This window comes from Vipera ursinii (genome assembly GCF_947247035.1).
Source record: "Vipera ursinii genome assembly, chromosome: 6".
Taxonomy (NCBI): domain Eukaryota; kingdom Metazoa; phylum Chordata; class Lepidosauria; order Squamata; family Viperidae; genus Vipera; species Vipera ursinii.
Window position 1 is genome coordinate 43,416,428 of NC_139515.1, and position 72,089 is coordinate 43,488,516.

Here is a 72,089-nt window from a genome sequence, read left to right on the forward strand (position 1 = left end):
ATGGGACTAAAAAGTTTCATTTAGCATTTGAATAAGTCTTCTTTTCTTTCTTTTTTTCCTTTTTATATGTAATATTAGTATTGCTTGTAGTCATTTCATATGAGCTAGAGTGCGATAGAATTAATAGTTTATTGTTGTTAGCATATGGATGTTTATGATTGTTCTTTGTTTTTATACCTTGTACTTAGCTCTGGGAAGTGGGGGGAGGGGGGAATGGGGGGGAGGGATAGGGAGGGTTAGGTAGGGGTGGGGGGAGGGAGGGGGGATTGTTAAAGATAAAATGTACTGTAAAACTTTTCAATAAAAAAAACACACACACACATTTCCTCCATGCTTGGTAGCATAAATGATCACTATCTGCACATTTATTTTTGAACTGGAGAAATTGGATTTTGCTATAGAAATAAAACATATATGTCGACACTCTTGCTTTCTTCTTTAAAAGAGAAAAAAACCTCTCATTAAAAACTGTAACTAAATTCTAATGTTCTCTTCCTTCCCCTGCCAGCTGTCTGATCTTTTTCTGCTCTGAACTCTGCTCTGCACTGAAAGTATTTCCGTGTACACAAATATCTGCAGTAAGCAAGTCAAAGCCACAAGTCAAAAGGAATATTTTGCTCCTCGCCTTCTAAGGAGGAGGAGCTTGTTTTAACCATAGAGATATAGTCCATCAGCAGCGGAAGACGTTTGTTTTCATCACCGTCGCAGCCGTTTTGTTTAAAAAAGGAACATTAAGGACATACGGTAGTGATATTAGTGATTTTGGAGAAATACAATTCTTTCCTAAGATTTTTTTTATCACTGAAAAACTGCAATACAAAGCACATTGTCTTTCAAATAATTCTTTTCTTGAGTGTTACTTAGCCTTCAGTTAAAGCAGTTTCAATTCTGTTTCTCCTTAAATGGGGATTGTTCGCTTAATGTTTTCCAGATGTCTTCAGCTATAACTCCCATGCTTCTTAAATACTATGGCCCAATAGGGTTTATGGCAACCGTCGTCCATAGTCTGAGAGCATTCCATTTCTTTCTTCCTTTCCTCCCCTCATCTATATCATCTTTCATTGTTTTCTTATTCTCTTCTTTTCCTGGGTGTTCTCTCTAAAAAAAGGGAAGCTTACACGTGCAAGAATGCCAGGTCGGATGAAAATTCTGAGAGAAGCTAGTTGGGGTGGAAATTGTTATGTCCCACCAATAGAGTACATGGCAGGTGACAAGGATCTATTTGCACTTAAGCCCATAAAACAAGACTAGAGACAGAAAAGACTGAGATTCCCGACATATTGGTTCTTAGGTGAGGATAGCCTCTGCTTGTGCATTAAACATGAGAAGGGAGCCGGCCATCTGAACTCCTCCGTCCGGGAGGGCTGGTGATGGAAGGACCGCCAAACGTCGCCGTTGCAGTGCTTAGGGCTCCTTCTCTCTTCCTCGCTCCCTTCCCGCTTTTCAGAGGATGAGGAGGGGATGGTCACTTCTGCTCCTCATCCAGGCGGAAAGCAGCTGCAGTCCGCGGTGGGAGGGCCCAGACAGGCTGCCGGGCGACTGCGCTGTGGGGTGGAGACTGGCTTTGGCGGAGCCTCAAGCCCGTTTTTTTTGAAAGCGAAAGTGTCGTGGGCGCGCAGAGGCGTCTGAAAGGGGCTTGCGCGACTGCGTGGGAGGAGAGGGCAAAAGGAGAGCGTGGAGGGGGAGGGAGAGAGGAGGCCGACAGTCTCTGTATCCGTCTCTCCGAGGGGAGGGGAGGAAGAGGTATCGGGGTCTGTGTGTGCATGTGTGTGCGTGTGGGGGGGGTGTTTTCCTCCAGCACCGTTGTTTAATGTGAGCAACCGGGGATCCTGGAAACTGGCGAGGTGATGTGTTTCGGGCGGGGGGCGGCGGCGGCGCTCCTGCTGCTCCCGCCGCCGCCGTCTTTGGAACCGCTGGAGAAGGAAGACGAGGAAGAGGCGGTGGCGGCGGGGGCTGGGATCGAGGAGAGCTGCTGCCCGGCGGGCCCGGGCTCGGCGGCGACGGATGCCGCGGAGGGACGTGCGGCTGCCCGGTGTAGCTGTTTTTTTCTGGACGACGGCTGCCTTCTGGAAGACGGTGGGGACCGCCGATCGCGGAGGCCGAATCACGGAGGCGGCCCCGATCCGGAGAAGTCACGGCAGCCTTGAAATGTATTCCCCTTTCCCTCCCCGTCAGCGGCCATGTTAACCACCAGGAAACCGTCTGTCGCTGGTGCTAGTGCCGGTGGGGCCGCCTCGGCCGCTGCTTGCCCGGCCGGTAAGTAGGGAAAGAGCTAGCCTCAGCAGTCCTTGCCGCCTTTCTCCCCGGGATCCCCCGGTCCCCTCCTCCCATTCCCAAGGCCGGGAGCGGCAGAGTCCGAAGGGGTGCGCGCGCGAGAGAGAGAAAGCGCGTCTGGGTGAAAGATGAATCGCCCCCCCCCGGCTGAAGCCCCTATTGCCAAAGAGTGCAGCCTCGAGCGGCCTCGCTTTTAAACCCCGTTTTAAATTCTCCCGGAGGGGCTCAGCTTCTAGTGAATGGCAAGATTTTCGGTGTGAGAACAGGCAAGTTTAGGTAATAAACGTGCCCGAGAGAAGCGCTTCTTGCACTGGTTTTGTTTTAGAATTGTTCTACCAGGAGGGGAGTCGTGGCTGGGGGAGCGGAGCCGAGTCCCTGCGCTCCTTCGCCAGAAGCAGCGGGCAGGCTAGATCCGACGAGGACTGCAAAAGCCAGACTGGATTCCCCTCCGGCTCCTAAATGCTGGGCGCGGGGGGGGGGGCGAGGGAGGTGTTAAGCAAGTATGGAAGGTTTAGCTGGGTTAATGAGCGACGTCTTCCGCCTTCGTCGACACACTTGATGACACCCCCCCCCCGCCCCGCTCCGATCCCTCGTTTGGGATCAACTCCCGCTGATCCCTCAGGCAATGTTGCGATGGCAGCCGGAGGAACAAGAGGGGCGCTGAGGAAGGGACACCTTCGGCGCCCCCTTTCCCTTTCCTCTGCCCCTTATCTTCGATTCGGACCCTGCTTGGTCTCCCGTTATTTTCAGCGGGTTTCTTTTTGCCTCCCTCCGCAGGGAGCAGGGGAGGAGGAGGAGGAGGAGGAGAAAGTAGCCACCCGTTCCAGTCTTCCCCGGGCATCGGGGCTGGAGGGACTTCCCGGACGGGCGCTGGGACCGGACCGCCGTCCCCGATCGCTTTGCCGCCACTGAAGCCCAGCAGCGCAGCCCACACGGTGAGACTGGATCAAGGGAGGGGGGGCTGGAGAAGCGTGTGGCTTTGCAAGTGGATCGCCTCTTAACCCCCTCCATTTCTGCTGCTCCGCCCTCCTCGGCTCAAAATCCTGTGCCGGCCCCTTAAGCCCCCTTCCGTCCCCCTGCCTTTGCCACCCCACCCCAATTACTCCTCCTCTCCCAGGTATTAATATCAATAAATGTGCTTGGTACAGTCAGGCTGTCAGCCAGCCTGTCTGAGTAGGATCTGTGAATGAGTGAGCGAAGGCCAAACCGGCTGGCTATGGAGGAGCCCTCTTAATTATCCCTGGCATGTCTCAACAGGTCCTGGTCCTGTTCCCGGTCTGGTTTCAGCAGGTATTTGGGCTAAGGAGAAGGAAAGGAAACTTTTAGAGCCACTTAGGAATTTTCTCCCATGAAATTAATGTTCAAATTAGGTGAGGGAAGTGGATGCAATGCAATTATTGTAGTTCTCCTGTGTATTGTGTGAGGATGCAAATAAGGGATTCCCTGCCTTCCTCCCTGGGAAAAACAGGGAGGGTCATTTATAGGAACTGCTATTCATGCTTCTCAAATGAGAAATAAGTCTCTTGGTTTTATTGATATTGGAAGGCTAATGCAATTTGGGTTCTGTGGAAATGAAACAAAACAAAATGCTATCAGTACGCCTGGACAACAGGTCCTTGTAACTAACGAAAACCCTTAGTGTGTGTGTATATCATGGGTCCTCTGGCTATGTATGTATTATCCCACATATACATGCATAGCCAGAGGACCCAAGATTGAGAAGGATATATACCACCCATTTTTTTCTTTAATAATAAGCTTCTTAGCATTTCTGTTCAGTCTGTTGTGTGATTAGTTCTTTCTTATTTTTTTTTTTTAAAAAATGACTTTAAAAAGCACTTCATTTTGTGATTAAGGGTGCTTTTTCCCCAAAGTGAAAAATTAAGTGTTCCCTTAATTATCAGAGTAACTCAGAAGAATGGCCTGTTTCCAGGGGTACAAGTGGAAAGGGCATTTAATGGGGAGCTGAGTGATCCTTACAATTTAACTAGATAGCAGATGTCTCTTGATGGTATCATTTAAAGGGCTGTGGTTTCTCATTTCCATTCATTGCCATTCTACTACTAGAGATTGAGCTACCTAGGCTTGATGTTCTATTTAGGGTACTGAAGAAAAATAGACTTGAATATATATAGCTAGCTTGGTGAACATTATTTAACATTAGCTTTGAACCTGAAAAAGAACATAATTTGCAGTTTATATGAAAGAATCCTATACATTTAATTCAAATAACATTTTCTTTTTGGGAATGCTTATAGATCCAGCTGGACCTTATAGATCTAACGACAGAATTGGAAGACAGTTACAAATGCTTAATTCCCACTAAAATCATTACTCCTAAAGTACCATAAAATTTTAGGAATCACATTTATTTACAAATAGCATTTCCCTTTACCTGAAAGGCTCCTTTTCCCCAATATGCATGGAAAACTGGTTGTTGCTGTGGGAAGAGGGCAGACAATCTGCCTTGTCAGGGACTCTCTTTTTATTAGCTTATATGCTTTGTATTGAACACTTATCTAGTAAAACTTTCCTGTATTAAGAGGTGGTTACAACAAAAGAGAAAAGCAGTATAGATTTCTATATTTTATCACTGCACTGATTTGATATACTCCTGTGGTATTCGTTATCAGCTTTGGAATCTAATAATGTTACTATGGACATATTCAACAGGAGTTGTACTTATGTCATGAGGTAGCTAGAGATAATTAAGAAATGCTGTCTCATCAAATGTGCTACCATGTATGCATAAGCAGATGTAAATGTATAAGTGTATGACAAGCAATGTGCTGTTGGACTGGAAATGGGGGAGACTTTGTTCAAAACCATCCTCGATTGGTTTAAAACACACCCTATGTGGTGTTGCAGGGGGGGGGGAAATAAGGCGGAAAACCTACATATACTACCGTAAGTTCCTGAACAAAAAACAGGGTATCAGTCTAACAAAAATATTTTAGAATGTATATGAACAAGTTACATATCTATTGCATAAATCTAGTGAAAAGCTCAAAACCAGTGCATAGCTAGTTATAAGCCAAATCAGCTAGATATGGATAATTTTAATACAAAAAGAATAACATGTTAACGTGAACTTGCTCTTGATTTTCCCAAGTTTTCTTAATTGTCTCAGGATCCTATTATTATCGAAGTTTTCTATGAGAATCTTTCTGAGCTGTTCTTACCTCTTTTCAATATATCTAGCTCATTTTATGTAATAATCTGCCCAAGTTGATATATAATGTTTGCCCTAGATATGCACATTTGGAAAGGTTGATATCACAAGGAAATATACTATGAAACACAGACCTCCCCTTATATAAAAGTAACTTAGCGAGTTTTGTCTCTTTAGTGGGATAAGTGCTTCCTTGATTTGTTTAATAATATGAGACTCTTTGAGAGTTTGAAGACACAATGGAAAATTTCTCAGATGCTCAAGAGAGCGTGCGTGGAAGTGTATGTACCATATAATAAAGGCTGGATTGTGTTTTCTATTTATGGCAGTTTGTGCTCCTAAGCAGATGTATTGATGGCAGTTACAAATGGAGTGAACTCTGGCTAAACAGCTTCTTTCCAGACCTTACCATCTCCATTACAACATAACTTCAACTTAACTTCACTGAGTAGCTCATCAAGTTTCAGACTCTTCTATTTCTTTGTTGCTATACTTCATGGCATTCACTTCTAATTCAGCTCTTCATCCAATGGGCAGAATCCTATGTTTGGGCTCTGATAGTTAGGGTTCAATTAAAATGATCATTAAAATTAAATCTTTATTAAGATCAAAACCAGTGGGGTGGATCATTATCTCTTCTCCACTGCTTTTGGTTCAATCACACAAAGACGACATTCTGCATCTATTTGTTTACATAGGTTCTCTGAAACTGAGTCTGATCACTGATCCATCTAGCCTAGACCTGTGGACATTGATTTGCTTCAGGATTTCAGTAGCTGCTCCAACACAAAATCCTTAGGTTCTCCTGCATTTGAAGTACTTGCTATACTCAAGTAATAATTTCCCCTACATTCTCTCTGCTACTTGTAAATACTACAGTACCTATTTTCCCTTTGGACAGTTTTATTGTTTTATGCTCCTTGTTCTCAGTGATGTTTATGAGAAAATTTATGTGAAGGCATTCTTTGTTGAATGCCTTCCCCTCAGTCCTGAGGAATTTTTTTCTTTTATCTCTTCATCAATATACTAAATTGAAAAACACTTGAGCCACTTCAGAAAACATTATACACATGGACTTACTTTAATATCACTCCATAAGGCCCAACTCTTTGAAAAAGACAGCTATGTGATGGTGATTAACATGGAATATCTGACCTATTGCTCGGTCTGTATACCTTCCCTTCCTCTGTACACCGCCCCGAGTCCCTCGGGAGAAGGGCGGTTTATAAAAACTAATAAATAAATAAATAAATAAATACTGTCATCTGTTGAGGCAGATGTTCAAGTTGAAGGTGAGGCATGGAATAGAGATAAGCTGCCAAGTCCTTAATCAACAAACTACACAGCTCTCAGTAACAAAACTGCAACAGACCCAGATTATAAAGAAAATAAAGTAGGCCTTATATAAGAAAACCTGTTTGGTATAAGGCATCAATCTAGAAACCAGGAGACTGTGAGTTCTAGTCCTGCTTTAGGCATGAAACCAGGTGGGTAACTTTGGGCCAGTCATTTTTTCTCAGCTGTAGGAAGAAGGAAGTCCAAGCAGTCACCAGGAATTAATACTGACTTGAAGACAAATACACATACACACAGAGACACAGAAAGAGAGAGAGACAGAGAGACACTGACTTTGTGTAAGCTAGAGTCCCAAGATTCAAGAAGTAAGTTATTAAAATAGCAGCAATAATAACATCCATAGCTACCAGCACCTCTGATCATTATACTATATGGCTGATGGGAGTTTGGTACCCAAGACACAAATGAAGTGTTTCGTAAGTCCCATATTAATGCTTGGTCACTTGTAGCTTTAAGTCATAGATTCCCTTGTTGCTATTTATTGTGACCTGAATGTTAAAAGAAAAACCTGTTTTACAAACTATAGAGAATGGATTTTTACATCAGCCCAAGCCAACACAATCATAGTAAGAGTTAACATTATTATGTCTAAGTACATAACAGTCTCCTCATCTTTAAATCATTTACAATATGCTTGTGCTGAATAAGAAGTTTCTGTTGTTGCCCGATCATGTTTTAGTTTTATTTAAAACATGATTCAAAACAACAAAGATTAATTTATTTTAAAATATATGCAGGTAACAACAGTTTTCCTATCAAGAAATATTTATGAAGTAGAATACATAAATTTCATGTTACTATAATAACATAAATACAACAGATTGCAATTAAATCACACTTTTGTATAACCTAAAAACAATCTAAAACTTCTGGATTTAGATTATTTACATTTATTATAATATCCTTGAGGAGTTATGCCCTCTTGGAAACACAGAACAGATTTTAATCTTGGATAGCAGTTGTAGCAATCTTTCTTTTCCTATAAATGCAAGGATGTAAGCAGTACTGTTTAGGATTAAAGCTGCAATCCCATGTTCATTTATTCAGACTATCCATTGTTCAGTGTTGGATTTATTTCCAAGTGAATGTGCACATAATTAAGCTACAACAATTGCCTAGAAATTTTTAGAGGCAGAGTGTAGTGGAAATCAGCCACATAATATTTTTCCATGGAAAACAATGTGAATGTTTTTCATTTGACTAGCAGTTACATTCATAATCTGAGAATGGAATACTCTATGAAACTGGCAATTAGAAGGTATAAAGTGGAAGTACACAAGAATATCGAAGATAATAGATTATCCTAATATTATTGTCATTTGGTTGAATAGATTACAATCTATATACCAAATAGAATTTTGACACCATTTTATTCCTATTTAGTTTTCCCCTTTACATCGACAATGTTCTTTTCAGGGTTTCTCCATTCCTTTTCCCTCCCATTTTTTCCTACCCCATTCAATATTTTTTGACGCTGTTTCCAGTAGGCCTTAGTGGGTTGTGTCCAGTTACCCATCTCTGAAGGGAGAACAAGACATGATGATAAATCATTTATTTATTTATTGAAAATAATTTACTAACCTAACCTAATTTACTAGCCTAACCACGGAAGTTATTTTATTCCTCTCCGTCCCAGAGGGGTTTTTCCCCCCTGTTGCATAAACAAGTTAACTTGGCTACCTGCTCCTCATTTTTTAGTCTGTAGAGACTGAACTTGAATAAATACTTGGGATTTGAGCTGGAACAAACTAGTGGATTCCAGGGGTTCTGGCAAATTGTTTGACAGGCCGCCCCGGTTCCCCAAGTGCTGAAAGCTTTGGTTGTTCTGAGTTAGGCAGGCAAATAGGGCAAGGCTGGTAAATGTCCCCTTCTCCTCAGCGCTCCCAGGATGGTATAGCCTATTATGGTATCTTTCCATTGTCTTCTTTCCCTTCCTCCCCCTCCTTCACTACTCTTATCTAAGGGAACACCTGCTGCCGGCATCAACTTCCCATCGTCCTGTGCGCTCCCACAGGGAGGGCCTTCTCAGGGTACCGCCGGTTAAGGAATGCTGGCGGGTTATTCCCAGGGTAAGGGCGTTCTCTGTGGGCGTGCTGGCCCTATGGAACCAACTTCCCACGGAACTCAGGACTGCCCCCGACCTTCGCTCATTTTGCCGGGACTTGAAAACCTGGTTCTTCAAGCTGTTTGGCCCAGACTGAGGGGTTTAAACTAATTTAATTTAATTGGGTTTTAGTTTAACTTCAGGGACTGTAATTTAATCATAGTTTTAATTGATTTTAACTTGTATGTTATGTGTTTTAATTTTCCCTGTAAACCGCCCTGAGTCCTACTGGGAATAGGGCGGTATATAAATTTAAATAATAAATAAATAAATAATAAATTGCTTTCCCTGGACTGTTCTGCTGCTGTATCTGCCTCCAATCTTCCCAGCACCTTCTTTCCCTCAGTCACCTTTTCCCGATCTTCCCAGCATCTTTCTTTTCATCCCTCTATTGCTGCCAGCGTCCCAGCACAGCCTATCCTGTTGGGCTGCCTGCCACTCTACTTCCCAACGCTTTCTTTCTTTTGTCTCATTTCCCATCCCAGTCCGATAACATCCCTCTGCCCCCAATCCCAGTCTTCCCAGGGCTGTCCCTTCCCTCATTTCTTCCTTCCAAAGCCACCCACGTCATGGGCATTTTCCTTGCTCCTCACGCAGTTCCAATGTGGTCTGTGCATGGAAACGTGCACTTTCAATTCTTGATCAAACCACCCCAAAACAGCTGTTTCTGGCATGGACTCCTTCGTGCACAAAAAGTTTTGCTTACTCTGGTAGACAACAGAAATGTGTTTAGTATTTTTCTTTGTATAATATAACATTCAGTTATATTAATTTTGTTGCTCGTGTTACAGTTTATTGCCCTATTATAATAAATTCCATTTTTAATTTTATTTTGAAAGGAATGATTCATTTTTAAAATCCAATTATTACTGATTAGTCATTTTTTTAAAAAAAACAACACAACAAACTCCTTCATATATGGTAAAAAGTCCAACTAAAACTTAAGAAAAAACAAAAAGAACCTTGCATTGTTTAAATACAAGCACTACCTTCTACCATTGTTTCTTTTACCATTGTTAACTGAATAAATCATAGCTTCCTGAGTTGACACAAATCACCGTATACAGGTAGTCTTTGACTTAACTCAGTTTGCTTAGTGACCGTTCGAAATCACAATGGCACTGAAAAAAGTGACTTATCACCAATTTTCACACTTACGAGTGTTGAGCATCCCCATGGTCATGTGATTTACGTTCGGATGCTTGACAACTGACTCACGTTGCAGTTTCCCGGGGTCATGTGATCAGCTTTTACAGCCTTCTGACAAGCAAAATCAGTGGGGAAACCAGATTCACTTAACATGTTACTAATTTAACAACTGCAGTGATTCACTTAACAAATGTGGCAAAATAAAGTCATAAAATGACTTAAAACTCACTTAGCAACTTAAATTTTAGCTCAGTGATGGTCGTAAGTTGAGAACTACCTGTACTATGCTTTACAATTCACACTGATTGGTTCGCTTATGCCAGGGGTTCCCAATCGGGGTGTTTGCACCCTCGGGGGGTGCAAGAAAATATTCCAGGAGGTGCAAAAACTTGGGTTTTTGAAATTATAGTGTATATGCATAATTCGTTGCCATTATTTCAAACTTTTGTATGGGGTGCAAGAATATATCAGAAGCGTTCTAGGGGTGTGAGGTATAGAAAAGTTTGGGACATGCTGGCTTATGCTAACCCACAGTAACTTGAAACTGTTACAAAGTATATCAAGTCACAGTCACTGAGTTTACATTTTATGCTAAGCCAAAAATTTGTTTCAATCTTAGCACATTGAGTAAATGCACATAATTCTGAGTGATAGCCCATGGTTTACTAAAATCAAGATAATAAGGCAAAAGGACACTAAATATGGGGTACACAATATGTGAATTAAGTTACTTAACATCACTTAGCGCACATTCATTTAAACCACTTACCGGTGGGGATAATTATTACCAAACTTAGATGTATGGCGAAAAGGCTGGTAGAAAGGACTTACTTGCCTTCTCCTTCCCATGACCCCCCTTTCATCCCTGAAAATGGTACATAGGGTTTGGGGAACAGTGATGAATCAGGAAAGGAGTAGAGTGATGTATGAGATTCTCCAGAATTGACCCAAGCATAACTTTTGATGGTGCATCACACTGGACTGGCTATTGGAAGGGAAGGACAAGGAAGTTCACTTTCATTGCCTAGCTGCAACTGCCTAAATTTGCATCCAATCTGTAATTCATCATCATCATCATTTTTATTGTGTGTTTCCTCCAAGGTTATCAAATAGCTCTATAAGGTTGGTTAGGATAAGAACTATTAACTGCCCCAAGGCCACTTAATGAGCTTCATGGCTGAGTTGGAAGTTAAACCTGAATTTCTTTAGTCTTAATCTAATATGTTTATGTGATGTTACTCATTCTAGGAAGCAACATAATTTTAGTGTATTAATATTTTTCTGATAGTTTTGTTCTTTGTGGCCCATTGTGCACATTCAAGAAAGGACATCATATTTGATCCAAGTCATAGTCATATTTTGGTCATTCTGAAATCAGTGAGTATGTTTGTCATTTCAGTGGGACCAACATGTGATATAGTCTAGATGAACCAGCATCTTTCAACATAAATACATTTGAAGAGAAAATTATTGCCTTTGCAAATCTAAAATTGGCAAAATGAACTTATTGGTTCCTCTATATAATTGGTTGTAATTTCTAGATCATTGTGTCATTTGGGTAGAGATGGGTGATTAGCATTTTTTGCATGTAACTGGCTAACAAATGGGTCTGTGCAATGCTTTCGAGTTGAACGGAAAAAGAAGCTTCCAAGTTGCACATGTAACTCAGTAAAGCAACTGGACTTTTCCCTGGGCTTTTGAGGATACTCTTTGCAGCTACAATCAGATCCCAGGAAAAGACTGAGTTTTCCATAGGTGCTATGCACACTCGGAACCATCTTTTCTCCTTCTAATGTAAAGCATTCATAGCCTAAGTAATAAAATATTTGTGATGAATAAGTCTGAATTGCACACATTTGTTTTAGTGTTATGTGGAAAGAGCATCAACAGCAAATTAGCAATACAAATGACAGGAGCCTGTGTACATTTTCCATGCTTTGCACTTAGATTGATCAGAAAATAGACTCTTCTGATCAGAGTACAACATAAAAAAAACATTACAATTAATTATAGTACTTTTTTTAAAAAAAGAGGAAGGGGAGTATGGAACAAAAAATCAATGTTGAATACACCCACCTGCACCACCCTAGGCATACTGGAATATAATTCAGATCACCTCCATCCAAGATTGTGTTATCTACACATAATGAAGGTTGTAGTCAAACACATCTAGATACCACTGGGCTTTGAGAAGACTTGAATGCTCTTATTTAAATGATCTGTAAAGCATTTCAGACAGGACAAAAAAAAAACAGAAGAAATAAAATCTTTTTTGTTATTGTTTTTGAGCACTGTTTCCATGAGTCAGAGAAAGAAATCGCTGCTCACAGATACATAGATACATAAGCTTCATGTTTCATTCATAATCTTATAGATGCTGCTATATGAGAAGCGGCATAGCTGCAAGTTCCAGTAGTCCTCGACTTAAACAACAGTTCATTTACTGACCATTCAAAGTTAGTGGCAGTGAAAAAAGTGACTTATGATCATTTTTCACACTGAAGACCATTACAGCATCCCCATGCTCATGGGATCAAAATTCAATGCTTGGCAATTGCTTCATATTTATGACAGTTGCAGTGTGCTGGGATCATGTGATCAACTTTTGTGACCTTCTGACAAGCAAAGTCAGTGGGGGAGAGAGATAGATTTTTTAAAATAGATGGTTGCACACATTCATTTGGTGGTTGGGAGCAAAAGGGGAAAAATAAAGTAAAGACTAAACTGGACAGTGTTCTACACCAGCAGTACAAGCTTAATTTATTATCATATCTGAATGAATCTCTTTAATAACACTGCATTTAAAGTCATACAAAAATGATAGTATGAAGTAATATAGATTTGTAATGTCATCTTATGATTTCTGATGACAGGCATTTTCATTGGGAAAACCTATATGTAGTAATGTCATCTGTACTTTGGATGCTTACTTAAGTAAGTTGCAAGCAGACATTTCAATTTACTACCATAAATAGTTTCCTTTTGAAAATTAAATTTGGAGGAAAACACTGTAAAAGTCCGGTGGAAATACATGGATTGATTTCCTATCTTAGTAGTCAATGCAGAGTCATGGTGAACTGTCATACAGCAGTCCTTAGCTCAACTAAAAAAAAATGTAAGAGTAATTTACCTTTTTCTGGCAAACTGTAGGGGGGAAGAGAGTGAAAGAGAGGACAGGGCACTAAGAACAGATATAAAAAGGAGTGAAAGTAAGAAAACAGGAATTGGATTGACCCGTTTTAGGTACTGACCTCATCTGGTTCTTATTGTTGCAATATACTTTATCCCCGTGGATATCTGCAAAATGATGCAAGCGTTGTAAATATGAGCCAGTTGCCAGGTGCCCAAATTGTGATCATGTGACCACGGTGGTGGTGCAACAGTCATAACTGAGGTCAGGTTGTACATATTTTTTTCCTAAGCAGGTGAGTGTGCATGCATGTACGCAGCTCAATTTGCAAAAGTTGAGCTGTGCACGTACGCCAGTTCACCACTCACGCAAGTTGAGCTGCACACTGGCCAGCCACTCACGTGGTCTGCTTCCATATAGGCCACGGTCCAGTAGCGAGTCATGGCCCAGGGGTTGAGGATGCCTACACTAGACAAACAATTAAGTAGAACACAATACCCTACAAAGGACTTACCAAGAAGAAAACCACATGCCCACCAACACTGGGAGGGCAAGCTATTGTATCTAAACAGGAAGTAAACTGCATGCTTACTTGTATTGATAATGTTACCTGATTGAATTAATAAAAGGTGAGAATATAAGTTTATTTCTAAATTATTGTTCAAAGTAGGCATTTAAATACAAAGTTGAGTAAGAATGGGAAACTTTGGGCCTTCAAGACATTGTTAGGCTACAATTCCCCTCATCACTGAGCACTGGGAATTTTATTCTGGAAACATCCTGGGGGGGGAAGTTACTTATCCATGCCTTAAAATAATCAGTTAACCACCAAAATAGAGTTTTAGAATATTCTTAGAAAGCAGCCATGGCTCCTTGTGTCCTCTCCCAGGGACAGTGGTGCTCTGTGTAGTGTATTTCCATTGCAACTTCATCACAGATGCATGCTGCACCACATTCACAATTTTACTTCAGTTTTCCAAAAGGTGCTTTTATAACATGGTTCCTCTGGTTCCTCTTGTTGCTTTTCCTCTCCCTTACTGATAATGTACCTCTTAAAAATCTGGGTTCTTCTCTCTCTACCCCTTTGCCAGTTAATCATCTTTCCTCTTAAGTTATGCTGCTTCATATGCCTTGCTCATGGAGGAAGGGTGGTTGTTAGTTTGGCTCTGAACATTGGGAAGGGTACTACAGGCCTCATAACACAGTGAGCTGATGCTGCATCTTATAGTTTAACCAGTTCAATTTCAGCACTTTTTGCATAATGGAATAGTTTCAGCAGGGTTCCTATGAAAGCTTACATATATAGGCTCAGACTTGTGCATTAATGCACACTAATCAGACAAATCAGCAGAGAGTGACCCTGCTCGCTCTTCATGTTCTGTATTTACTGAGGCATCTACGGTAGATGATTAAAGAGGCAGATATCTCTCTAACAGGGCTTTTCAACCTTTTCACCCATTGTACCACTTTTAGGATAAGGCAATATCCGAGTACCACCAGTCACCCAGCAAGATGTCAAACACTTGACCAAAAAAAAAAGGAAAAAAAATGATAAAAGTACAGGTAGTCCTCGACTTACAACAATTCACTTAGTGACTGTTCAAAGTTACAACGGCACTGAAAAAAGTGACCATTTTTCACACTTATGACTTGCATCCCCAGGGTCATGTGATTTACATTCGGATGCTTGGCAACTGATTCATACTTATGACGTTCACAGTGTCCCAGGGTCATGTGATCAGTGGCCGGGGGAGTGTGGCCAGCTCATCACTCAGGTTGCAGGGTGCCTGTGGGGGGAGAATCCGTGGGTCTCTGGAGGTGGGGGATGGGACTGGGGTGGGTGCCTTCCTTCCCTCCCTCTCTCCCATTGTCCCTTTCCTTCCCTCCCTCTTTGTCCCTTCCTCCTTCCCTCCCTCCCTCTCATTGTCCTTCCCCTCCTTCCTTTCTTCCCTCTTTGTACCTTCCTTCCCTCCCTCCCTCCCTTCCATTGTCCTGCGCTACACCACCCAGACCCCAGCCTGGTTTTGGCAGGCAGCAGCACATTCTCACCACACGGACCGGCCGGTGAGGTGAACCAGTGACATCAGGGCCCTGCATGTGCAGAGGCAGAGGAGAGCACATGCACCTCAGCCTCTGCACGCGCACAGGCAGGGCCAAGATGTCACTGGTTCACCTCGCCAGCCAGTCAGTGTGGGCAGCCCAGCTGTAGCTCAGAAGCCATCCGCCCTCAGAAGCCGCCCATACCAGGCACTCTGAAGCTGCTCTGTGCTCAGAAGCCGCTCACGCGTGGTACTCAGAAACCGCCCCGCCCATGCTCAGAAGCCACGCTCTGGGCGCAGAAGCACGGCTCAGCTGTAGCTGCACATGCCGATCATGGGCTGCTGCCCAGCTCACTTGCTTGCAGAAAACATGCTGCTTCTTAAGTGAAGCTCCAGGATCAGCAGGCTACAGCTGATACAGCCGAAGCACGGATCAGCCGTAGCCTGCTGATCCTGGGGCTTCACTTAGCAAGCAGCATGTTTTCCACAAGCGAGCTGGGCAGGAGCTGTTCGCTTGCTAGCCCTTCCCCAAAAAACATGGCACTTGCTCACTCACCCTTCCTCGCTCTCTGTTCCTCTAAAAACAGGCCGCTCCGCTCAGCTGGTCTGCCCCTTTTATACCTTTTCTTCTCTCCACCCTCCTCTTTGGGTGCACCAGAAGCTCTAATTAGTGTGTTGCCACAGATCCTGGGGATTCTGGCAAGCTCTGCAGCTCCAGCTGATCTCCTCCAGGTCTGTGTGGCTCCATTTTAACTGGTTCCCTCCCCCACTCCAGTTAACTAGGGCTCGCGTACCACCAGCCAGGTGCTCGCATACCACTGGTGGTACATGTACCACCGGTTGAAAAGCCCTGCTCTAACAGGTATTCTATGTATTAAGAATGTGGAGCCTATGCCCTTTCAGATTTCAGATATGCTGATATTCATTCCCAGCCAGCATGGTTACTCCTGATCAGCCACTTCTGGAAAGCTACAGATTTCTCATTCTCGTTCCTGCTAAACATCAACAAGTTTTACTTAAGAGGTTGCTTAATTTCCAGACTTTCTCTTGGCTGTGTCGTTTATATCCCACTGTATTTCTTACTCTACAAAATAATTTTATCACCATGGGACAAGTATGTGAGCCAGGCTCTGGTTTAAGATTACATCAGGCAGGAGATGGCAAGAATAAATTGGGAAAGATAAATTATTAATCTTTTGCAACACTGTTGCAAAGGAAATTATATGTGCAAATGAGAGAAAAAAGAAAAGCACATTATATTACTATATGTATGTTCCTAAGTGATACTCAGGAACCCTATTTCTGAACTGGCAATATGTCTTCCATGACTTATCAGACAGTGTCTGATTATAGTAAACAGTAATTTTATGGTCTTTATAACAGCTAATGTCACTGGACTGGCAATGAAATCAATATATTTTGTTACAGGTTATATAATAGAGGAATAGTGAGAACTTACTGAGGGTTAAATAGTGCAGATAAATTATATCTAAGCACATTGCATGGGCCAACTTTAATGATACTACTGGCCTTTTCTGTGTACAAAGATTGTTCATTTAGCCATTCTGTCATTAAACATGTAAACTGTTTTATAGCCAATGCTCTCAGAATGATAAACTTCATTTTGAGAACATACTTGAAGAATATTTAGCTTAGAAGAATTGTGTACTGGTTAATCTGAAAATAATTGCAGTGATTGCTGTGTGTTTGCTCTGATCCAGCCCTTTCTTGGTCTGGCGTGATAAGTAGGGAATCAACAGTGACCTAGAGCCAGATGAATTAGTCTCCTAGCAGGCCGTAAACTCACTAGTCTGTAGTCTTTCATTAGTGCAAGTAGTTGCTGTGCTACACAATCCTTGTGGTCACATGCGACTGAAAATTTAGGAGCAAATTGAAAATGAAGTGATGCTGCCATGTATAAGATCACTTTTATATCTAAGATTGGAAAATATTGTTTTCCTAGACTGTTTATGCCTTTTTATTAAATAAAGAGAAGATACTGATTACAGCCCCACAAAGTTTTGGTTGACCATGAAATGGGAAGCATATTGTTTTAGAGAGAGAATTCTTCTCTATCCACAAATGCAGTAATAAATGTTGACAAACATTTGAATCAGCACTTTTAAAAAATCTTTCTAATTAAGAGTTGTTAATCCTTGGTAGATACAGAACTTACTTCAGACGGTATTGGGAAAAATAATAAAATATACCTTTAGGGAAATTTAGTTTATTGAAATTAATCTGTGTCCTTAATGAGTAGCAGACTGATATGCTGCATTTTTCACTACTCCCATCCTCTGATTATTTCAAACACCATATATAGTGAAATAAGATTAAAAACGTGTAGCTTGGAGTTTAGATTTTGGCAGTGGTTTTGTTCTCCAAGCACGTTTCAGTATAATTTCTGAACGTTTCATTACCAAACTAGGTAACATCAGCAGCAGGATTTTCTTGTCCTATTCTCCTTAGCTTATAAATATCTTGTGTGGTCAGTTGGTCGTGCATTGGTTGTTCATTTGGAGCTATATATAAATTCTGTATTTCAATTTAAATTCAAAATATACAGCCAACCACAACACAAAAACAAGTCCTGCCATACATCGAAAGAACATCCAAAATGGCTGCCAGAATACTGCAACCCCTAGGAATAATGATAGCTCACAAACCCACATTTACATTTAGAAAATTGCTATCTAAAGTCAAAGACAAGATACAGAAGGAAGACAACACCAACATAGTATACAAAATCAATTACAACAATTGTAACCAATTCTATGTGGGACAAACAGGAAGGCAATTGAAAACAAAGATTCATGAACATCAACTAAATGGCATGACCAAAAATCCTTGATATCAAACCACATTGATAATAAACTTCACCAATTTGATTGGGAAGGAACATAAATCATTGGGCATGCCAGCACCCGCCACGCACCTGAATTTATTGAGGCCTGCTATTCTACCAAAGGAGCAATTAACAAGCATATTGATCTAGGTCCAGCATATGAATATGTAAGAAACCAGACCATTCAAACTACTAATTGGCAAGAGAGCCAATCAGCTGCTCAGAATTTAAATATAGCTCCAAACAACCAATCACATGACTAACTGCCCACACTGGCACCCAGGACATTTATAAGCTAAGGAGAATAGGACAAGAAAATCCTGCTAGTGATGTTACTTAGTTTGGTAACAAAACTATATTGAAACAAGCTTGGAGAGCAAACCACTGGTGACATTGAACTTTCCCTATGAATGAGAGCTGCACCAGCCAGGCCTTCACTTCCTGCAGCTTCTAGTAGAACTGATGTTCATACTAGCAGGTGAAACATTCATAACGGAAATTCCAAAAACAGCAGTTAGTATCTCTTAATATTTGTAATTATAGAGGTACAGTTTGGCATAGAAGAGAGTCCTGGTATGAGGGGATTACAGGTAATTTATAAACTCAGCTGTATATAATGCACAAGATATACCTATATTATCAACCAAGGCTCATGGGGATGGTGGAATATTCATCACATAATATGTGATTCTATGTTTCATATGGCAGTCTGAGCACATTAGAAGCTAGTTCCCATTTTGCCCTTATGAAATAATGTCAGCATAACACTATCTTTTAATTTCTAAGATTTCACTGGATTTTATTTTTATTTTATTTTAATTCCATTTATATCCCGCCCTTCTCCGAAGACTCAGGGCGGCTTATAAGCTTAGCAGTAGCCTTCATTCTATGTATATGCCTGCTTGTTAGGGCTTTCACACCCCCACCAAGCGGCATTATTACAAAGTCAGCTTAATTGCCCCCAACAATCTGGGTCCTGGATTTCCCCCCCCCTCTCTCTCTCTCTCTCTCTCTCTCTCTCTCTCTCTCTCTATATATATATATATATATATATATATATATATATATATATATATATATATATATATATATATATATATATACATACACACACACACACATACATATACATATGTAAATTTTTTTTTGGATTGCTAACAGAATTAAAGGGAGACTGATTGCCTAATTTGCAATCAGCCCAGGTTCGAATCTCAGAAGGGTGTGGCTGACTGATGAGAACAAATAAGTTTGAAATAGCTATATCAGTCTCCCTTTAATTCTTTGTTAGCAATACAAAAAAAATTACACAAATATGAGCTGTCACTGTGTGACTACAGCCTGTTGATGGCCTTGGGTTAGGCTGAAACAGGAAATAAGATTTGCCCTGTGTTTGGGGCCTAGCAAGGTATTCTAAATACTTAACACATACACACACACACACACACACAGACATGCCATCTGATTTTTATAGATTAGGATTTTAGTCTTCAGAATTATTCTGCAAATTCCCAGTCAGCTTGACAAAATAAAGTTGTAGTTCTGGGAGAGTTAAGTTGAGGAAAATCAGATTAATAGTTCAGAAATGGCAAGAAATATTGAGTTGTGGCCAAAATGGACATCTATAATATAAAGAAGTAAACATTTTAAAAAAGGAAGGTTAATGAATTAGAATACTGTTATTTTTTTATCCATGTAATTTTTATTCTATTCAAGAAAAGTTAAAATACACAACTCCAAAAGAGAGAAAACAAAAAATAAAACAAACAAAACAAAACAGATAAGACATTAAACAAAAAAGATGCATTATTAAAAAAACACACAAGCACGTCCTCCCTAGTTTTGAATACTGATAAGTACCTTGCAACAATATGAGTTTCCCACCCCTGCTAGACAGGGCCCCCAAATTTTTAAACTTCTACTGTATTTGCAAATTATTAACCTGTCATCTGTCTACCATATTAATGAAAAAATAGTTAACAGATAGAGCAACAAAAAAGGCAAGAGTAAAATTTCAAAACTTCTGTTAACAAAGTATTACTATATTCGACTCATAGAAAATTTACCACTGCTTCTTATTTATCCCAAATCAACCCAACAATTAACACTAATTTGTCCTGGATAAAGTATCTATGTTTGTTTCTTAATACCAGCTCTTAACAATTGTTTGGTTAAAAAAATAAATCCATTCTCCAATGTTGATCTATCTCCCCAAAGGAATCCAGATAAAATTGTTTTCTAGGTAAATATGATAAATTCATCCCCCAATCTACTTCAATCTTCTTAGGGCAAACTAATTTATCATTTATCCACCCAGTCAGTTTTCTGCTGTGGTAAAAGTTTGTAGGCCTGAACTTTGGGAAGGCATGTGCAATCCACTCTGTAAAATCCACATTCTTTTCAGTCTTTGCCAAATCTACCATTTTCAAATCAAATCCTTTTGTGAATCTGCTTCATCTACAGTTAGTTGCAACTGTTTCTTGCAACCATTATTAAATTGTCAAACTTTTAAAAGAAATTTTCAATTTGAATTTGAATGTTACCAATTTTTTTTTCCAAATACCAGCCAGCTTTCCTTGTCTGTAATCTGATAATGTTGTTGCTCTCATGGAAATTAGCAGAGAAAGATAAGAGGAGTCTTCAGAGACAGGAACATCAAATGTTAAAGTACCGTAAGATTATTCAGAGTGAAAATATAAATAGAAAAACAGAGAGGATATTTTTGGAAATTTTGAGCCAAGACTTAAAAAAATAATCTCAAAACTTTTTGCAAGTTAATAAAAGGCAAAATTCCTGTAGTGAAAGTCCAATATAAATCTAAATCAAGTCCAAGTACCTTTATTACCCATAAATACTCTGTGATTTCCTTATGGAGACAAGAGTCATTCAATGTAGTCAAATAAATCAAAGGAAAAAGATAATAAATAAAATCCAGCAGTGGGTTAAATAAGTCAGCATGCAACCAGTTAACATTTAAAGATAAAAAGCATAATAAAACAAAATCTTCAAAAAATGTACTTAACCCAGGTTTGCTTACCAGAATGATTTGCTGAGGAAAAGATGGATAGGTGACTGGTGACTTTCTGGCCGCATCCATAGGAACTAGTTTCAAGATTCCTCTTCCTGGGGACGGTGGGGTCTACTGCCACCCAAAAATCATCTTGGGTCATTCCTAAGTCTTCCCATTCATATCCAGGGAACAATGCTACCAAAGAAGCAGCTTTGGCAGCAAAATCAGGAGATTGTCAGCAATAGAGAAAAATTTCCTTACCGTTCAGCAGCCATTTGGGTATGCCAGAATGGTGTTATTTCTGATGTAAGCTAACCTGATTTGAAACTTCTGGACTAAAATGTGTGCAGTGATTTTTCTAATTTCTAATGTTGTGATGCGGTTTTCATACTTAAAACAGCACCAAAATGCACTAAAATGCAAATTTCAGGTTGAAATTTCTTTTGGCTGAAAGGTGGTTATAAATACAGAATGTATTTTGTGAACACGTGTTTTATCTATCTTATCTATCTATCTATCTATCTATCTATCTATCTATCTATCTATCTATCTATATCCATCAGGATTGATTAATGGACAAATGGATTTATGAATTAGCACATTCAATAATGACTTGAAAAGAAAATTGAGTTCATTATTCATTGTTAAAACTATATTTTTATTTAGTAGTTCTGTAGAATTTATAATGAGAGTTATTTTGGATTATTTTTGCTGAAGCAATAAGTGTTAATGTTAAATTTTCCAATGAATTACTAATAATGTGATATTACATAGCCAAGTATGAGAAAAGGACCATAGGAGACCAAGCCAGTGCATAAGATATTTGAAATATACTGGACTGGATCTAGATTTATAATTTATTAATATGGAAAAGATTGGGAACTAAGAAAATTTCAGTATAAGGTGATGAAGACAATTCTTCCAAAAGTAATATCCATTACTGTTTTGGAGTGTTCTGTGATCCTAGACCAGCTTTTGAGTGGTCACACAGAGTTGTCTTCCTCTAGCAGAATTCCACTGGTGATCTGGACCATTAGTGGTCTCAATGTACAGTTTAGGAAAGAGAAGGACATGAAGTCATATAAATCCTGAACTAATTTAATCTTATTTTTTCATAGAATTTGGGAAACCATTATCAGTCTGCAGTTTTTTAACTAGAAAATCATGCTTTGTATTTTAGGTTGGTGGAAATAAGCACACCATGAATGAGCATCTACATGTTACCAGTCATGGGCAGGTCCAACAGCTCTTTGAAGATAATAGTAACAAAAGGACAATTCTATCCACACAACCAAATGGGCTTGCCACAGTAGCAAAATCAGGGTTGCCATTGGTACAAGACAGACAGCTCGAGAGCTGTCATAGGCGTCAGGGGAGCTCCAACTCCGTGAAATCTACTGAAGGACCAGGAAAGATAAAAGCTACTCTCATGACTCCTGAGCAAGCAACGAAGCAATATATGCACAAGCTAACAGCCTTTGAGCATCATGAGATCTTCAGTTACCCTGAAATATATTTCTTGGGTCCAAATGCAAAGAAAAGGCAAGGTGTCATTAGTGGTCCAAACAATTGTGGATATGATGATGACCAGGGATCTTATGTGCAAATACCCCATGATCATATAGCATACAGATACGAAGTTCTTAAAGTTATAGGAAAAGGAAGTTTTGGACAAGTGGTAAAGGCATATGATCACAAGATACATCAACATGTTGCTCTGAAGATGGTGAGAAATGAAAAGCGTTTTCACCGCCAAGCTGCAGAAGAGATTAAAATTCTGGAGCACCTTAAAAAACAGGACAAAGATAATAACATGAATGTTATACACATGCTGGAGAACTTCACATTCCGCAACCATATATGTATGACATTTGAGTTGCTGAGCATGAACCTTTATGAGCTCATTAAGAAAAATAAATTTCAGGGCTTTAGCCTGCCTTTGGTTCGTAAATTTGCCCACTCCATTTTGCAGTGCTTGGATGCTTTGCACAAAAACAGAATAATTCACTGTGACCTTAAACCAGAAAACATTCTGTTAAAACAACAGGGTAGGAGTGGTATTAAAGTGATTGATTTTGGCTCTAGCTGTTACGAGCACCAGCGCGTCTATACATATATCCAGTCACGTTTTTACCGTGCTCCTGAAGTCATCCTTGGTGCTCGATATGGGATGCCAATAGACATGTGGAGCCTGGGCTGCATTCTTGCTGAACTCTTAACAGGATACCCTCTTTTACCAGGAGAAGATGAAGGGGATCAGCTGGCTTGTATGATAGAACTCTTGGGCATGCCTTCCCAGAAACTACTGGATTCATCAAAAAGAGCAAAAAATTTTGTGAGCTCCAAGGGTTACCCCCGATATTGTTCCATTACTACCTTGTCAGATGGTTCTGTTGTGCTTAATGGTGGCCGCTCCAGGCGGGGCAAAGTGCGTGGCCCCCCAGAGAGCAGAGAATGGGGGAATGCATTGAAAGGATGTGATGATCCGCTCTTCCTTGACTTCTTGAAACAGTGTTTAGAGTGGGATCCAATGCTGCGTATGGCACCCAGTCAGGCTTTACGGCATCCCTGGCTCAGGAGACGTTTGCCAAAGCCGCCAACTGGGGAGAAGTTATCAGCAAAAAGAATAACAGAAAGCACTGGTGCTATCACATCCATTTCCAAGTTACCTCCAACTTCAAACTCGGCTTCAAAACTGAGGACTAATTTGGCACAGATGACGGACGCCAATGGGAATATTCAGCAGAGAACAGTGTTGCCAAAGCTTGTGAGCTGAGGTTTGAATAATACAATGCTGATTCGAAGAAAGAGAGTGCACAGTTATGTCACTGAGCCTTATTCACATGAAAAAAGCTCAGATTTCTATTTTTATTTGATCAATATCTTTAAACATTTGTATTTTTTCATTGATTACTTTAAATGTGTTAAGCACGGTTTTGATTTTATAAAAACAACATGGGGACAATGCTTTAAGTTTTTACACTTTTTTAATGAAATGTTTCTCTTGTAAACAACAATTAGCCTTATGGAATTAGTATGGCACAACAATGTGTCAGTGGCAGGCCACTGGTTACTATCTAAGCTTGACATTTTTAGCTAGGTGAGGAAAGAAAGAGTAAATTCCTTTTCCTCACTCACTTTTCTTTGGAGTGAATTTTAATACTTCCTTATCATTGCTTTTGTTATATCAGTAGGTTCCATTCCTATAAGCACTTATTCATATTTTCAGGCAATGATCTAGAAAATATTCAGGGCTATAATTGGCTGTTTGTGGCTGTTTGTGGTTCTGTCTGTAGTATGGATTATTTACAGAATGCTACATAATGCTACATAATAATTGTTAAAATATTCTAATAGATCCACAAACAGCTTACTTTATGTCAAAAATCACGTAACAATTCTCTATCAAATATCCAGGAAGAAAAATATTGGAATTTGAGGCAAAGTTTCTGAAGATGCAATATTTACATTTTTAAAAATGAACTTATTCCACTATTTGGCCAATGTAAGAGTAAACATTTATAGCATGAAAATGTGCTATTTGGCATATTTATGAACCTCAGAGAACAGTCCTGAATCTGTTCATTTGGAAGTAATTTCCACTCCTTTAATGGAATTTGTAAAAATAATAAAGATGGGATAGAAATATCTAACAAAAAATAGAGGTGAAGAGCTTAAATACCTTGAACTGCAATTTGACTGTTTCCCTGAATTATGTTAGGCTTATTCCTGAATAGGGAAGCAAAAGTGTTTGAGTCACACTTGGCACCATACATGAAAGAGAGCAGCCACATGGAGGGGACAAATAAGAGGAATAGGAGGACATTTCTTGCATCTCTCCGTTTCCAAGAAGGCTTATTGGGAACAGCTAATAAGTTCTTCTGAAGAAAACAGTAGTGTATTCTAAGTACTGCCAGTAGGAACATATGGATGTTTCAGAATAAATTGTGTCAGAACATAGCAGCCAATGCGATTCTGGGTAGCCACAAATAAATAAATAAATAAACCTTTATTGTCAAAGTACAACATGTGTACATTGAGATTAGCTGAGCCTCCCCCTGTGCTCTCTCCCCCCAGCACACAGTGACAACAAACCCTCCATCCCACCACACTATGTGAACCAACTCAATGTATATAAAAAAATCAAACTGAGGGAGATATGATTATCTATCCCCCAGTCCCTCAAAAAGTTGTCTTTCCTTCTCCTTCCCCTGCATGGATGACCCAGTACCAAACACACACACACACATGCACATATTTAGAAAATATGTGAGGCACAGAACTGGGCACCAAAGAAGGAATCTGGGCATGTTGATGACTTATAGGCACCACCCAGCTTGCTCTTACTCTAGCTGTAAAAGCCTTGTCTTGGGTTGGAATAATACATATGTCTGTAGCAGCCTTGTGCTTCTCAAGCTGTTCCCTTTTGGAGGTGTCAGTGGTCACGTGGGCTAAGAATTGTAGCAGCTGTAGGTTGATGCATCCTGAGAGCTTAGGCTGGGCATAAGTGATTTATCTTTTATCCAAAAACACTATCAATTCTTACTTGTAATGATTAATATTACATGAATGCATAAAAACTTGCCTTAATTTCACTCATTCCAATATTTCTTAGGAACAACTTCAATGTTCCCCAAACTTCCCATTTTCAAAAAAAAAAAAAAATAAGAATGAAAAAAAACCCAACAGGAAAACCAAAAGCAAAACCTCTTGAGCTTTAGCTCCTACTACACTGCTGAAAAGTAGACCATACTGGAGAAATAAAGTCAAACAGTTTTTGGGTGTGGTTCCAAGCCAACTGCCAAGCTAAACAGCTTGATAGCCAAGTAGTATTGCTGCTCTTCTGGGTTTTTTTGTCAGCTTTCTGATCTGCTGATACAAGCAACAAAGCTGCTTTGACAAAAGCTTCCCTTCCCCTCTCACTATATAATGGCAAGCCTCAAAATTAAAGGAAGCAGTTCTTTTCTTAAAGCTATGAATAGTGAGCTGCATCAAATAAAGGACAAGGTTAATCAGTCACTGTCAACTAAAATCTGGTGCTGACCTATATCCACGTTTAATTTTATACTGTTCCATACTTAAAATTGAAATTCAGATATGAAAGGATGGAGAGGCAACCTTGATTTTGCTTCTGAAACAACACAGACCAACTGGATTGTTTCTTGCCAAGACTGAACTAACATACCATGTTTTGGCTTTTGTTCATTATATCATCCACCTACAATAATAATTCCGGACTTGGCTTACAACTAATACAGTCCAATTAATATGTTCTGTGTTTGTGTGTTCCCAGAATTCATAAATTTTCACTATGAAAAAAACCATTTTCCTACGAATCTATTCCAAACAGAAAGTGTGGAAAGGACAGCGAGAACACTGGTCAAAAACTTAATATGACCTCCATATCCAAACTAAGCAAAGCAGTACAGTTGGTGCTGGACTTTAAAAAGGCAAAAGCATGACATTCATTTTGTTCTTTCTTCTTTCTCCCTATCTGCAACTGAAACTATTCTGTGGTCTTTATTTTTGGAATGTTATCAGGAGTAAAGCTGTATCCTCCAGATATATGTACAAAATTCAGTACTTCCCTCAAATGTGTGCAGTGGTATTTAAATATCCATGTACATAGTATCATTATTACTTCAACATTTCAAGTGTTATGGTACTGGAAATGCCAATTCCATCTCATTGTTTCCTGTAAAATTGTATTCTGTAGCCATGTCATCAGCACCTGGACTTATTAATTACATAATGAAGATGATACACAAGACATTCTATTAATGAAAATGCCTCTGTTTTCTTCAAATTATTCCTTCAGTCTTTTCAAAGTTTCTAACTGCTGAGTGTTAAAACAAGATTTTATGTCTTTATGTTTCTAGAGCAAATGAAGTGAAAGCTGATTTATATATTTACTCTATTTAAAAAACCCACATGGAGAGAAAATCAAAATACAGTTTGTAATGTCAAGATGTTCTTTATATTCTACTAATATTAGATTTTATAGAGAGCAAGATACAGGTTTTCATGGGCAGGCTACCTTGGGTTATGAATAGAACACTAAAGGCCACATTCAAAAAAATTTCTCAGACAAGGAAAATGAATATATTAGAGTGTAGTATAAAACTACTTATATTAATTAGATTACTTCCTCTTTGTTTTTATTAAATCTATTGAATTCAGTGTAAAATACCAAATTTTACAATTAAAGTATGAACATTAATTCTAAAGTATAGAAATACATTCTTGTTGCATGCATTCTTTTCATGATGCATATTTTCATATGTACAATTACATATGCATCCTGAGCAAAAGGATTTTCTTAGGCTGTCTAGCAAACTATTTATAGATTCTACTTTCTCATAGTGGAACATTGGAGACTTGCAATTGGAATCATCTCAATAGAAAATTATAAGGGGATTGGGGAACTTAACTTAATCTCTTGCCCAATAATCCAGGAGCCTCATGGAATATAAATTTTACAAGTGGCAGATAAAGCTGAAATTGTCCTTTGTTAGGCTGAAGTAGAATTACTCTGTTTCCAAAGTCAAATCATTAAGAAGTGAGGTGGATGAAGACAGGTATGAATGACTAAAAGAAACCATAGCCTTCTCACTTCATCTATTTTTTTTTAGTCATTACCTATTTACTAATGAAAAAAATTAAATACAGGAAAACACACCAGTAAATAAAAGGAATGGGAGATGAGAAGGAGAGTGGTATGTAAATGACAGTTTGCAGAGTCACAAAAGCACACCAGTGGTCTTTAGAATGTGAAATCCCACAATTTCTGCCGTCCAAGAGCTAGGATGATATATTACTGGCTCAGCTGTGGTATATGATTAATCTTTTCACTTGAAGCACAGCAAGTCTGCAGAATTTGTGAGTGGTCCATTCTTCTAGTGGTAGGAACTCTTTCCTCAGTCCTCTGACTGCTCGTCTTCCTCCCCAGGTTTCGAGGGATGTAACATTTTTCTCAACAATTCATTGACTACCAGATTGAGATTTCCAGGTTGGGAGAAAAAGAATATGATTCGGAAAATATGTCAACTTCCTTTTCAATGTAGTTTTTCAAAGGAAACAAATGTTGCTAAAATGAATGTTACCTATAGATTGATAATATTTGAAGAGAACTGTTGCTGCTAGCATAATGACAACTTTCATGAGAGTGCTGAAAACTTCAGTAAAACGTATGATGCACAAACCTTATATTAGTTGTAAAAATGTTTAAGTACTTAAGCATGGTCCCCAGGAAGTCAAAAATTTCCAGTCAATTTATTTTCTTTTTATGCAGATTTTTCATTCAAAATAAACAGAAGCAACATGTTTTACTGAGCTTTTATGTTTTGAAAATAGGCATAAATGAAAAATGAAGAATTCTCAGGAAATAAACAAATTTGCCAAAAATATATCCTATTGGGGAAAGGAGAACCTAAACGGGCCCTTTTCTCACTATTAGTAATTTTGGATAGAAAAATCTACTTAGTCATCTAATAAACTTCAGTAATCACCTAACATTTGATCTCCCTTTTGTGTAAATGCAGCTTCAGTAACGTGTGTCTATGCAATGTGTATGTATTAGTAAAAGTGGAATAGGATCATTTACGATCTATCATAGAATTCACTGCACTCTGTGGCTCTAAGAGGAATCTCAGCTGACCCATAAAAACTCAGATTGAGTTCTTGCGTTTGTACTTTCCTATTTACTTAAAAGCCAAGGCAGTTCCCAGATGAAAATGTTATACATAGAGAACTGAGTCCTGGAATTAATGAAGAGGATTTCATCAGCACAGGAATGCATTTCTGTCTAAGATGCCCTGGTAAAGTTCTATTTTCCTCCCAATAATCCAAAAAAATAATCGGGCTGAATAAATTGTTGCATCTATTACATTTTTACCTAAATTTGAAGGTGTTAACATAAATTCCATAGAAATTCTTCATAATTTCATGGGTCTTCCATGAGTTGAATCCACCAGTTTAATCCCTTACAAAAAATAAATGAAATTTAGAATGCCAGTATTGCATTTATGATTGACCATGTTCACAGTTCTACCGGAAACTTTTTGGCCACAATACCATGTGCAGAATCATTTAAAAAAGCTTTTATCAATATACAACTTCCTATATGCATTAAAAATAAAACCTGTACTAGATTATTAAAATAAAAGGCAACTAGAGGCTGCCATTTTCAACAATTTACATTTTTTTTGTACCATTATTTTTAACTGGGAAAAGGAAGTGAAGTAGCAAGAAAAAAAAGCTTCCTCTTGCTTTTGACATGATTTTGTCTCTAAGTGGTTTAATTAGTTGGGGTGCATTGGTTGGAAATTTTGCTCAGTGTAAAGTGTTACAATTGTCTGGGAATTCTGAGCGTCTTTGCAGATTTAGTAATGGCACAGTCATGTCTGACTGCAATCTCATTTTACTCAGTTCTTGCACCATGAGAGGGTTGGATAATTTGCATCATCAATGTGTTGGAATAATCAGGGGGCAACAGATGTGCAAAAGAACCATGAAGAATAAAGTAGTGCGCTTGATATTAACAATGTGCCTTTTGTTATAAACAATGCCATGTGCTGGAACATGCAACTTTGTCTCTTTAACCCTCTGAATACTGTACTATGTAGTATGATTGAAATCTATTTTGTAAATACTACAGTTCTTTTTAATATGCTTCTATGAGCATAATTCACCAGAAACCTCTTCTGGAAACACCATTATAAATTAATGATTGCTTTAGAAGACTGCTTGGGTTTTCTAACTACCCAGCACCTAAATTGGGCAGAAATTGAAAAGGTTTCTGATTGATTTTGCCTGCTATTTTCAAGACCTTAATCTATACCATAAGGCAATCATGCTACTTAGTAGGGAACAGAATTCTGTGTTGCAAGGATTTTCATTTTTATTCAGGGGTTAAAGAGGGTGTTACATATTACCTAGCTGAAATCACAAGATCTGATTAATTTTTTTAAGAACAATATTGTGGTGGCTGTTAGAACAGCACTAGACAGAGTCAGCTGTATTTATATAAAGGGAAAAATTACCTCAAACTGTTTAATTTTATAGTGAGAATTAATCCCAGGGCATTTGGTATGAACCAAAGTGCATTCCTTTTTCTATGTGTCTGGCTTCAGTAAATATGGCCAGGGATTTTTACAACTTGGGTGCAAGGCATTTAATGCCACTTTTACCTTGTGATTAGTCAGGGAGTCAAAAAGGACTCCTGAAGAATTTTTTTTAACTATTATTTTTTAAAAACACTTCGTGGCTATTGCCAAGTAGTCTCTGTTGATTAGAATGAGTCCTGGGTGAAACCAGAAGCAGGTGCCATGAAAATCCATGGGGACTGGACAGTGACACAGCTGAAGGAATTATGTCTATTCAAGTAGCAACAAACTGGATTATAGACTTTAAATACATGTCAGAATTCTTTGAATTCATCTATTTTTCCTAATGATTTTTTTTTCCAAACAGAAGTAGCTATTAAACATTATGTCAGAAAAAAGGGGTTAAGATGATGAAAATTGAGCATTATCAACCGGATAAGCTATAAGATTTTTAAAAATTATTTGTGAATGGTATTGTTTCTAGGGATGTTTACATCTGTGCTCCAAAATATGAAAAAGATGTATTCACTCAGCTCAATAGCTGCTTTTTTCCACTTTCTTTAAAATGAGCAACAACTTAGACATGTGACTGTAATATGCTGCAACTCTTGTGTACTGAAAACATGTGAAAAATGACTGAGTGTGTATTGTGTATATATGTATGTAAAATTTTTATGTGAGATGCTGCTGCTGTCACAGCCCACTTCACATTAAATATGTTGTAGGAGTTTTTAAAATTCAGATTCTTGTGGCCAGTTTTATGATACTTCTGTATTGTATAGCTGATAACAGGAATTAAAGACTGTTTTAGTGAATATTTGTTATATTCATTGTTGTAGCCAGAGATCATTTCAGAATAAAATTTTTATGTCCTATATAATTGTTTCTTCCCCTGCATTTCTGAGTTTTATCATAGTGAAAGTAGCCCTTTCAACCCTTAAAAAATAGATATGCCAGTGGAACTATTACAATAACTGATAACTCATGTTAACTAATTCAAACAATTTTAAATTAATTTTTTTTGTATACGAACACTTTGACTAGATAGGATAAAAGTTAAATGATCAATTATCTGAGACATAAGATAACTTTTTCAAGCAAAACATTTTAAATACTGAATATTTTCAGGCATTTGACTATGGATTCTAAAGGGGAAAAAACTGGCAGTTTGGTCTGGTAAAACATTATTTTTATTTTTTTATTATTTTATTTTAATTCCATTTATATCCCGCCCTTCTCCGAAGACTCAGGGCGGCTTTACAAACTTAGCAGTAGCCTTCATTCTATGTATATGCCTGCTTATTAGGGCTTTCACACACCCCAAGCGGCATTATTACAAAGTCAGCTTAATTGCCCCCAACAATCTGGGTCCTCATTTTACCTACCTCGGAAGGATGGAAGGCTGAGTCAACCTTGAGCCTGGTGGGATGTGAACCTGCACTAATTGCAGGCAGCTGGTGTTACTTAAGGAGGCATCAGCCCACTGCTCCACCAAGGCTCTTTCCACAGCATTAGATCTCCGTGTCAGTGTTTGGCAACTTTGGCAACTTGAAGGTGTGTCGACATGAGCTTCCAGAATTCCCCAGCTGGCTGAAGCACTCTTCTATGTAATTTGCAAGTCCCTATTCAATCCCCTACATCAACAGTCCACAACCTTTGCAGCTTGGTGGCCTGGCTGGAAAGGGGGAGAGGGGAATTGTGCTGTGGCCCAGGTGGTGGGGACCCCTTCCCTATATATCTTATTCTAGTATATACTGTAGATTGCCGGTCTTTGGCTGAACCTATGCTGAAGTTCTATGCACATTACTGTGTAATTTGGAATAATTTAAAATACCAGTCTACCTGATTTACTGTTTAGATTATTTATGTTGAGGCTGTTAAAACATATCTAACAAAATAGCATTTGTATTACCAGAGTGTCGAGAGTATGAGAGAAGCCAAAAAAAAAAAAAGGTTTAGAAGGCAGTGGTGGCCCTATGATTGAAACTGCCTCTTTTTATATGAGTTGCATGTAAAAAAAAGTAGGGCTTTGATTACACCAATCAATCAGAGCTGGAATGGACCTTGGAGGTCTAAGAGACCCTATACCAGTTCAGATAAGTAGCTGTCCAGTCTTTTCTTAAAAACCTCCAGTGATGAAGCACCTACAACTTCTGAAGGCAAGCTGTTCCACTGTTTAATTCTTCTAACTGTTAGGAAGTTTCTGCTTCCAGATTACTTCTCTCCTTGATTACTTTTCATCCATTGTTTCTTGTCTTGCCTTCTGGGGCTTTGGAAAATAAGTTGACCCCTCTTCTTTGTGGCAGCCCCTCAAATACTGGAATACTGCTATCATGTCAACCCCAGTCCTTTTCTCTAGACTGGTCATACTCAATTCCTGCAACCATTTTTCATGTTTTTGTCTCTAGGCCCTTAATCATCTTTGTTGCTCTTTTTCCAAAGTCTCAATACCATTTTTGTAATGTGATGACCAAAACTGGATACACTATTCCAGGTCTGGTCTTACTAAGGTTTATAAAGTGGTACAAATACTTCATTTTGATTCTATGTCTCTTTTTGTACAACCAAGGACTGTATTAGTTTTTTTGGCTGCTGCTGCACAATTCTGGCTCACGTTTAAGTTATTGTCCACTAGGATTCCACAGTCCCCCTCACAATTACTGTTTCTGAGCCAGGTTTCACCTAATCTGTACTTGTACCTTTGGTTTTTCCTGTAAAACCTTGCTTTTCTCCACATTAAATTTCCTGTTGTTGGATAGGGCCCCTTGTTCAAGTCTTGAAATCTTTGGATCCTGAGCTTTTCTTCTGGGGTGTTGGCTACTCCTGCCAGCTTAGTGTCATATGCAGAATTCATGAGTTCCCCTTCTATTCCCTCACCTAAAATCATTTATGAAGATATTGAAGAGTACTCGCCCTAAGACACAACCTTATGGTACTCCACTGCTTCCTTCCTTCCATGTAGATGTAGTATCGTTAAGGACTACTTGTTGAATACGGTTTGTCAGCTAGTTATAAATCCATCTAGTGGTGATGCTGTCTGTCCCACATTTTTCTAATTTACCAAAAAGTAAGTTGTGGTCTACTTTGTCAAATGCCTTGCTGAAGTCCACAGCATTTTGCTGGTCTACTAATTTAGTCTTAAGAATAAAATAAGATTGGTTTGGCATGGTCTGTTTTTAACAAATCCATGCTGTCTACTAGTTATAATATTTGTTTCTAGATGTTTGCAGATCTGTTTTTTTATTGTTTTTTCCAGGATCTTCCCAGGTATTGATGTTAGACTGATTGGTGTGTAGTTTCCTGGGTCTGTTTTTTTCTCTCCTTTTTTGAAGATGGGAATCACATCAGTTCTTTTCCAATCCTCTGGTAGTTCCCTGATGCTCCAGGGTTTTTGAAAGATACAGTACAATGGTTCTGAGATAACATCTGCCACCTCCTTCAGGACTCTGGGATGTAATCCATCAGGTCTTGGTGATTTTATATTCATCAAGATCAGAAAAGTGTTCTCTTGCCATTTTCTTGCATATTTTAAGTTTTATTTCTAGTCTTTTTTTTACAGTTATGGGTTTGGAGGTGGGACTATAGCAGGGCTTTTCAACCAGTGGTATGGGTACCACCTATGGTACGTTGGCACCTGGCAGGTGGTACGCGACCGTCCTAGGAAAGTAGTAGCGGGGGAGGGGAATGAGCTGAACCGCTGGCAGCACCACACAAGCCTGAGCGAGAGATGGCTGGAGCTGCAGGGCTGTCAGGCCTCAGCGGAAGCGCCAGGATCAGCGCTTCTTCGGGGCTTTCAGGGCTCAGGGAAAGCGCCAGGATAAGCACCAGTCCCCAGCTGGAGCTTGGCGCTGATCCTGACACTTCTGCTGAGCCCATAAGAAGCGCCGATCAGCTGGAATGTTGCAGCAACTCCAGGGTCTTGTGATTTACATTCAGATGCTTGGCAACTGATTCATATTTATGATGGTCACAGTGTCCCAGGGTCATGTGAAGTGACCAAAACCTTCTGCAACCACCCAGCAGAGGGGGGGGAATAAAAACCAAACCCAGAAATGCTCACAACAATGAAAACCTCGAACAGGAGGAAGAGTGCCACCAGGCAGGCAAGCAGGTGTCTTGCTCAGCTGTGCCTTGGGGGGGCACTTTTTTCAGTGCCATTGTAACTTCGAACAGTCACTAAGCGAACTGTTGTAAGTCGAGGACTACCTGTACTTAATCACTTTTTTTCCCTTTTATTTGGTCATCATGTTTTTGACACCTTACTAGGTGACTGGTGGTACTCAGATGTTGCCATATCCTAAAAAAGGTACAATGGGTGAAAAGGTTGAAAAGCCCTGGACTATAGTTTCTTTTTGCATGAAGACTGAAGCAAAGAATGAGTTAAGCAGCTCTGCTTTCTGTCTACTGCCTGTTACTTCCTTGCCATCTTTTCTGTATAGTGGACCAACTGTTTCCTTGACTTTTTTCTGTTGAAAAGAAACTGAAAGAATTTTTTTATTATCTTTGACTTTTGTTGCAAATCTTTATTAATTCTAAGCCTTGCTTTTCTGACTTCATCTTTGCAGATTCAGGTTATCTGCTGATATTCTGCCTTAGTTATGTTTCCCTCTTTCCATTTTTTGTACTTATTCTTTTGGTCTTTCTGTTTATCAGTTTATTCTTTTTATCAGATTTTTCCATTGGCTGGGTCTGTTGATCAATTGGGTCTTCTTCTTGATGTTTAGTTGTTCCAATTTTCCTGTTATTTCCTGCATTGTTAGTTCTTTGGTTGTAGACAAGATCTGGGTATGTATATTTAAGCTGGGATCTTTTTCCTTTATGTTGCTTCTTATTTTGTCAGAAGCTGAAAGGATGGTTTCATGTATTGATTTCAACATGAAAAGGATTTTTTCATGGTCTTCATCCATATTCTCTTAATAGTATCTTAAGTTGCACACTTTAGAATCAAACGTTAAAAATAGTTTTTTATCTTTTGTAGCTAGGTATGGGACACCTATTTCACGTGTTATAGGTGGTCTTTATAGTAGAAGTTGTTTGTCAAGTAAAAGTTTATAGCCCAAGGTGTTCCATCATCTCATATAATAACATATGCTTCTCATGTAAAGAAAAAGGAAAGTAAATCCCCAATTATAGCTGTAAGAGTCAGTAGAAGTTTACATTCATAGTTCCAGCAGGCTAGATATGCTGCCCAGAAGTTCTGCTTTGCATCTGGGTATTTCACAGGTGGTAGCTGTCAAGGTCAAAGAAATTTTATCTAAAGTCTGGGCTTCAAGCCAAGTCTCTTTTCGGCAATAACAAACTGTAATACCATACTTCACCACAAGATGTCAACAACGCCATTTAAGCTTTTTAAATCCAAAATTTATATGGTGGTTTTTCAAGTCTTATTTTTTAAAAAAAATTAAAACAAACATCTCCAATGAGAGGGGTAAAAATTCCCTCTCTCCTCACAGGGAGAGTTGCTTGGTGGTGATTTTGACTTTGGCTGTCAGCAGCTTAGTGACGAGCCATATTAATATGGCCAGTCTTCCCACCGCTGTTTTGGAGGACTACCCCGAATCAAACAGAAGGGCCGCCGCCCTCCCGTGATCAAATGGGGGTCCCCTCCTTGCCCGTCACCACTACAGGGTGACTTTAAACCCTTTCCAGGGTCCCCCAGCGGAACGAATTTGGATGCGGAAGATGGAGCTCGCCTTCCTGTGTCCATGGCACCGCAATGGCAAAACAGAAGTCCCGGATTTAGCCTTTTGTTGGAAATATAGATGAAAAACCACTTGTGATCCTAATTCTTTAATTTTCTTGCCTAATCTCTTGTTATTGTTTTCAGATTCATTGTTGTGTCATTGGTCCCCATGTGTAGGAGAAGAAAGGGGTCTGTGGGGTTGATATATTTTAATAAGGTACCCAGTCACATCCTTGAATTTTGCACACTTGCAGCTACACTTTTCACTTTTCTAAAACTTTCCTTCCCAGAACCCTCTCTGCAACACAAATCCAAGCCAATTTATAATGCAAGTATCTACACGCCATCACACAATTTACCCAAAATGATGCCAAAAACTCAAATAATCATCAAGTTAAACTGAATGACAGATATCCTTACTGTTCAACAACAATAGTCATAGTTTTCAAATATTTGGCCAATAACTTAAAGACTATCATATCCCGAAAAGCTATGTCATTCCAAAACCAGTAGCATTTCATGGTGTTTCCCAACATGTATACAACTGACATTGATTGAAATCTTAGTGGTTATGAACGTTGACATCATTTATTTGAAACTGTCAGGTAAGTATGATGCTGTGGTTCCAATCAAGCAAAAAAATAGCAGGGGAAATCCAATTTCTTTGCTTTCCAGGATAATATCATCAGCATGAACATGGACTATAAATATTTGGAGTATATCATCCATGTACCCTCTGGTCCCTCAAACATTTGGTTTTTATAGGATTGAGATTTTCCTTTGTATACATTCCTAGCCTTGGGTTAGGTTGGCTGGGGCAGCTGTTGGCTAAATTGAGGTGTGGGAGCTGCATGTTGGATTTGCCATTGGCTCCTGTTCTCTTTTTCCTTTCTTATTGTTCTGTTATATCTTGTTGTTGGTATGGTGGTGGTGTGTGTGTGTTGTATATTGTGGTGGATTGTTGGGTTTTTTTGGGGGGGTTGTTTATCTTCAGCATTCGTCAGACTATAGAATTTGAGCAAAGGTTTTAGTCTTAAGCAGCTTTAGGGCTAAGGTGCTAAGAGCTATGTTGATGTCCATGAATAGAGATCAAAGGCTTGCCATTTTTATAGCAGCTTTACATGCTTTTCAGTGCCAGGAAAAATACTGTATTGTTTGTTGTTGAGTTTTAAGAATTCTATTTCTCTTTTCTTTTTTAATTCTGTATCTCATTTCAGCTTTCCTTTATACAAGCAGCACATTTGTTTCCCTCTTATTTTACTCCTTCATTAGCACATTTCAAAAAGTGTTAAGTAGCATTTTCAATACAAACAACAAAAAGGTGACAGAAAAAGGAGGGGGGAAGACAATTAAATGCCAGCCTTCCTTGCTATTTTTGTCTTAAACAGTTACTTCTCTGAGATAGTTTTTAATTATTTCCCACATTTAGTGTTCATCTCTGTGGTACATAGTAGAGATGTAACAAATGTGGATTATAATTCTTCTACTATTTTATTATGCTGTTCTAAAAACCTCCCTCAAGTTAAAAAAAAAGCACAAATGTTCAAGGCTTCAAAGATATCCGAAGAAAATTAAATTATCCTTGGATAGAGGAGGCCAGTACCTTTCAAGCACTCCTAATCTGTTGATCCTGGAGCTATGCATAGGGATTTTGTTATTCTGGAACATGGATAAAGGATGGATTGATCTTCAGTTAACTACTCACAGTGAACTGTTGAGAACTTTTAATTATCAGTGTTCTCAATCTTGAAACATGGGGAAAATCTAACCATGAAATGGATACATCTTCATTTCATTTTTCCTATAAAAATGTCTCTGCAGTAAGCAAGCTTTGGTAAAAATGATAAAAGCAGCTTCTTGCCATTGTGATACAAACTCTGCTCCTTCTATACATGCATGCAATGTCACAATCATGTATAAAAGGATGGAGCTGGAAATAGTGCGATGTTGTTTAAACCAGGGCTTTTCAACCAGTGGTATGGGTACCACCTGTGGTACATTGACACCTGGCAGGTGGTATGTGGCCATCCTAGAAAAGTGGTAGCAAGGGAGGGGAATGAGCTGAACCAGTGGCAGCACCGCACAAGCCTGAGCAAGAAATGGCTGGAGCTGCAGGGCTGTCAGGACTCAGCGGAAGCGCCAGGATCAGCGCCAGGCTCCAGCTGCTGCAACCACCCAGCAGACAGGGGGGAATAAAAACCAAAGACCCCCCACTCCACCCCCCTGCCAATCCTCAACAGAAATGCTCACAGCAATGAAAACCTCGGGCAGGAGGAAGAGCCCCACCGGGCGGGGAGGCAGGTGTCTTGCTCAGCTGTGGCTTGGGGGGCACTTTTTTCAGTGCCATTGTAACTTCGAACAGTCACTAAGCGAACGGTTGTAGGTACTTTATCACTTTTTTCCTTTTTTTGGTCATCAAGTTTTTGACACCTTGCTATGTGACTGGTGGTACTCGGATGTTGCCATATCCTAAAAGTGGTACAATGAGTGAAAAGGTTGAAAAGCCCTGGTTTAAACCATCCTAAAGGATAATAATGATAATAATAATAATAAAGTTGGAAGGTACCTTGGAGGTCATCTAGCCCAACCCCCTGCTCAGGCAGGAAACCCTATACCATTTCGGACAAATGGCTGTCCAGTCTCTTCTTAAAAACTTCCAGTGTTGGAACATTCACCACTTCTGGAGGCAGGTTGTTCCACTGGTTAATTGTTCTAACTGTCAGGAAGTTTCTCCTTAGGTCTAGGTTGCTTCTCTCTTTGACTAGTTTCCATCCATTGCTTCTTGTCCTGCCTTCAGGCACTTTGGAAAATAGCTTGACTCCCTCCTCTTTGTGGCAACCCCTGAGATATTGGAATACTCCTATCATGTCACCCTTCGCCCTTCTCTTTGTTAAACTAGTCATACCCACATTTTTCTACCTTATTGAGAGTAGGTTGTGATCTACTTTATCAAATGCCTTACTGAAGTCCAAGTAAATTATATCCACAGCATTCCTCTGATCCACTAATTTTGTCACTTGGTCAAAGAATGCAATAAGATTTGTCTGGCATGATCTGTTTTTGTCAAACCCATGTTGGCTTTTATTAATGACTTTATTTGCCTCTAGGTGTTCGCTGATTCGTTGTTTGATTATCTTTTCCAGAATCTTCCCAGTTATTGAGGTCAGGCTGATAGGTCTGTAATTTTCTGGATCCATTTTTTCCCCTTTTTTGAAGATGGGAACTACATCAGCTCTTTTCCAGTCCTCTGGTAGTTCCCCAGTGCTCTAGGATCTTTGAAAAATATAGTTCAGTGGTTCTGAGATCACATCTGCCAGTTCCTTCAGAATCTTGGGGTGTAATCCATCTGGTCCTGGTGATTTGAACTTGTCTAGACTGGACAGGTGCTCACTTATCATTTTCTTGCCTATCTTAACTTGTGTTTCTATTCTGTTTTTATGGCACTATTTTTGATAGGTTGGTCTGTTTTTTCCCTTTGTGTAAAGACAGTTGCAAAAATGAATTAAATAGTTCTGCTTTCTCCCTATTGCTTGTCACCTTCTTGCCACTTTCCCCCACTAATGGACTAATCATTTCGTTAACTATTTTCTTGTTTTTTACATGTTGAAAGAAGCTTTTTTGTTATTTTGACTTTGGTCACTAGGTTTAGTTCATTATGAGCCTTAGCTTTCCTCACTTAATCTTTGCAGGCTCGGGCTATTTGCTGATATTCTGACTTAGTTATATGCCTCTCTTTCCACTTTCTATACTTGTCCTTTTTATCTTTCATGTGTCTCACGCCATTCTTGATTTTTGTTTGTAATTGCCAGGTCCTTTATAAATATTTCTGAAGATTTTCATGAATTTGGGGAAATTTTCCCAATTCAAAACATATAGAATTAAATGTGCATCTATTTGCATCCATCTAGTTCTATAGGTATAAGGAAAAGGAACCTGCTGGTAGAAGCAGAAGATGACAATAAGGGAAGTATATTTTACCACATAATTTGATCTGGGGCCTAATGTAAAAAAATGTAGCTAAGTTTGAAAAGTTGAACAATTAAATTATTTCAAGTGGGGGAAAAATTTCTCTAGAGAAAATTATAATTTTCTGTGTGCTACTAAAACTCGTGTATCTGTTTGTAACCTTCAATTGGCAAAACTAGAGGGTATAAGGCAATAATTATTGAACCAGGGTAATCAATGGGCTAACTTACAAAATGTGTGGATCCTGGGAATGAAATTCGGGGAAGTTATGGCTGCTTTAGCACCACCATGCTTTCCAATTATAGTTCCCAGGAACCCATAGGTTCCATGGTGCAAGGGAAGATGAGAGGGATGTATCCCTGTCCTTTTTCTTGCCTGCCTCTTGCCCATTCCCAATTTACTGGTGGCAGGGCCTAATAGGTGAATGGCAACTGGCTGCTCTAGAACCAAGGGTGAAATTTGAAACCTCTTAATGGTGATGAGTGGGCCATGAGGGAAGGACAAGGGAGTGGCTCAGATGCCTGCTGGCAAAGTAGGATTGTCTGGGAAATGCCAGGAGTCGACAGGTGAGTGTTCTTCCTCCGTGAAGGGAGGTGGGCCTTGGGGACCCACCAGAATGGAGACTGGAGGTACAGTTTTCTTTGCTGTCCATGACTTCCATTGTCCTTTCACTGCTCAGCAAAGTGGCAGGCCATTCTGTGGTTCAGCCAAGAAAAAGGAGGAGAGAAGGAATGATTTCCAAACTCCTTGCTAGCTTCCCACCAGCAAAGTCAAAGGGGAAGCCAGTTGGAAGTTGCTCCCAGTTCCAATGCTTTTTTGCCTACTTGTGGTTATATTGTTTATTTAGGTAAGGGAGAATCTCTGAAATGAGTCATGGGTTGTCATTATTTAAATTTATTGGCCACCAAACTCCAGTGGATTCTGGATCAGTGTATTCTGTTGGACTAGTGAATCAACGATCTCTATCATTTTGCAATCTACACAATGGTTCTCAACCTTTTCTTCATCACAGACCCCCTTATATACCTGTTGTGGCCACGGACCATGGCCACGGACTCCCAAGACTTAACTCAAGATTTAAATCATAACATTTCTTCAAGCCTTCACATATCCCCTATGAGGACATTGTGTCCCCCAAAGGTCCATGGACCACAGGCTGAGAACCAATGATCTACACTAATAATTAATGGCTAGTTTTTTAATCCGTTCTTAGAATTGCCGTAGTACCACCACAGTTTCCTATTAGATGTATTTACCTTTCAGGTAACTGTACTGCTAGTATTCTCTTGGCTGTATTTCACAAGAGACTATTAATGGAATATAGCAGTCTAAAATTACTATTTGACTCTCATTTTTACATTATTGCTTTCCCATGGAATGCAATGTTCATTGGGGATTATACTACTAAAACAAAACAATTCAATAAGAGCAATCAGCATAAAATCAATAAACATTTTAGTTCCTAAATATTTCATTTCTAATTAAAATGACAAAATAAATCAATATGGCAATATTTTTCTAATTGCTGAAACAACCGAAAGTATATATATCAAGACTAGCATTGCTATTTTTGCAGGAATTTTGGAATAGTTTGGGTTTAGATCCAAGTTTTGGTTCCAATATTTTCAAACCTTTAAATTTATCTGCTCCTTTCTGGGATGTTCCACAAATGTTCCATCCATATTCCTGATCAGTCTCTAGTATCTGCTCCCTACAGAGAGGTCCACTTTCCCCACAGCTCTGTTGTAGAAACTGCTGAGACAAAAACAAAAACAAAACAAGAATTTGGGAGTGCTCACATTCCTGGAGATTAATGTTGGTTTTCCTGAAGCACAACTCAAAATTGAACAAGTTTCATAAAATATCCTTGTCAAGATTTATTGAAAAGCATTATAATGTTCAGTTCTATAGGCTAATCTTTAAAAAAAGTGAAGCTGCCAAACTGGCAGCCTTACCTGCTTTTCTCTTTGGCATGACATTTATTGGCTCAGAAGAATTGTTTTTATTTTCAAAGTATATATTTTTAAAATTCTATTTATGTTCCAACTCAATCTTTACCTGTGCTGGATTTGTTTTTATTTCATGTCTGGTTTCAAACAATAGTGTCATTTTTCTGACAGACAGAAACAAATAAAGCAGAATTCCTAGGCTTGCAAGTTCCTCAAAGAACATGTTTATTGATACAAAGTATCGGCAAGTCAAAAGTGAAACCAAGTCTGAATAGATATGTAACAATCCCCAAGACAAAATTAAGAAATCCCACCCCTAAAGCTATGCAAGCTACTACGTTCCCCAATACATATCCTTGGCAAGCTTTTCATGAAACGCCTACCCTGCAGTCCCGGGAGCAGCCAATGACCTTGGTTCCCATGGGAAAAAAAATCAGTTTATTCTAGTGAAGCACTTAGTAAACCCCCCTCCCTCCATGCTATGTGTCAACCAAAAATGAGTAGGGAAAATGGCTGCAGCCATGCTCATTTTCAAAGTTGAGAAATAGTGTGATTTCCAGTGAACATAGCAGAGTTTGAAAATTATGTGGGTTTTTAAGCTAATGGTATCTATGTGACCTAATCTGGCAGATGGGCAGCATATACATTTAATTAATAAACTGTGAATCATACCAAATTTAAAATCAGATGAACTAAGTTTGTGCCAGTGACATTTTTACTTTAATTATTGTATCACTAACAATTGAGGATTCCAAACATTTTCAAAGTAGAAACAATGATACTTGAATAGATCTGATAAAGATACAAAATGGTGCTGTACTCACAGCATGCTTAATCAACCATTAATCCAGTTATAATTTTTTCTGCTGGTCATAGCAGCAAAAAAAATCATATTCAATTAAAAGTTACTATTCCAGGAATACAAGCTCCTCACCCAGTTTCTGCTGAAAGCACCTAATATCCCAGAAGCCTTTACATCAGGAAAATACTGGCAAGACTTTATGATATCAGCAGCCCTTTCTTCACTGACCAAGTAGCAGGTGTGGTTTAGCCATTGCAAACCATCAGGGTGTTAGGAGTGTATTCTATGCGGCCAGACCTTAATAGTGAGGTCTAAACTGGAACTCAGATTTCATCTACTGAGACAAAATTATCGAAGCACTACTTTTCATAGTTTAACTATGGGATTTGATGCAATTAGATGTGGTAGATATATTTATTTATTTAATATTTAAATAGGAAATCTAGCCAAATTTATGCCTTCTGGTATTAGTGGCTACCCATTTTAGCTTACCAGTTAAGAAGAAATAGCTAGAAGTGGACTGTCATCCTCATGTTCTATGGCTCAGGTTCTCAAAAACATTTGCCTACTGGACTAGATGGACCTTCTGCTTAATGTATTAGTATATAAGCCTGATGTAAAATTTATGTCCTGAATCCCACCTTCCTGTATTGAATTATATCTCTTAAGCTGTGAAAACATCATCCACAACTGGCTGCTAACACCATGAAATCACGATGCAGAATACTGATACTGTACTTTATATTATGGGAGGGGAAAGCATTTGATATATGAAAATTACTTTTGGTATTAGTCCAGTGTCCTAGGTATTTATTTTGTTACCCTAACCAAAATGTGGTATCAATTTATTTTAATAATTACAAGTAAAAAGATATGGAAAAAAATAGTGAAAACTAGGAATGACTAATATACTGTACTTAATTTCTCATGTATACTACCATGCGGACCTGGCTTGCATCACGGAGACTTGGTTGGGCCCAGAGGGTGAGGTCCCTTTGGTTGACCTTTGCCCACCAGGCTTCCGGGTGCTACACCAGCCTCGAGCTCAAGGTAGGGGTGGGGGTGTGGCGGTGATCATTAGGGAGACCTTATGTCCGCGGGAGACCACCGTTCCTCAGATAGTCGGGTGTGAGTCTCTCTTTGTGAGATTTGGTTCTGGGGCGCAGTTGGGCTTGCTGCTTGTGTACATTTCGCCTAGTCACGCAGCAGCAGCCCTGCCCGAGCTGCTCGATATCCTCTCGGGGTTGGTGGTTGAGTTCCCCAAACTTATAGTTTTGGGTGACTTCAATCTACCATCCCTGGGAGGCTCATCTGAGCTCGCTCGGGAGTTCATGGCTTCCATGACGGCCATGGACCTGACACAGGTAATTTCTGAACCAACTCATGAGGGAGGCCACACCCTTGACCTGATTTTCTTATCTGGACGGTAGTTGGATGATCTTGGTGGGGGCTTTCCATTTATTATGCCCCTGTCATGGACCGATCATCACCTCCTGCGGCTGGTCTTCCATTTTGCCACCCCCCGCCGTGGGGGTACGGAGCCAATCAGATGGTACCGCCCCAGACGCCTAATGGATCCTGATAGATTCCAAGCGGCGCTGGGGTCCCCACCTGCCTCCATTGCTCACAACTCGGCGGATGCCTTAGTGGAAGCCTGGGAAAGGGCAGCCACTGAGGCACTTGACCGGGTTGTACCCTTGCGGCCCCTGACCCGGTGCAGATCCCATCAAGCTCCATGGTTCTCCGCGGAGCTCCGGGAGATGAAGCGTCGGAAACGGGGCCTAGAGAGCTGCTGGAGGTCCAGCCGATCTGAACCCGACCGATTGCGGTTAAGAACCTACATTAGGTCTTATCTCGCTGCGATGAGGGAGGCGAGGTATAATTACTTCTCCACCCTCATCACGTCCGCAGATAATCGCCCGGCCGCCTTGCTTAGGGTGACTCGCTCCCTTCTTATTCAGGAGGTGAGGGAGGATCCCTTGCAGGGTCGTGCTGAGGAGTTTAGTCAACATCTGTCGGACAAAATCGCTCGGATTCGGACCGGTTTGGACTCCAGCTGGGCAGAGTCTGGCGATCAGGACACGGGCGGTCCTGTCAATGTTATCTGGGAGGAGTTTGATTCTGTGACCCCTGATGAAGTGGACAGGATTATGGGGAAGCTGAGTTCCACCACATGTTTATTGGATCCGTGCCCTTGGCTGGTTTATGCAGCTAGGGAGAGGACACGAGGCTGGCTCCAGGCGGTTATATCTGCTTCTTTGAGCGAGGGTTATTTCCCCACCGTCTTGAAGGAGGCGGTGGTGAGACCTCTCCTCAAGAAGCCTGCCTTGGACCCAGCTGTATTGAACAACTTTCGTCCAGTCTCCAACCTTCGCTTTCTTGCGAAGGTTGTTGAGAGTGTGGTGGCGCATCAGCTCCCTCTGGTCCTGGATGAAGCGGATTACCTGGACCCTTACCAATCGGGTTTCAGGCCCGGGCACAGCACAGAGACGGCATTGGTCGCTCTGGTGAATGATCTCTGGAGGGCTCGGGATAGGGGATATTCCTCTGTCCTAGTCTATTAGACCTCTCGGCGGCTTTCGATACCATCGACCATGGTATCCTGCTGCGGCGTCTCAGGGGATTGGGAGTGGGAGGCACGGTTTTTCAGTGGTTCTCCTCCTATCTCCTGGGATGCTCGCAGTCGGTGTTGGCAGGGGGGCAGAGGTCGACCCCTAGGACTCTCGCTTGTGGAGTTCCTCACGGGTCGGTCCTCTCGCCTCTCCTGTTCAACATCTATATGAAACCGCTGGGTGAGATCATTCGTGGTTTTGGAGTTGGGTATCATCAATATGCTGATGATACCCAACTTTTTATTTTGACCCCAAACCACCCCAGTGATGCCCTCGCTGTGATGTCCCGTTGCCTGGAGGCGGTTCGGGTCTGGATGGGGAGGAACAGACTTCAACTCAACCCTGACAAGACTGAGTGGCTGTACATTCCGGCTTCCCGGGACACCTGGGATGTTCCATCTCTTTCTATGGGGGGTGAGCTTTTACCCCCTGTGGATAGGGCTCGCAACTTGGGAGTCCTCCTAGATTCACGACTCACTTTGGAGGATCATATAGTGGCCGTGACTAGGGGGGCTTTTGCCCAGGTTCGCCTGGTGCGCCAGTTGCGGCCCTATCTGGACCGGGAGGCCTTATGTACGGTCACTCATGCGCTCGTGACCTCTCGCCTAGACTACTGTAATGCTCTCTACATGGGGCTTCCCTTGAAGACTACTCGGAGGCTCCAACTGGTACAGAATGCGGCCACGAGAGTTGTCTTGGGAGTTTCCCGGTACTCCCATGTTACACCTTTGCTCTGTGAGCTGCATTGGTTACCAGTTGTCTTCCGGGTAAGGTTCAAGGTTTTGGTTATGATCTTTAAGTCCCTACATGGCATGGGTCCGCGATACCTCGAGGACCACCTGCTGCCGGCGTCGACTCCCCTCCGCCCTGTGCGTGCCCACAGAGAGGGCCTCCTCAGGGTGCCTCCGGTCAAGGAATGTTGACTGGTGGCCCCCAGGGGGAGGGCCTTCTCTGTGGGTGCTCCGGCATTATGGAACCAACTGCCGGTTGAGCTCCGGACGGCATCAGACCTCCGATCCTTCCGTCGCGGGTTGAAGACCCATTTATTTGAACTAGCGGGTCTGGCCTGATGGGGGTATATGGGTTTTTATAGGCTTGTTTTATCATTCTTGTTTTAACTTGGGCATTGATTTAATTGTTTTTTAATTTTTGTATTGTTATTTATATATGCCCTGTGAACCGCCCTGAGTCCCTTAGGGAGAAGGGCGGTATAGAAATCTCAGTAAATTAAATTAAATTAAATTACTATCTACTTTAGTTTTCTGAACAGAATGTAAGCCTGATGCTATACAGAAATATAAATCAATGGACTAAAACAGGGGTCCCCAGCCCCCATTCCATGGACCAGTACTGGGCTGTGGCAGGCCAGCAACCAGTCCGCACAAACAAGCAAAGCCCCATCCATGGGATGCAGGCAGCACACAAAACCACTCACCCTCTGGTCTGTGCAAAGACCTCTCTCCACCGAACCGGTCCCTGGTGCCCAAAAGGTTGGGGACCTCTGGACTAAAAAGTATTTGATTTAAGCAATCTGGATGACAGCTATTGTATTTATTTATTTATTGAGAATATTTTACTGAGATTAGAACTGAATAAAAAGTTGACATGTGTATCTTTAGGCACAACATTCATTCTATTTTCTATATTTGTTGTTCCAACTCTTTGAGACCTAATGGATGTCGCTTTGCCCGGATTGTTTGTCAGTAACTGCTGCTTTGAGTTCCTGTAAGTCAGCGTTTCTCATCCTTGGTAACTTAAAGATATGTGGATTTCAACTCTCAGAATTCTGATTGCGTGTATGTCTGGGTTTGCCAAGGTTGAGAAACATTGTAAGTTTTGCTTATTTCTTCCATCAAAGAATCTAGCTATATTTTGAGACAGATTCTTTTTTAATTGTCTCCAGTATTTTTTCAATGCCTTCATGTTACATGGCCAATATATATAAACTTTAGCTTCAGGATTAGTGTTTCCACTGAGCAGTCTAGTTTTACTTCATGATTTGTTCTTCTGGTGATCCAAGATGTCCTCAACAGTTTTTTTCAGAATCACAATTCAAGGCATAATTTTTTCTTCATTCAGTATTTCTGATGATCCAGCTTTCATAGCCATTGGTTACAACTGAGAAAATTATAGTCTTGACAATCTATACCTTTGTTGTCAATGTGATGTTTCTGCATTTTAACATCCTGCCTACCTTTCTCATAGTTTGCCTTCCAAGTAGAAGGCTTCTCTTTATTTCATAGCTACAGTCAGCAAATATCTATTTTTTTAGCTAACGGAGATATTACAGGAGAGCAATACCATTTTTACTGTATAAGCATTTAATGTTTCTCTGCAAAATTGTAATAAGCTGTACAGTATATTAACTTACATATGCATGAATCATAATTTAGGCTTTGATTGTTTTATATCAGCAGCTTTCTTTAAAGGATGGCTATATTTTTTCATGATGTTCTGTGACTTTGAAGATGGGACTAAAACAAAATACTAAACTAATAGCTTTGTGTCCTGAGACTCAAACTGCAATGGAATTTCATAGTTTTAAGAAGAGTCTTAATTCAAATATAGTAAAATTATCTTATAAATGGATTCTTTAGAGTCACGTTAATAATAAAATCAACAAACTCAGTTTAAGGGGAAAGCCTTTTTCACCACCTCAGTTTATAATTAATGATTTAATTAACAAAGGTTCTAACACTGCTTTTTTTTAAGGTTGGTGCCATCTAGGAGAACAGTCTTATATTGTACACTTTTTCTGTAGTAATTTCAAAACCAGAAATTCTCTTGTTCAATGAACTCATTAGTCATTTAATTAAAATTATATTTTTATTTTCAGTGAAAATGGTATCTGACCATTTTCTCAGTAACTGCTTGTTTAGTTCAGTTACATCCCTTTGTCATTCTGCTGCCGCTGATTTATCATTTGCTGAAAAGCTCTGTATTTTTTCTTTAATGCAGATTTACTTCAGTCAAATAAACAGTATAATGAGCAAAACAATTCTTTCATTTGACTATGTGCTATTGTGGTTGATTTGGATAACTTGGTGGACACTTTATGACTTAAAAAGCTAACTCAGTGAAAATATTGTAGTTTCTGCATAAAACATTATTAGGATTTATTATTCTAAGAATCTCAGGAGATTTTCTTTTTTTGGCCATAGAGCAACAGCAAGGTTGGAGCAAATATGTTTCTTTACCAGCAAACTGATTTTGGACAGCTTCCATCTACTACTACCTCCTCCTTCAAGCATGCACTCAAGTACAATATTGCACACTTAAAAGATCGTTGTACCGTATTTTATTAGTGATGATCAATATAGAATTCTATAGCACAATGCTTAGCTTTAAAAAAAGTAGAGCTATTTCTGCTTACAGGTAGGAGATGGGATTTGATATGAGCAAAATATGTACAAAGAATATTTTATACTAGTAGTTGGAGGAAGCCTAAAGGAGTACAGTTAATTACATAATACATCAATTCTCATCTTACAATCTTGCTTGATAAAATGTGGAACCTTGGGTGAAAGTGACGATGTCATACTGGAATTTAATATAATCCCAACACTAGCAATAGAAAACAACAAAACCAGTGCCTTAAACTTCAAAAGAGCTGACTAACAAACTCAGAAAGAATCTAGGAAATATCCCATGGATAAAAATCCTAAAGGAGAAAAACAACCCAAGAAGCATTGGAAACCCTGAAAAACACGATCACAAAAGCCCGTATCGGCACAATACCATTGAGAAAGAAAAACAAGAAATCCAGAAAGAAACCAGCATGGCTGCACAAAGATCTCACTAACAAACTAAAAGACAAAAAGGACCAGGGCTTTTTTTCTCATAGAACGCTCAGAATGGCGTTCCGGCACCTTTTTTTTGCAAAAAAAAAAAAAAAAGCTTTTGCACAAGCTGTGCTACTATTGGCTTTCGAAAGCCTATTGCAGGCTTTGCTCTTTTATGACTCCTGGACTTCAATCCCAGAATTCCTGAGTCAGCTATGCTATTGGCTTTCGAAAGCCAATAGGAATTGCTGCTGAGCTTGCCAAAAGACCCGGCCGACGAATGTTGCACAGGCAATTTGCAGCGAAGGCAGGAACTTTGCACTCCTCCCTGCTCCCCAACTACACCATCTCAACTAGGTAAGTAAGATATTATTTGCAAATAGGATATCCAAGTATGACTCAAGGAAATTTTCCCTGCATGGAGGGAGTAGTGGTTTGTTTCACTTTGTTTTACATTTCAAATTGGTGTAGGGAAGAAATGATGATTAGAAAAAGGCAGGAAGTTATTTTTATTAGGAAAATTCATTTATCCCATGCTAGATCTTTGGGAGCTTAGTACCACCAGCACAGAACATTTGCTTTTCTGAAACTTCATTCAGAGTGTGGTGGCGCATCAGCTTCCCCTGTTCCTGGAGGAAACTGATTATCTGGACCCGTACCAATCAGGTTTCAGGCCCGGGCACAGCACGGAGACGGCATTGGTCGCGCTGGTGAATGATCTCTGGCGGGCTCGGGACAGGGGTTGTTCCTCTGTCCTAGTCCTATTAGACCTCTCAGCGGCTTTTGATACCATCGACCATGGTATCCTACTGCGGCATCTCAGGGGGTTGGGAGTGGGAGGCACCGTTTTACGGTGGTTCTCCTCCTATCTCCTGGGCCGCTCACAGTCGGTGTTGACGGGAGGGCAGAGATCCGCCCCGAGGCCTCTCATTTGTGGAGTCCCTCAGGGGTCGGTTCTCTCTCCCCTCCTATTCAACATCTATATGAAGCTGCTGGGCGAGATCATTCGTGGTTTTGGGGTGGGGTATCATCAATATGCTGATGATACCCAACTTTTTTTCTCCACCCCGAACCAACCCAGTGATGCCCTCACCGTGATGTCCCATTGCCTGGAGGCGGTCCGGGTTTGGATGGGAAGAAACAGGCTTCGTCTCAATCCTGCCAAGACTGAGTGGCTGTGCATACCGGCATCTCGGGTTGACCAAACTATTCCATCGTTAACAATGGGGGGTGAGGTGTTACCCCCCATTGATAGGGCTCGCAACTTGGGTGTTGAAGACCATATAGGAGCTGTGACCAGGGGGGCTTTTGCCCAGGTTCACCTGGTGTACCAGTTGCGACCCTATCTGGACCGAGATGCCCTACGCACAGTCACTCATGCGCTCTTGACCTCCCGGCTAGACTACTGCAATGCTCTCTACATGGGGCTGCCCTTGAGGACCACTCGGAGGCTTCAGCTGGTGCAAAATGCGGCCGCGGAAGTTGTCATGGGCGTTTCCCATTACTCCCATGTAACACCTCTGCTCCACGAGCTGCATTGGCTTCCAGTTGCCCTCCGGGTGAGATTCAAGGTGCTGGTGATGACCTATAAAGCCCTAAATGGCTTGGATCTGGGATATTTGAGGGAACACCTGCTGCCATCAAGCTCCCTTCGTCCTGTGCGCTCCCACAGGGAGGGCCTTCTCAGGGTGCCGCCGGTCAAAGAATGCCGGTGGATGACACCCAGGGGGAGGGCCTTCTTGGTGGGGCGCCTGCCCTTTGGAACCAGCTGCCCATGGAGCTTAGGACTGCCCCCGACCTTCGATCATTTCGCCGAGACCTGAAGACCTGGCTCTTCAAGCTTTCCGGCCCAGGCTGAGTTTTAATTGGGCGTTTTAACTGGGGTTTTATATTTTTCAGGGACTTAGTTTAATCTTTTTAAATTGCTCTTAATTTTTGTATTGATGTTTTATATACCCTGTAAACTGCCCTGAGTCCTTTGGGAAAGGGCGGTATATAAATTCAATAAAATTCAAATTCAAATTCAAAAAGTCCTTGCATAGATCTTCCATATTCTTTGTACATTTCAGTTAAGAATCTTATGTCTTTCTCTCACTCACTCACTTTTCCCATAATGTCTTCTATTTTGAAAATGCTATTATAGAAATGGCTAGTTTATAATGTTATAGAAAAGTAAAAAGTTGAGGTTCAGTATTAATGCTTCCTTCTACTCCTGCAACAGAGGAAGTCAGAAGTCAGTGCCTTTTCTTTTTCCCTTCTCCCCCTCACTTTCCCTTTTTCTCACCCTTTGCTCGCAAAAGCTTCCCCACTCACTCACACTTTGCTCACAAAAGTCTCCAGTCGCTCTCACTCAGTCCTCCATCTCTTTCAAAGGCACCTCATTCAGTCTCTCCCCCACTCACTCCGTCTCTTTCAAAGGCCTCTTGCTCGCTCGCTCACTTACTGCCCCGTCGCTTCCAAACACCATTTGCTCATTCACACATTCACTTACTGCCTCGTTGCTTCTAAACGCTTCCAAATGCTTGCAAATGCCATTTGCTCATTCACTTACTCACTGCCACATTGCTTCTAAATGCTTCCAAACGCCACTTGTTCACTCACTTACTGCGTTTGGAAGCAAGGGGGCAGTAAGTGAACGAGTGCCGGGGCCAGAGGCCATCAGCTGTTTGGTTCTGGAGATGCCGGGTGGCCTGATGCAGCGCTCCGTAGCTGGGGCATCTTCAGCTGGTGTCAGGGACAGTGCTGGAGGCCATCAGCTGTTCAGTGCCGGAGACCGCTGCCACGAGGAACACAGCTCTGGGTCGGGGTTCGGAGCAGCTCTGGGTGGGGGCTCAGCATGGGCTGCGGCATGGCAACTGCAGGGAGGGGAATCCCCATGGCAGCTGTGGGGAGGAGAATCCCCGCAGCCTGTGACTCCAAGCTGCAGGGGTGGGGTTGCAAAAGACAGGCAGTGATGCCGTAGCAAGAGGGAGTTCTTACAGACACAGACATCGCTCCCAGTGACAGCACCTCTGAGTTCTGGCACTGTTTTTTTTTTTTTTAGAAAAAAAGCCCTGAAAAGGACAAATAAAAAAATGGAAAGAGGGGCACATAATCAAGGCCGATTATCAGCAGACAGCCAGAACATGCAAAGAAGAAGTCAGGAAAGCAAAGGCTCAGAATGAACAAAGACTTGCAATAGAAATCAAGGACAATAAAAAAAGTTTCTTCCAACACATTAACAACAAGAAAAAAGTAAAGGAAACTGTAGGCCCACAAAAGAGAGAAGATGGCAAGGAAATTACAGACAACAGGGAGAAAGCTGAGCTGCTTAACTCATATTTTGCATCAATCTTCACACAAAAAGAAACCATAGCCCAACACACCAAAAAAAACACTGCAAAAGACATACTAGAAACAAAAAACAAAACAAGCAAGAAAATGGTAAGAGAATACCTATCCAATCTTGACAAATACAAATCACCAGGACCCGACAGATTACATCCCAGAGTTCTGAAAGAGCTGGCAGATGTTATCTCAGAACCATTGCACCACATCTTCCACAAATCCTGGAGCACCGGGGAAGTATCTGAGGATTGGAAAAAGGCTGATGTGGTCCCCATCTTCAAGAAAGGAAAAAAACAGACCCAGGAAACTACAGACCAATCAGTTTAACATCAATACTTGGGAAGACCCTAGAAAAGATCATCAAAAAACAGATCTGCAAACAACTAGAAGCAAACAAAGTCATAACTAGCAACCAGCACAGGTTTGTTAAAAACAGATCATGCCAGACCAATCTGATCTCATTCTTTGATAAAGTAACTAAACTAGAGGCCAATGAAACGCAGTGGACATAGTATACCTAGATTTCAGTAAGGCATTTGACAAAATAGAGCACAGCCTACTCCTTGGTAAGCTAGAAAAAGGTGGAATAGACAACATCACCACCACATGGATCTGTAGCTGGCTGACAAACCATGCACAAGTAGTCCTCAATGGCACTACATCCACATCTTAGGCCCAGTATTCTTTAATATCTTCATAAACAATTTAGATAGGGGAATTGAAGGGGAACTCATCAAATTTGCAGATGACACCAAACTGTCAGGAGTAGTCAACACCCCAGAAGACAAACTCAGACTCCAAAAAGATCTTGACAAACTCGAACAATGGGCCCTATCCAATAAAATGAGTTTCAATGTGGAAAAAAGCAAGTCTTACACTTAGGCAGAAAAAACCAAAGGAACAAATGCTGATTGGGTGAGACCTGGCTTGGAGGCAGCAACTGTGAGAGGGACCTTGGAGTCCTGGTGGACGATCATTTAACTATGAGCCAGCAGTGTGCAACAGCAACCAAAAAAACTAATACAATCCTGGGTTGTATAAACAGAGGCACAGAATCAAGAACACGCAAAGTACTAGTCCCACTTTATAAAGCCCTAGTAAGACCACACCTGTAATACTGCAGCCAATTTTGGTCACCATATCACAAAAAAGATGTTGAGAGTCTGGAAAAAATTCAGAGAAGAGCAACTAAGATGATCAAAGGCCTGGAGACCAAAACGTATGAAGAACGGATGTGGAACTTGGGTTTGGCCAATCTAAAGAAAAGAAGAAATAGGGAGACATGATAGCAGTATTCCAGTATCTGAGGGGCTGCCACAAAGAAGAGGGCGTAAGGTTGTTCACCAGAGCACCAGAGGGAAGGACAAAAAACAATGATTGGAAGCTGATCAAAGAGAGAAGCAACCTGGAATTAAGGAGAAACTTCCTGACAGTGAGGACAATCCACCAGTGGAACAGCTTACCTCCAGAAATCGTGGGTGCTCCATCGCTGGAAGTTTTTAAAAAGCAATTGGACAATCAGCTGTCTGAGATAGTATAGGTCCTCCTGCTTGAGCAGGGGGATGGACTAGAAGACCTCCAAGGTCCCTTCCAGTTCTATTCTATTCTATTCTATTCTATTCTATTCTATTCTATTCTATTCTATTCTATTCTATTCTATTCTATTCTATTCTATTCTATAACCAGAACTGTTTTAGTTTTCATCTGTTTGTTTATCTCATGCTCAGGATACTTAGGTAATTTCAAATGTATCTTGCTAACTTTGCTATACTTTATTACACACTTTCCTATCACTCTAAAACCTCCATGGCTGCACACACTTCCAAGTATGAAAAGTTCTAAGGGAAGTTGTTTTCCTAAAGCCATGCCTTGGGATTTAATTGGACAATGGGAAACCAAGGAGACTTTATTTGATAGTAGAATTGTAAAATAAAAGATTCACATAAATAGTCTTGGCCACCTTGTGTTGAAGAACTCTAAAACCTACTGAGAAAAAAAAGATCACTGAAATCATCATTTTCTTCGAAAGCATTTTTCAAAATAAATAGTCTTTTATCAAACTGAATGAGAACTTGTAAAAAAGGCAGCATTTTTCTGCTCAATGCTACTAAGGAGAATGTAAGTAATAGTTCTCATCTTGACAATTACCATGCTTAAGGACTACATTAAAATTGGAAGAGAGTCTAAAATCACTTCTGTTCACAGAACTCATTTGTTTTTCTAAAATGTTCTACTCCACCGCATAAGTATTGCTAGCATAGTACACTTGCTAAGAAAATTGAATCAATATTTAACTTAAAAGAAAATGAAACATAACTGTAGTAGTGTTTTTATTTCTACTTCTTCTGGAAGAAAGCAGTGACATGAGAAAATCAGGCTCCAAATGGCCTGCAGGGATTATTTTTTATTCAGTAGAAGAAGACACAGCTGCAAATATGAAAGTCTACAGCAAAATGTTCCTTGTGTTGCTCTTTAGTGGTGCAGCTGTTTCACCAGTAATAAAAATATCAAAGTCCATTCCAAAGGTTGCTCACATCCAAAATAGCACTTGCAAGGGTCAAATGAAGGGCTGACTAGTTTTTTTATGGAATACATAAGCCATAATTAAATAGAAAATCATACAGTACATTAACTAAATCATGCAGAACTTTGTGAAAGAACTTTGAGGTGAGAGATACAAATGTTTGGAGGTCAACGGAGATTTGAAGCTAAGGATAACTGGAAAGTTATTTATATTTCTGCTCCTGCCATTCCATTCTCTCAGAACAGTAAAGGGTAGTCAACATAATTCATTGTATCTTGGTTTTCAGTTTCTCTTTTTGACTACAGGTTGATCTCTTTTAAAAGTGTTTTGACAATTCAGAGGAAATCTCCTAGACACAGAAGGTGGACATATTATCTTGCAGCCATTCAACCTGCCTATGACAAAGGGAGTAGAAGGAAATCAAGGCCCCTACTCTTTTTTCTCCTAAGGGTCCTTCAACAGCTGTTCCACAAATTTGCAGCAGAGGGAGAAGGAGAGATTAAGAGTCTATATAACATTTCAAAATGCACAATGGAATCTCAATTTAGAGATTCTTCATTTAGCAGACTCTGAATGCAACTGGTGAAATTTCTACAAGGGTAGGCCCCCACACACACACAAAAAAAAGACACGTCCTTTGTATCAAAGTAGTCAGGATGGAGCACTTAATCACAGTTATTGACATAATTTGTGTAACAATGTTATTATGTGATTATATCATTTATGAAATGACATAATGACCGTAGGTAGACAATGTAAATTGACATAAATGGTTGCATTATTTGCATCATGAGGTCTTATATAAATGATGTAAATCATCATGATTTAATGAAAATTCAAGAACAGATAACTCCCTCTCCCAAAAGATCCATTAAATTGACATTTTATTATGCCTGAAGACTTATTTTTCTTTTCCTTCTCCAGGTCCTTATCTGTTTATGTTCTGCCTTTTTATTGCTCTGCACACAGCACTGGAAGCCATTCCAGATGAAGCAAGGGATGTAAATGTTCCAACTAATTAATTATGTGATAAATGAAGCTCTACATATCACCATTTCTGAGACGGTTTGGCCTTGAGAAGTTGGCTTAAGGTACTTATAGGATGGATGCTCAGAGGCACTTTGCCTGCAATCTTCTTCTTCAAATAGAACTGTGCAGTGCCTTGTTTAATGTCAAACACTGTTTCTGGTTTTTAAAAGTGAACTGGGATAGCAAATGTTTTATCCATACCGTTCTAAATGCAAATATCTAGGTAATGGCAGCTTCCCACTGAGTTGACAGATAACAAAGATGTAGCAGTATGTAGGCATAATGAATGTGTACAATTCCTCCAGGCACCACATCCTTGCCTCATCAAAACAACTGCTCTGCAATGTATTGCAACAGTTACTGAGTGAAAATTTAGCTATACCTCTGTTTGGTTTTTCCATGAACAGTTTTTCTTTTTCAAGTTAATTGTATTATTGTATTATAAAATGCAAATAATTCATTACAGGTAGTCCTTTACTTACAACAGTTCATTTAGTGACTGTTCAAAGTTACAAAGTCACTGGAAAAAGTGACTTATGACCATTTTTCACACTTATGACCCTTATGGCGCTCATGGTCATGTGACTAAAATTCGGATGCTTGGCAACAGGTGCATATTTATGATGACTGCAGTATCCCCAGTTCATGTGAAGATCTTCTGACAAGCAAAGTCAATGGGGAAGCCAGATTCACTTAACAGCCATGTTACTAACTTAACAATTGCAGTGATTCACTTAACTGTGGCAAGAAAAGTCATAAAACGGGACTAAACTTGCTTAGCAAAAGAAATTTTGGGCTCAATTATGGTTGTAAGTCAAGAAGTCTCTGTATAGAATATAGATAATAGCTGAGTACTATTTATACAATAGAAAGTAGAAAGCTTTAGCACTTTAATGATTCAGATAAATTAAACTTTTAAAGATGAGGGGAAAACTGTATCAATGTGAAATATAATTTTCAAAGTGTCAGTGAACATAAGATTGCTTAAGTTGCACAATTAATACGAAGCATGACATTGATAAAGTTACAAAATGCATTTACATGATATGAAAAAGGTTTTCATCTTTGAGCTTAGTTCATGACCAGCCTTGATTGTGCTCATGAATCATTTTATGTCTGTAAGGATTACTTTAGTATCCATTTTTTTTATATTTGTTATACATTTGCATGTACGTTTGCTTGAGCCATTCTTTCCCCTGCCCAATAGCTTTGCCATTTATATCTTCTGGATCTCTTTTAAAAATCCAATTAGTATTCAACAGGTTCTGAATTCACAAATGCCTTTTCCATTCAGATATAGGCCCCAATTTTTCTTATTGTAAGGTTCCCTGAACTTTAACACTCATAAAATACTCATATTCCACTAGACTCCCTCAGACTGACTCTGAAGAATATATGAGCAAGAGAGTACCATCGCCATGTGACTAACCAAAAGTATATAACAATTGTACCCTTTTAAATAGAAGATCCTCCTCATGAAGATAGATGTGCCATCCTTTCAGAAGGACAAAAGTTTTATTCAAAGCTATTCTTGAGTTTGTGGAGTCCTTAAAGAGACTTCACAATTCAATGCTGACATACAATATATTCTTTTCTATTAATATTCATGAATTTGCCATTGTGACTTGCCAGTCCTTTCACACCAATCACTTTGGAATCTAGAATGTCTGATCTTGGTCCATCCTATTCTCAACAAGTCTGGTGTTGAACTCAGACTGCCCAGTTCTGGGTTTACTCTTTTCAGTCTCATGTCTAGCAAATTTAAATTTAGATTGCCTAATTTTCTCTCAATTGCTTTTGTTCCACATGTTACCAAATTTTCTCATTTGTTTTTGTCCCACCACAGCATTCTTAACAAATAAATGTTTTCTTCTAATTCAGCCCTAGGAAAACAAAGTAGAAGGCAAGCTTCAGGTTTTGCAGCTCTTTGAAAATGGTCTCCTACATTACAGAAGGCAAAAATTGGCAGGTGGTTGGACACCCTTGAAGATTATATGAAAACAATCTTCTCAAAACTAATTGACCAAATTAACAATTTACCATTACAAAAGTAGAAAGGCAGTAAGTCCAATAAATCAATATAACTTAGTAGAAGGCTGTTTCTTTTCTCTCCCAATGTAGACAAAGGCCACTCTTAAGGAGGGTGGGGGGAAAATCCCTTCCCTCTCTCCTCACAGGGGGAATCAAATTCAAGAAGCTTTTGACAGGGAAAGTAGACAATTAGGAAAACAAGAAGGCAATTCTCACCCAGTTTTCAAGTGCTTTCAAGTGCTTTGTTGTGCTTTTGGCTTCTAAGGGCTAAATGATGGGTCATGGGAGTGGCCGATCCTTTCTTCTTCGGTTTGGAGAATAGCTCCAAGCTGACGGGAGGGCCGCCGCCCTTCTACCGCCAACTGGAGAGACCTCTCCCCCTCTCATCGCCCCTCCAGGGCAACTTTTGACCCCTTTACAGGCCCCCCCCCGATGAAGAAATCCAGGCGACTCGAGGAGCAAATCCCTCACATGTCTGGGAGCACCGAAATTCCGGAACTGGAAGCCCAAAGTTCCTATATTTACAGAAATGGACTATTTTACCTATTAGTCTAAAAAAGGGGACAAAAAATAAATAAATAAAAAGATACTGTCTTTTGAAGTACTCTGAGGATATCTAGTGAATATTATTGGCAAACAAGCTTGCTTACATTTTGGACTGACCTTGACATTAAGATAAAAACCTGAAACATCTGGAGATGAATTTGGCTTAGACTTGTGGAGGTGGACTCTTACTGATTTTTGTTTGAAAAATAGCCTCCACCAAGGACTATTTATAATTATTACAAAATGGAGAAGGAGCAGCCACAAACCTCGCTTGATTATAACCTCATACTTGAAACAATCTACAGAGTCACTGAGATGTATATCTCCAGATCTAATAATTTACATGCCAACCTTAAGTCACAAATTGAAACCCAGACTGCAACTAAAGAATTTACACTTCAGAATATAATGAAATTGGAAGAAATTACTATTGAGACCATGTTACTTCTAGAAATTTATTAGTTTAAAATGGTTGTATGAAATGTTAAGGGAAATTGAGAAGGATGTTTTGATAATGTAACCTGAATTATGTACTGAAAACTCTGTTACTGAATCTCTGATTACCCAGTCATCATGATGCTTTCTAAATATGTAATTTTAACTGAAAAACCAATAAAACTTGTTTAAAAAAAACACAATTTACCATTCCCAGAATAAAGAATGTGTATTCCATAGATTAATAACCGAAGGCATCTTTGTAACTTCTTTGTATATTGTAAAACCCAGAAAAGAGAGGTTAAATACATCTACATTACATTAAATACATCTACAGGTTAAGGACATCTACATCATGGTTTTGCTTTTCAAACCCTCAAAAATAGTTTGAATCTGTCATTGAATGATTTTCACTTTTCGTAACTCTTTGGGCAGATGCATATTTGTATGGGAGCCTTAAGCTGCTCCTGCCTTATGTTCCTGCTCATACCAGCTTGATTCTAAGCAATTTTAAGAAAATCTTGTCCAGATTGAGATGCTTTGGCAACAGCTAGCAAAACATTCAATCCAGGCTATAAACTACCATGACCTCCCACTGGACAATTCCTCTGCTGACAGAGGTGCCTTCCTAACTTTCTATTCCAGAAATGCAAAGGGGTGGGACTTATACTGTGACACTGCCTATCATTGTGCTGATTTTAAAACACCCACTCATCCACTCCCTACAGAACAGCTCCTTGTCAGTGCAGTAACCCAGGCAAAATGACTAAATATTCTGTCTGTTTCCTTCTTCTCTTCTCCACTGGACCAATGATATGCACAGTTGTGGTTGCTAAGGTTTTTTGTTTATGTGGCTTCTATTTCTTGGTATCATTTGGGTGGGGGAGGTGACACTATTTTTTAAAACTTAATTTCCTATTGCAAATGTCTGCAAAATACAACTTTTAAACAAGAGCTGCTTTATACATTATTTTTGGAATATGTCTAAGTTAATTAAAAATCAGAATGTCTTGCTATGTGTAATACAGTGATTTGAATAATTGTGGAAGCATTTCTCTACTGGTACTTCATAATATCAGATTACTGAAGTGAACAGAATGGAACAATAATAGCAACAAAAATGTATATGTGTATAACTTTTTTGTATGTAAAAACTTTGCGCTACAATATCTCAGTATAATTTGCATTTTCTATCAAAAGGGAGGTTGGAGGAATTGGAAAGATATTGAGAAAAATCCATATGCTTCCTCCAATCTGTCTGCCACTGATTTAATATTCTCAGGATGCTTTCCATTTTTTATAAGTGTGAGAATATTTATGCCATCACAAATCTAGCTTGTCCCTGAAAAACAGGCTTTTGGAAATATGAGCTTGTGCCAAACAACTACACTACTTAGAGAGTTGGCTTTGATTGTGGCCAATTACATAGCCAACTTCGATGAGAGATGGGTAGCTGTGCAAATTTAATTACTAAATAAATAAAATAAACATTCCTGCAGTTCAGTCCATATAGCAATTCTTAATTTAGCCTTGATACACAAGACTGTCTCCCCTTCCTTAAATTTACCAATGTTCTATTTTTTAAAATCTTTGTTTTTCCTCCTGCCTTGCATTATCAACACAAGCCATCTTCTCAGGCAAGAGCTGAACAGATTTGACAGCAGCTGCATGGAGGATGCAGAGAGCTGCTCTTCCAGGGCGGGGGAGACTGTGCAACCTGATAACAGCCCTAGAGATCCAGTCACCCACAGTGGAGGGAAGATGAAGTATCAGCAGGGAAATAGGAACAATGAACAATTTTTAGTTGCTGTTGGGAGAAGCTGTTGTGTCTCGCATGATTATGAGAGAGATACATAATCTTAACCCGAAATCTTCTGTCACAAATTGACTTCAACTGACAAAGCTGGTGCCTACTTGTCTTTCAAACATGGTATGTTTTGATTTCAGGAGATTGGAAAATTATAGCTGGATGGGAGTTTAGCCTTTCAGAATTTCCAATATCTGGATCCAGAAACATATCTTCCACAACAGAGTACAGTACTGGAGCTGCTGCTGTATAACTACCAAAAGAAAAGAGAGAGGGGGAAAATAGATGTTGACAGTTCAATGCTTTAATATTTATTTATATCTCCACAGGGTGGCTCAACTAGAGATTTTCATGCTCTATTTAACAAGAAATACCTTTAGGGTGTAATTAAAGCACACAGGGAAATGCTTCTTGATAAATGAAAATGTGTGAGAGCTTTGGGAGAAAAATAAATCCTTCCAGTTTGTGAGCACCTTGCCATTAGCTATTCAGGACAGCTTTCTTACAGAGGTTTGATAGTTGAGCATTTTATATAATTTACAAAAAGATTGAAGCTTATTAAGAAAGGACTCGTGTTTTCTCACAGAATGATACTCCAAGCATTTCTATTTTTTAGGCACACCAAAGATTTGTAACCTGATGCACCCTGGAGTTTAGATAATTTAAACATAACATTTCAGTAAAGAATTGATCTCCAAAAATCAATTCAACTGATTATCAAAAATGGTGTGTCATATTTTTAGCTGTCACTATAACAGTCCCCAAGAATTGCCCTTTCCCATTTTGTGCATAATATTGTTGGTACAAATGCTTCTTTTGGATTTAACAGAAGCACAATTAGCAGTGCTTTTTTTTCTAAAAAAAAAAAAAAAAAGGTCCCGGAACTCAGAGGTGCTGTCACTGGGAGTGGTGCCGGTGTCTTGCTACGGTATGGACGCCCGTCCTTTGCACCCCCGCCCCTGCGGGTCGGTGCCACATGCCACGGGGATTCCCCTCCCCACAGCCGCCATTGGGATTCCCCTCCCCACAGTTGCCACGCCGCAGCCCGTGCTGAGCCCCCACCTGGAGCTGCTCCAAACCCCCACCCAGAGCTGTGTTCCTCGTGGCAGTGGTCTCCGGCACCAAACAGCCTCTTTCCAACCACATCCAGAAAAATTGGTAACAAACATTGGAATTCTCAAGGCCATGTTTGGTATTTCCCAGCAATCTGTTACTGGAAGGAAAAAGCAATCCTTGCTGCGTTACTGATCCCAGAGAAGCATTTGCATATATGCAGGTATCCTTAGGGTGCCATAGTTATGGATGAGAAATATTGGTTGCAAAGTTGGCATTTCTGGATGTAATACAGATATTTTGGACTTATTTTTGTTTCTTTGCATGTTTGATATTTTTAAAAAGGCATATGCTACTGACTACACTTATGCACATATGTAACATCTTTTGAAAGACTGTGACTAAACAAAATTTTAATGTACAGATAATACCACCAGAAATTATTTTAGCCTTTTTAATAAATGTTGTTATTGATGTTAAGCTCACCATGGAAAACATCATATATTGTTATGTATATACTAGGTTAATTATTTAAAGACTGAACGGTGCAAACAGTAAAAGTAAAGTCCAAATTAAGAACATTTCATTCTTAAGAACTGTTTAATTTAAAGTGGTTTAGTTGTAATAGATGGTTATAGATTCAAAATAGTTTTCAAGAGTGTACAAAAGATACTATTTTTTTCTAGTATCAGCTAAATTAGACATATTACATTGAGAAAAATGTTTCTCATTTCTTTCCTGTTACCTTTATTGATTTCATTGCAGAGATGTTAACATAGGAAATAGATTATTTTGTTATCTAATTTTACCTTCCAAAAGACAGAAGCAGATGAAAAATGTGAGGTTCTTTCCTGTTGACCTTTTTGAATTAGCTGTTTTAGATTCTAAAAGTTTAGTTCCTAAAGAAGTAACCTTGTAAATAATTTTAATGTCCTCCTCTAGTGCAGGGTAGGCAACCTTGGCTCTTTTATGACTCAAGGACTTCAACTCCCAGAATTCCTGAGCCAGCATGGCTCAGCTTGGAAACCTCTCTCTTTCCCCTCAGCGTGGCTGGCTCAGGATTTCTGGGAGTTGAAGTCTACGAGTCATAAAAAAGAGCCAAGATTGCCTACTCCTAAAGCCAATAGAGGGAGCTTTTTCTTTCTTTTTTCTTTTCTTTGCAAAAAAAAAAGGTGCCGGAACGCTGTTCTGAGCGTTCTACGAGGAAAAAAGCCCTGACAATAAGAAATAAGATTTTATTAGTGTTGTGGCTCAACTGCTGTTGAGAAGCTTATTTTCATAACATTATCTAAACTGAAGAAATAGCAGTCTTTTAAATATCTTTTTGTTTTTTTACTTTTTTGAGCAGGATAAAACTGCCTGATGCAAAAATGTCTCCACTATCACTTTAGTATGCCCCCATCTGGAAATCCTGGAGGATTTTTATTTTATTTTCCCCATCTTCAGCCATTTTTACTATTACATTTCTTTTTTGTTTCTTTGCTTATTAACACTTTTCATTTCTCTTGTGTTAATTTTTTTCTCTTTTTTATTTTAAAACGTTTTATTTTTCCTATAAATATTCAAATTTTATGCCACCCTTTTGTTTCTTTTTTTCCTCTTGACTAAAGATATTTACTGCATCACCTTGCAGGTGTTTATTATATCTCTTTGAGTTTATCCCAGAATGACGCCTTTATTAGTTTCCTAGATGAAAAAAGCCTCAGATGTGTCTGTGAGCTACCCTAGCCTGGGATAGAGAGATTGGCCCAGATTCCCCAGGGAAGCTTCTGTGCTGAGATAAAACATTTTAACTGCTATATCACAAAAGGAAAAGAAACTGTATTTGCAAATGTGGGAACTTCTGGGACACATAAAACCCTTCTTTACAAAACACATAAGACACAATTCTTAGAAACCTCTTTGGTTTAAATGTATAGGAGAAGTTTTAAGATTTTGCTTGACCCTCTAAGATCTATTCTAACATATCTCAGTAAACTTGAAGTAGATTTTATTTGGCTGGAGTCTGTTAATTCCTGGCTGTTAAGGATCCGGTACATAGAGTCATCAACTTGAGCAGCTAATTCATAGGTGTCAAACTCACGACATCACGTGATGTCTCACGACATATCATGATGTTTTTTACATTGCCGGAGCTGGAGTGGGCGCGGTCTCCCTATAATGCAACCAGCCTGTGGGCTGGCAGTTTGACACCCCTGAGCTACCTGAAGTAAAGGTGTAGAAATAAAAGGGAAGCATTTGAAAATCCTTGCAATGTCGCTACAGTAAAAGCCCAAAGGATAAGGCTCCAGAACAGGAGAGGGCCCCACCTGTCTTTATAAGGAGTAGTAGATGCTGGCATTACTTACTGCAGCATCTTTTTATTTAAAAAAATACTTTATTGCAAGGACATAAGTAGCTTTACATTTTACAGAACATAGTGTGGCTTGGTCTCAAAGAATGTATATAAATAAAGGAAGGAGTAGCATTGGACAGTGGGATGAATGGTATATAAATTTATTAATAAAATAAAATAAAAGGCCCAGAAAGCTATTAAATTTGGGGCTTAAAATCATCCTGCATTAGCTGAAATCTCCTTTTCGGCATTAAATATTTCAACATGCAGGAATCATCCATTTTGTTGCATTGGGCTTCCTGATCAGAATGTAACATGGTTGAGTATCTAATCACATGTATACATATAATCATATGTGTTAAAAGTACAAAATGCAGGTTCTCTTGTAGACAACTCTAGTTAGATTTGAGGCTTATGATTTGAGGCTTACCTGAAATTTCAGCTGGGAATGACATGGTTTGTAGGCCATCTGGAACAGGAGATAGAAAGCCACCAATACAGTAAATAGCTTTGGGCAGAATCTGACCTAGTAGAGGCCTTTTTTGTGCTTTAGGTATTGGCAATATTGCTTAAGACTGTTATGAAATCATGGAGGAAAATGCATAGGCATGTTATAATTTCATCCACTTACTATAGTACAAATGTCGTGTTCTCTCTTAATCCAGCTTCAGATGTCTAGGTTAATGAATACCTGCACTGGGTCAGAACAAACATTGTCCTTCACAGATACTGATCTTCTGAAAGAACTGTGTTTCGTCATGTTCCTCCTCAACTACTATGGCATTCTAGGAATTCTATAATATTTTAAAAGAAACCTCTCTTTAAAAAAAATCTCAATTTTAAGGTATTATTTTGTTCAAAGTATTTTGGAGAATATGTTTAATAGGGAGACAGCTAGTGTAGGGTAATGATTAAGGCATAAAACTAGGAGACCTATGTTCTATTTTTCCCTTAGACACAGAAGCTGGCCAGGTGACTTTGGGCCAATCATTCTATCTCAGTCTTACTAGCAAATAAAAAAAACCCATTTATCTGCTAACCTGCATTGGACCAATGCAGTAGAGTCCAATCCATAACCTTCAGCTAGGATGCAAGTTTCATCCTGCAGTGAATTGATTTGGTTTGAAGCTGATGATTAATAAAAAAGTTACAAATATAGTTTTGTTTTGTTTTGTTTTTAAAAAAAACCTAATTCCATGAATGAAATACACCAGAGCAACATATTTACCTGAAATAAGAATGGTCGCAGTGAAAAATGAAGGCTGGATTGATAATGTAATTCAAACAGAAATCTAGTGTTATGGAAAGTTTTGAGTGACTGTAATCTTATTCATTTAAAACTGCATTCACTACAGTGAAATAGATTACATATTGGCTCTCAAGAGGCCATTCACTTCACCTGAGATTCCAGCATTAAATATTATCAGTGGACTTTTTTGTGTGTGAGAGCTATTTCAAATGTCTGTATATTCCTATTCTTAGACAGCTAAAAAGGGGTGAAATAGCCAATTCTTCAGTTTTTATTGTATATTTATAATTAGTAATTCAAATAATCTGTCAATAATTTCAAACATAAAATGAAATATAGTTTATTTTGACCAGGAAAAAAATATCAACTGAAATGCTGATAGGGAAGAAATTATCCACATGTGCCATTTTTCTGGAGCGAAAAAGTTTAGATTGGACCATGAATTTCTGTATATAAATGCTTGATATTTAGTTTTTACAATTTAAAAAAAATAACAGAAAATTGATCTGAGTCTTTATTAGGTATGTTTTTTTTACTTCTTTCTCTAGTAGAATATAATGAAACTTTCTTTCTTCCAGAAGCTACCAAAGGTACATGGATCTTTTTTAATAAGTCTACCCTAGGAGATGGGGAAGGGCCTTGCTTCCTGAACATTGCTGTCTACTAACTGCATTACAATTCTTGGATTAGTACACATATATTCACATTTACCTAGAGGAAAACAACAAGAGGCCCAAATAAACTATCTTGTGGAGGTAAAATACTATTACAATTCATGGCACACAATTTCACTATTAGACTACCATTTCACCATTGTGAAATGTGTTCATTGCTCAAATCAAATTCCAGTAAATTTATATTGGGAATATTGAAACCATGCTAAGGTAACCTTTAGTTTGTATAGCAGACATGACTGATGAAAGCAGAATCAGCAATAACAAGGGCATTAGTGGGATGTGGGGTACAAAGAAGTGAAGATGGTGACATGGCTGTGTGATTGAAGCCTTTGTTTATATGTGTCTCATGTTGATTAAACATGCTTCTACAGCATCAGTGTTTACCTTTGGGTTTGATCCATTTGATCCAAGAGCCTTGGTGGAGCAGTGGGCTAATGCCTCCTTAAGTAACACCTGCTGCCTGCAATTAGTGCGGGTTCGCATCCCACCAGGCTCAAGGTTGACTCAGCCTTCCATCCTTCCGAGGTAGGTAAAATGAGGACCCAGATTGTTGGGGGCAATAAGCTGACTTTGTAATAATTTTAATTTTAATTTAATAATTTAATTTAATAACATTTATATACCGCCCTTCTCCCTGAGGACTCAGGGCGGTTCACAGGGCAGAATAAAATAACCAATACAAACATTAAAAACAGATTAAACAATTGCCCTAGTTAAAAACAATATAATACAACGCTAAAAACCCCCAGAACAATTAAAAAACAAAAAATAAAACAACCCCAACACTCCCCCTCAGGCTAGGCCGGCTTGTACAAACAAAAATGTCTTGAGATCGCGGCGAAAGGAGCGAAGATCGGGCGCCATCCGGAGCTCTACCGGTAGCTGATTCCACAGCTCCGGAGCGCCCACAGAGAAGGATCTCCCCCTGGGGGCCACCAATCGATGCCGCTTGGGGGGGCCTGAAAGCCCTAATAAGCAGGCATATACATAGAATGAAAGCTACTGCTAAGCTTGTAAGCCGCCCTGAGTCTTCGGAGAAGGGCGGGATATAAATGGAATTAAAATAAAATAAAAATAAATATATTGCCCTAAGGACTAGGTTGGGACCTTATACACTTTGATAAATTCAGATACTTGAAAGTATAAGAACCTTTTTTAATAGGTTCATCTGTTGACCAAATAAAGTTAATGAAGCTGCAGATGCCTGGCTTTGCAGCTGCTACTGTTGTCCTTTCGGTGGCATAGCTCAGATGAAGAAGGGGGAGGGGGAGGCAGAGCACCAAGCCCACTTTGCTCATTAGAGAGATTGCCCAACACCTGACTGACTGCTTCTGAACCATATTAGGTATGTGTAAAACATAGATCAGGACTCCTGTCCAACCAATAGTAACACTTTTGCCATCTGAATTATATTTAGCAACAACACAGAGAGAATAGCCATTTAACCATGGACAGGGCTGGACAGGAATCAGAGCCACGTAAAAAATATCTCTGACAGTAGAGGATGCAAAGCAGAAAGGCAAAAACACATGCAATTTACAGAAAATATTGTTCAACTGGCCTTCTGCATAAGTTCATTTTTATGACCTATAATTATGCTTGTCATGTTTTGGAAAGAAGAATAAAATACTTTAATAGACAATTATTATAATGGTGTTATTTCTCATAGCCATTACACACAAGAGCTACTTCTGAAATAAGACTAAAATATTTACATCTGGACAGTTTATTTATATGACATTAATTTCTTCTCCTGCATATATAAAAATGAGATGTCTCATAATGAGAGAGATGATTCATAAAGAAAATCATAGACAATACATCATCTACTTCTGTGAATCTAAAATGGCATCAGTCTCTGCATCATTAGCAGAAACGGTCTGTAGAAAGACTGCACATCTTTTATCCAGAGACAAAGTTTTCTACAGAAATTGTGATTTGGAAGTTTGTTTTCACTAATTTTTCTCTCCACTAAAATGTTTGTTTCAATTTCAATGTCAGTTACAAATAGAACTAGGATTCCCTCAATGCAGAAAGGTGGTTGGGGGGGGGTGTATTTTCCCAAGCATTTTACTAGAGATTGCTACTGAAGAAAGTTATCCAAGAAATTTATCTTTTGAATGAAATACTTACTTTTGCATATAACTGATTTTTATATTTAGCAAATATAATCAAGGAAAAACTTGGAAAGCACAGGCTGGGTCTCTGGAAAGCATCTGACATGTTCATTACTGGATGTTGGGAGCACAGCTGTGTTATTTTCATTGTTGGACTAATAATTTGTGGGTGCAATTCAAGGTGTTAATTTGTGAGAGTGTCTATATACACATAGACATTCAGAGAGCAAATGGTATAGTGCAGCAAATCTTTTAGAGACTGAGTGCCCAAACTGCAAATCAAACCCCACTTATTTATCATCGGGTGCTGGGTGGGCATGGCCCACTGGGTGGGCATGGCCATTGGGTGGGCATGGTTGCAGTGGTCATGGCAGATTGGGTGGGTGTGGCTGGGGTGGCCATGGCCACCTCGATGTTGCTCGTAGGGAGGGATGCCTGTGGGGATCGGGCAGAGTTGGGGGTGATCCAGGGGGTCTCTGGCAGGTGGGATGGTGGGCAAGAGGCTTGTCCTGCAGGGTGAGGTGAGGCAGGGCAGGGGTGCCATTGCTGCAGGGGAAGGCAAGATGAGGCAGGGGCTGGGGCATCTGCTGCCTGACACCATCAGCCCCTGCACACAGCGAGTGCATGGGGGACAACAGTGTCCATCAGCAGTCACAGCCTGCCGGCCCGTCGACCGTCGCTCTCTGGGGCTCCGCAGCCCACTGTGAATACTGGGCCAGCCCTCCAGCAGCAGGTATAGTAGGGGAGGGGGGAAGTGTGTGATGCAGACCGCCGGATGCCCATACTCTGTCCCATCTGTTTTTGCTTGCTGTTGGAGAGCAGATTGCTGCTGGTCATCTCCTTGGCCCCCTTGCAGAGCCTGTTCCCCTCGCACACCCGATGCACCTTAGCCCTGCCTTGGGCCGCCACCACCAGCAGCTCGTGCAGGTCCATTAGGCTACCACTGCTGCCTGGAGCACCTGGCCTGCCCACCACAAAGGAGGTGAAATGGCCAGCTAGCAACCTCGAGTAGAGGTGGTAGAGCATGCCCACACCCAGCAAGCCAAAGGCCATCCCAAGCGGGGAAAGCCGGATCTCCATCGGCGCTTTGGCCCCCCACTGCCAGCTAGGCTAGCGTGCCTTCCCCCATCTCTGCTGGGCCTGGGCAACCATGACGCCAATGGGCATCCTGCTTTGCCCGCTCAGGGTGGCCTTTCGCCTGCTGGCCCTGGGCGTGCTCTACCACCTCTAAGCTGGGCTTCCTAGCTGACCGCTTCACCTCCTTCATGCTGGGGGGGCCTGCAGCTCTGGGCAGCAGCCTAGTGGACATGCACGATGTGGCTGTGAAAGATCACGAAGTTGGAATTGATTGATTGACCTTTTTTTCCACAAAAAAACTTCCTTTGTTTCCTTGCATGCAGCGGCGGTGGATCATGAAGGAGAAACGGCACGGAGCCAGGTAAGAAAAGAAAGGCAATTTCTGGGGGAAGTGAGGGGTTCCTGATGATCTTTAGTGCCAACACTTCCAAATGTATTATATGCAGCATCAGTCAAGTCCTATAAAGGACTATATGGTGACCAAGTCATGTTCCTTCTCCTAACCGAATCAACGAAGAATTTCTGGGTTGCCTTCTCCAGTCACTCCAGGTTGCTTTGGCCATAGAAGCTGGAGCAGCAAAAGCCTTACAATAACTTAAATCTAAAAAATGTTCATTCATACATATAAATAATAGCTTAACTTTTTCTAGCCAGCCACTTCTGAGCCAATGGACTGTACAAAATCAATACGTTTCTAGACAGATGACATGGGAAACATAAAAGTCAAAGAATGTATCAAGGCTGAGTCTATAACAAACAACTGATTGCATAATAATGGAACATATTGGTACTCAGAATGATTAATTCTTCATAGTGAAACTGATTCCAGATTAACTGTTAGAAAATGCAAGCATAATTTATAAATTGATAATCATAACAATTTCCATTTGTTGATGTCTCTCCCTTCAGTTTGCAATAAAAATTGCTCGGAATTGATAATTTCTGATTAGAACATGATCCTAGTTCTATTCGGATGTTGCCTACTCATGAGTAAACTATAACTGTGGAGGATGTGTGGCCATGTACATACAGCATCCAGTCCTTATATTCCTGTATTCCCAGTGGCTTTCTAACTATTAGTGACAGAAATATTTGCCAAAGATAGCAAAATATTCTCTGAGGCCTTCAGTTCAACGTACTGTGGAAAGTCTGCCTTATTAAAATTCTCATTCATGTGATTTCTATGCAGTAATAAGTGAAAGCACTTAAAGAACCTTTTGCAATGAACTTAAATGATGTGCAAAACTGTTTGGCATACTAGAGACAAAGCTTACATACATGGCAGCATTCTAAAAAAAATTTCTCACCCATGTGAGGCTGAACAATTTCCTATTATTCTTTTAAAAATGAGAATGGAGGCACTTTATTTAATCAATAGGCAAACTTTCAGCCTTACTGTACAGTATAAGATTTCTAACCCAATGGATTCACCAGATTTGGAGTGCAAAAATATGGGCAACAATCCAGTGGTAGCAAAGAGCTCAGAAAATTCTAACTTGTTGCTGCCATCTAGTAGTTGTCCAGATTTATTCAGTCCAGATTTTGCAGCCTTAGTTAAGTTAGATAAAAAATAAAACAGCTATGGTTTTATTACATGGAATAGATAACTAAGCTCAGCTTCTAACTTAAAACTTCCAAATATATAGAGTAGACACAGCAAATTGCTGGCCTTCTGATAAATTGCAGAGACATTAACCTACAAATATAGTTAGTGCTAGAATAGTTTGCGTATTTGTCACTTAAGCACACATCTGTATTTCAAGAGAGATGGAATCAAAATATAACTGACATTTTTCACTTTTTCAATTCCCATAAAGTTTTAAAGGTTGGAGACAATGATGAAGTGATTGAAGCTGTCTGTCTTCTTAGGTTAAAGTCCTATGTGGCGATATGTCTTAAGGATTAGCCAAATTGTTTTTAGAGAGGTAAAGTGAATAATTTTGAACAATTATGAGAAGTTGACTTTTGGAAAGAACAATCGCATACATTAAACTCTCTGGACTCCAAAGCAAATCTCTTAAAAGGGACCCCACATTGGACCGCTCAGGCCCCATCCCCTGCAGAAGACATGCCAACTGGGGGAAAGCAACAGAAAGAGAAGATGAGACCCACACGGCTATTTCTCCCCCACTATTACCAACATTACAGTGAACCTAAGCAACCCCCCCCCCCGAATCCCAACAAAATAACCCTTCCTGGACTGGAAGTGAAGTAGAAAAATAAATTGTCAGCTAACTTGGGAACGGTAGCAAAAGGGGCAGTGATATAACAGCAGCAGTGGTTCCTCTATTCTGACTCCTATCAGGATCTGGCACGCCCAGTTTTTCTTTATAACAAAATTGAAGGAGTGGTGCAAAAGAAACTCTAAGTCCCCAGAACCCTGCACAATTCACTGCTGCACAATCCAAAGCACTACTTTCCTTGACTTCTCACTTTGTATCCTCTGGCAGAAGAGTACTGTCCTACTATGCTAATGGATCCCAGGTTGATTCCCATGGTACCATTATATATCCACTTTGTGGAATGGAATGCAGTGGAATGGAATGTAGTGGACATCCGCACCTTTCTGAACTTACCATGAGTCTATACTAATAGAGGGATAATTTGCTAGATCTTCTGCAACAAAATTAAATTAAATCAACTGTTGATATGAGGCTAGTAAACCCTATATGCCTCTGCCTTGCCTTCTGGCCTGCAATGTCTATAAGTCTAGAGCAAGAGAATAGAGTTTAAGTGAATATTAGTCTCACTGGAGGCATTTTATAAATTGTCTCTTCTATTTAATCAGAATATCACTGATCTTTCCAATTTTTGTGAGGCGGGATTTGGAAAAACATGGCAAATAAGCAATAACTATTGTGACATAAGCTCACCACAAAAAGATAATCATTTGCTTCTTACCACTCTG

The 72,089-nt window shown here is 39.9% G+C and overlaps 1 protein-coding gene across 2 annotated transcripts; it reads left to right on the top strand.

The window, feature by feature from the left end:
- The first annotated feature begins 1,697 nt into the window (after positions 1–1,697).
- On the top strand, positions 1,698–31,056 carry DYRK2 (dual specificity tyrosine phosphorylation regulated kinase 2). Of its 2 annotated transcripts, none has more exons than XM_083365933.1 (3): positions 1,698–2,260; positions 3,059–3,209; positions 22,257–31,056. In XM_083365933.1, the coding sequence occupies exons 1-3, from the start codon at positions 2,181–2,183 to the stop codon at positions 23,850–23,852; spliced, it is 1,827 nt and encodes a 608-aa protein (XP_083222059.1). In that variant the 5' UTR covers positions 1,698–2,180; the 3' UTR covers positions 23,853–31,056. The 2 variants fall into 2 exon arrangements, with proteins under 2 accessions (XP_083222059.1, XP_083222058.1); XM_083365932.1 differs by having other exon boundaries at positions 1,698–2,256; positions 3,052–3,209.
- The last annotated feature ends 41,033 nt before the right edge of the window (positions 31,057–72,089 follow it).

What these genes read in the sequence shown, in the direction of transcription:
- DYRK2 (XM_083365932.1), top strand. Translation starts at nt 2,181, where the DNA reads ATGTTAACCACCAGGAAACCGTCTGTCGCTGGTGCTAGTGCCGGTGGG. An exon ending in GGCCGCTGCTTGCCCGGCCG is followed by an intron (nt 2,257 to 3,051) that starts GTAAGTAGGGAA and finishes CTCCCTCCGCAG; the next exon opens with GGAGCAGGGGAGGAGGAGGA. An exon ending in CCAGCAGCGCAGCCCACACG is followed by an intron (nt 3,210 to 22,256) that starts GTGAGACTGGAT and finishes TTTGTATTTTAG; the next exon opens with GTTGGTGGAAATAAGCACAC.